General features: G+C 43.2%; 8 protein-coding genes across 8 annotated transcripts in view; 3 read left to right on the forward strand and 5 right to left on the reverse strand.

Moving 5' to 3' along the window:
• Positions 1-2,146: 2,146 nt before the first annotated feature.
• imp3 (IMP U3 small nucleolar ribonucleoprotein 3) lies at positions 2,147-4,569 on the forward strand. Its single transcript, XM_080837982.1, has 7 exons — positions 2,147-2,348; positions 2,455-2,562; positions 2,674-2,748; positions 3,020-3,099; positions 3,922-3,973; positions 4,117-4,189; positions 4,342-4,569. The coding sequence occupies exons 1-7, from the start codon at positions 2,212-2,214 to the stop codon at positions 4,366-4,368; spliced, it is 552 nt and encodes a 183-aa protein (XP_080694108.1). The 5' UTR covers positions 2,147-2,211; the 3' UTR covers positions 4,369-4,569.
• Positions 4,570-4,873: 304 nt separating this feature from the next.
• Positions 4,874-6,412, reverse strand: sec22ba (SEC22 homolog B, vesicle trafficking protein a; the record flags this gene model as incomplete). Its single annotated transcript, XM_080837156.1, has 5 exons — positions 4,874-5,155; positions 5,521-5,667; positions 5,745-5,905; positions 6,008-6,117; positions 6,338-6,412. The coding sequence occupies 5 exons, from the start codon at positions 6,410-6,412 to the stop codon at positions 5,001-5,003; spliced, it is 648 nt and encodes a 215-aa protein (XP_080693282.1). The 3' UTR covers positions 4,874-5,000.
• Positions 6,413-6,971: 559 nt separating this feature from the next.
• Positions 6,972-11,239, forward strand: LOC308364587 (uncharacterized protein C1orf21 homolog). Its single transcript, XM_080837769.1, has 6 exons — positions 6,972-7,081; positions 8,588-8,723; positions 9,289-9,374; positions 9,587-9,654; positions 9,975-10,035; positions 10,175-11,239. The coding sequence occupies exons 2-6, from the start codon at positions 8,633-8,635 to the stop codon at positions 10,211-10,213; spliced, it is 345 nt and encodes a 114-aa protein (XP_080693895.1). The 5' UTR covers positions 6,972-7,081; positions 8,588-8,632; the 3' UTR covers positions 10,214-11,239.
• A 2,314-nt stretch (positions 11,240-13,553) lies between these two features.
• On the reverse strand, positions 13,554-14,744 carry tsen15 (TSEN15 tRNA splicing endonuclease subunit; the record flags this gene model as incomplete). Its single annotated transcript, XM_080836956.1, has 4 exons — positions 13,554-13,803; positions 14,251-14,386; positions 14,500-14,581; positions 14,664-14,744. 4 exons carry the CDS (start codon positions 14,742-14,744, stop codon positions 13,635-13,637), a joined length of 468 nt encoding a protein of 155 aa, XP_080693082.1. The 3' UTR covers positions 13,554-13,634.
• A 5,981-nt stretch (positions 14,745-20,725) lies between these two features.
• On the reverse strand, positions 20,726-25,883 carry acbd5b (acyl-CoA binding domain containing 5b; the record flags this gene model as incomplete). Its single annotated transcript, XM_080838008.1, has 11 exons — positions 20,726-20,839; positions 21,100-21,150; positions 21,602-21,789; positions 21,990-22,155; positions 22,673-22,767; positions 23,186-23,404; positions 23,594-23,755; positions 24,603-24,720; positions 24,913-24,985; positions 25,444-25,564; positions 25,808-25,883. 11 exons carry the CDS (start codon positions 25,881-25,883, stop codon positions 20,726-20,728), a joined length of 1,383 nt encoding a protein of 460 aa, XP_080694134.1.
• A 1,017-nt stretch (positions 25,884-26,900) lies between these two features.
• abi1b (abl-interactor 1b) lies at positions 26,901-44,420 on the forward strand. Its single transcript, XM_080837367.1, has 11 exons — positions 26,901-27,031; positions 31,156-31,323; positions 35,186-35,362; positions 37,048-37,062; positions 37,372-37,508; positions 39,088-39,228; positions 40,498-40,601; positions 40,857-41,069; positions 41,781-41,870; positions 42,234-42,419; positions 42,651-44,420. The coding sequence occupies exons 1-11, from the start codon at positions 26,915-26,917 to the stop codon at positions 42,824-42,826; spliced, it is 1,524 nt and encodes a 507-aa protein (XP_080693493.1). The 5' UTR covers positions 26,901-26,914; the 3' UTR covers positions 42,827-44,420.
• A 1,420-nt stretch (positions 44,421-45,840) lies between these two features.
• LOC308364212 (amyloid beta A4 precursor protein-binding family B member 1-interacting protein-like) lies at positions 45,841-52,474 on the reverse strand (the record flags this gene model as incomplete). Its single annotated transcript, XM_080837246.1, has 14 exons — positions 45,841-45,957; positions 46,475-46,519; positions 46,830-46,930; positions 47,138-47,258; positions 47,534-47,632; positions 49,085-49,195; positions 49,628-49,771; positions 50,035-50,100; positions 50,214-50,335; positions 50,462-50,621; positions 50,864-50,941; positions 51,407-51,630; positions 51,783-51,864; positions 52,415-52,474. 14 exons carry the CDS (start codon positions 52,472-52,474, stop codon positions 45,841-45,843), a joined length of 1,530 nt encoding a protein of 509 aa, XP_080693372.1.
• Positions 52,475-67,301: 14,827 nt separating this feature from the next.
• Positions 67,302-70,858, reverse strand: part of anxa13l (annexin A13, like) — an 8,723-nt gene continuing 5,166 nt past the window's right edge. The window contains exons 7-11 of the mRNA XM_080836567.1: positions 70,326-70,394; positions 69,930-70,031; positions 69,597-69,672; positions 69,027-69,139; positions 67,302-68,586 (exon numbers count right to left, since the gene is read on the reverse strand). Coding sequence (XP_080692693.1) covers positions 68,467-68,586; positions 69,027-69,139; positions 69,597-69,672; positions 69,930-70,031; positions 70,326-70,394 — 480 coding nt within the window. The 3' untranslated portion in view covers positions 67,302-68,466. The remainder of the gene's footprint in view (positions 68,587-69,026; positions 69,140-69,596; positions 69,673-69,929; positions 70,032-70,325; positions 70,395-70,858) is intronic.

The following is a 70,858-nucleotide window of genomic DNA, read 5'->3' on the forward strand; positions in this document are numbered from 1 at the left end:
TTCTGCTCACCTTGGTCTTTAAAAAAAAAAAAGGTTTAGCGACATCTGGTGGCGTCAGGCCACATCAGGCACCATGAAAACTACACCCAACAGGTCTAGCCTGTTTTAATTCAACCTAAACAACATGACCATCTTTGGTGCCACTACTTGCCAACATCCATAACAGAAGATAAGTTTTAGCTTATTCTTTTAGTGAGCTACCAGGAGACAGAACTCTGGGCACTAGCACACGCATTTGTCCAACATAGATAAAATTACTGTGAGGACAAAAGGCATTTGATTCAGTTATCCAAACAGTCCTAAGCACATTAAGGGCTCCGGATTTATGTTTATTTTTGATGACTTCTCCTCTTGAGAATAAGCAGTGAGAGACAAGATTATGGATGATTGCTAAGATTATTTATTGTTGCTGTTTTGTTAGTTGCTTTGTATTTATTTTCTGTATAACTAATATATTTCGTAATTTGCTGCTGCATGCCACTTGCTTTGGCAACTGGGCCTAAACTTGTATGGTTTTGTTTGTTTTACTTTCAATATCCTTCCTTTCATGCTGGGTGCCCAAGGTCAGGTGGTCAATCCCCCCCCAGTAGGGGTAGTATCTTCCTTTTTGTATGCTGTACCAATGGACATGTTGATTCACCCTTACCAGGTGTGCATGTGTGTGTGGAGCACCTCTGGTGTGACCTCCGGAGGTACTGCACTTCCTCATAATCTGCCTCTACGGGTAAGCCTCCAGTCCTCAGTAAATTAACCTGTGTGCCCTTTGGTTAATCCAAACTATTTCCCAGGGCGAAACTCCCAGCATAGTCGTGTGTGCGTTTCCTAGTCCTAGCTCTCTACTCCCATATTGTCATGCCACCCCCTCTCAAGAAATTATGTGGGAATCCTAATATACAAACAAAATGACAAAATGTTGTTTTATTCTAGTTTGACAGGCAGAACATGCCAGCTACGCCATCTATTCTAATTGATAGATTTAACAAAGTTAGTCATTCACACAGTCAGTGATGGAGATCATTTCCAAGCCCTGTTAATGACTTAAGAATATATGAATCAAGTGCCTTGTATTTATTTATACCTTGTATGACTCATGTGCTTATGTAAGCAGGAACATGGCTTTTCTGTGTGTATGTGGGTGACTTAGATTTTTATAGGTGCCACTTAGTCTGCATATGCACAAGAGCATGTTTAGACCAGAGGTGATATATAAGCATAAATATAAACTTTGTGCGATGTGTTAAATATTGCTTTACTTTCATCCTTGTGCTGTGAGTGATTCCAATTGCAATTGTTGTTGTCTAATAAATATACTTATGCTACTCTGGAGCCCTGAGGTAACTAGAGTGAATTTTCACCAGTCAGTCATGCACATTTACCCTTGTCGGCATATTAACTATCCATTATCCTGACCTTCATGAGACTAGTACTCCAAACCTGCTCTCTGTCAGTCGAGAGAACTGGATTCCCAATGGAGGCAGCACCATTGAGTATTCTTTGAGGGATTCTTGGAGTTTCTCCAAATCTCCACTTTCTGATAAAAACAGACAATCCAGTGGCAGCATACTCAAATCTCCAGGAGCAACATCCTCACAACAACTGCACAGTTATGCTCAGAAAGTGATTTTGAGGAGCAGTGTAAGCCACTAAAACACTTTACTGGGTACACCTTTACACCTGTTTGTAAGTATACAATTAGCTAATCACATGGCAGTAACTGAATGCATAAAACCAAACAAACATGGCCAAATGGTTCAGCTGTAGTGGAGAATGATTGATTGGAAACGACTGAACTCCAGTCATGGGAGGGGTCAGAGAAGCCAGACCTTCAAGCTGACAGAAGGTAGTCAAATTATCAGTGCTCTGCAGAACAACAATTCTGAAGGTAGAAAATGTTGGAATTTAAGTTTTTCTGGTCCCATCCAATTGTCTTCACTATTTCCTAGGGGTATGGTACTAGTAGACTATATAATAAAATAGTAGTATGCTTAAATCATATTACCATCATACACTATAGGAAAAACTAATTTAAGCTGATAACACTTTTGCGATGCCTTTCCAAGACGTGCTTTCCTCCTTTACGCTTGGTGGCAGTGTATCACAATGTCACTCAGTGATTGGACGTAGAAGTAGAGTTGTCTTCCCATGTGATTCAGAAAACATGACCTGAAACTGACATAGTTACGTTACAGTGTTTTCTTTATTCGATTGAAAATGGTGCGTAAATTGAAATTTCACGAAAAGAAACTCTTAAAGAAAGTAGATTTCATAAACTGGGAAGTCGACAATAACTTGCACGAAGTTAAAATACTACGGAAATACCACATCGAGAAGAGAGAGGACTACACAAAGTAAGTGATGTTAGTTAGCTAGCTGATTAGCTAACTACGAGCCTCTGTATTTAAAATAAATGTTTTCGTATCGTATTTTAAGTAGATGTTTTTGTTTGTGTTTAAGGTACAACAAATTAAGTCGCCATATAAGAGAATTGGCCAGAAAAATTAGGGACCTTGACGAAAAGGATGGATTCAGAGCTCACAGTACTGCGCTTCTTCTGGAAAAACTGTGAGTGGGCTCATTGATTGATAGGTTTATCATTGGCTAATCTAATAGCCACAGTAGAGCTCCGCTCTAAACACCATTGTCACTGATTCAAATATTACTTTACCTTCACAGGTACAGTGTGGGAATAATCCCAACCAAACAGAACCTGTCTTTAATTGAGAATGTCAGTGCCTCCTCCTTCTGCAGGTAAATGCCACTCAGCTAAATGCTTTTGTTCCTTTGTGTTCACTAAGCTAAACGCCCTTTATGAAGTGTAATCAACTGGCATTTCTGCCACCGGCTTACATACGAGCTTTTTTCATGGACGATTGCCTGTCTACCAAAAATTCAATTTTCTAGTTGTTATCACAGACCTAGATTCAAGCCTCGGTTAACATTTGTCATTGGTTTGTTGTGTCTCTCTCTGGTGGTACTTTAATGTGTGTGTATGTGTTTTGTCTGTGCTTTTGCGTTTTAGGAGACGGCTGCCGACGGTCATGTTGCGTTTACGCATGGCCCAGAATCTGAAGACGGCAATTACTTTCATTGAGCAGGGACGTATCCTTCGTAAACCTGTGAAATTATTGGGCGGGTTATTGTGTTGGATATCAATATAAGTGTATTTAGCACAACTATATTCTTTATTCTTTTACATTTTTAGTTAAAAAGATGTTAAATTCATTATTGGGGACTTCCCACAACATGAAAGTACTCATACCAAATGACCTAGCCTAAGTATTATAACAGGGTATACTGCAACCATCACACTGATACTCAATAATACTTAACAACAACAAAGATGCCTTTGTGAGCATTTCACTGCAACAAACCTTTGTCAGTGTTTTGTTGAATTAGACCCACAACACCCTCAGAAAGCTCAACAATGGGGTCTGGTGTCCCAGACTCGCAGTTAGGGCACGTCAATACCAGGGATGACAAGGTGGGGCTGGGGTATGCTCCTTGGGAGTACAAACCTGGTTAAGGGTAGGAATTGAATACAAACCCAGGTTAGGGATGGGAAAACCTTTTAGGATTACAAACCCAGATTAGGGTAAGGGAATAAAATAGCACACGCACCTTGATCACATGTGGCAGCTACACTCTGGAACTGTCCTATGCACTATGTGTCACACCTTGTAATGTGCCTTGTGCATTTTGAACCACTTCTAGTGATGACAAAAGCTTAGTTTCATTTTGAACCATCAAGCCCTTTCTGCTATTTTGTTACGTCACAGTAACCCTTAGCTTTGGTGGTTCACTGAAGAACCAAACCAAGAAAGTCAGTGTGCAGCATAAAAAATAAAATTAATTATTATTATTATTTAGAATATGAGTTGGATATCAGATCTTTGTATTCCTTTCCCTTGACTCCTTCCTAAGATATTAGAGTTGGACCAGAAGTTGTCACAGATCCTGCATTCCTCGTCACAAGGTCAGCTCGCATAGCAGTTTTTCACGAATTAGCTGATTGTCATTTGATCTCTGTGATTTGTCACAGTGGTTCAGTACCACCAGATCACCTTTCTTGGAATGTTAAGAATGACAATATTCAATTTAATTTTGTTTGCATTATAGGAATATGGAGGACTTTGTTACGTGGGTTGACTCTTCTAAGATTAAACAGCATGTCATGAATTACAATGAAGAGGTAAGGAGTATACTGTGACTTTAAATTTAATTCTCTAATTCTAATAATTCTGCTGAAATGTACATACTATGGCTCATTACTACCTTTGTCTATATTTTACTCTGGACATGATGCTGAAAATATCTGATTTTCTCTATTTTGTCTGTTTTCAGAGGGATGACTTTGACCTTGTGGTGTAGTGTTCTACAGAGTATGGTGCCATTCGAACAGGCCTATATGTGAATGTTGTCTTCAAAATTGCATGTATACACGCTTTTGTAATTTTGTTCAGTATCATACAGACTAATTCATAGAAAATAAACCATGCAGCTAAACATACAGCAAGCACATTTTTTCATTTGTTTTATATAAAAATATTTCTGCACAATAAAGAATGTCCGTAGTTATGTAGTTATTTTTCTTTCTCTGAAACACGATACCCATTTTGCCATCTCCAATTAACAAAATGCATTTAAACTTGTAGAATGAGATTGCTACAACGGTTTAACACATTTTGTCGTAAATATCTTGTAACATCACATTAAATAACAGGTTTAATAAGAAGCTATCAACAATTGGAAGTCAGATGTATTTCAAAATTCTATCTAGATTCCAACCGACACTGGTGAAAATGTCTTAACATACTAAATTAGATTAATTTGACCTCAGATCTTTTTGTACATTTCAATACAAACATGTGTAAGCACATTCCGAGAGCACACATCACATTCCAAGGCATCCGTTATGGGTGCCCTCTGGAGCTCCCAGTGAACAGTCACCTGACAGTCTTCAGAACAAATAAAAGTTCCTTAATTTGGTGGAATGTGGTAATTCAGAGCCACCAGAAACGCACATACACAATGAGTGTGATCAAAAACACAGCACCAACTGCCACCTTAGCGTATGTGGAACGAGTGTTCAAGTACTTGGCATCACTGCGGTACTTTTTGGAGAGGCTGGACAAATTACTGGCTTTGGAGTCCAATGCTACAGGAAGAAAGGGAAATATTGAGAAACCACATAAATGTGTATATGCATTTAACTGCTGAGTCAATGTTCAATAACACTGTCCTTTTTGACAGGACCAGAGACAAATTAATTATGAGTTTCTGATAATGGGATGGAGTAATGATGACTGATGAGAAGACAAATAGGATTGGAGAAATATTACAGATTTTTAAAATGATGAGTAGAAAAAAGCTTCTCAGTTATCAAGACTGCCCTGGGCTTGTGCTTCTAACAAATCCTAGGCAATGTGTGCATAGAAGTGTGTTTAACGTCTGTAATTGTTTTAGTCTAATCACTTTATAGTGAGAGTCTATAAAACTGTCATTCTTTCTTCAGATGTTTACCTGACAAGGCTTCTCCTCTCTGAAGGACCTCCTCGATATTTGCGACCATAATTCTTTGGACATCATGCAGTTCCGTGTTAATGCTGGTTAAGTTCCTTCGTGCTCGACTGTCGATGTATGACTTCTTTGTCTTCTGGATATATGTGTCTGGAGGTATAGTCTTTTTGTAATTAACAATTCAGTTGCAGATTCAAAATGTTTTTGAATAGAGTAAAGCCACTCACCAAACTCAATGAAAGAATAGGGTCGTGAAACTACAGGCACCTTCCTCCCATACTGCTCACTGAACTCGGTTTCGAGGTCCTCCAAGTACGCAAAAGCAAGTTTTCTGGGGAAACCAGCCTCACACAAGGCGAGGTAGCAAACACCTTTCTCTATGGCATAGCTGGTAAAATGGTTAAGTGGATGATGACATCATGAACAACTCACACACCCACGAATTTACAACACTACATTGTATGACTTTCAGGGCAAAACTTATACTTACTGAAAGTTCATGGCCCCCGCCTCTAAAGTACATCTACTGGGACTTCCACTGTTGAGCTTACGGTATAGCTGCTTAGCTTGAGTTTGATACTGCTGTAGGTCCCGACCAGACTACAAACAAAATAAAATTGTTGTCTTAACATGTAAACCGGATTAGAAAACAAAAACTTGAACCAAAAGTAGGTTAACGTTTCATACAATAACATGCAACGTGGTTTTTGTTTAAGTGAAGTAGCTGAAATGACAGGTCTACTTTACTTCAGCGCAGGACTAGTTAGCTAGTTGTCTTAACGTTATCCACAGCTAAGTTGCTATTTAAGTTAATTCAAACCTGCTCATCTTCTTGAATTGACGCTGCAAGAGGCAATCCGTCTGCCACCCGAACAATCATTGTAAGTAGCACCATCGTGGTAATGTGTGTTGTTTATAACAGGCAGTAGATATCTGCAACTTATAGTTTTTAAAAAAATACCACATAAATGTAGTACAGCTAGGCTACAGGGAATGTGCTGACCCAGGGAGCTCTGGCAGCTGTGCAGGGTTTGCGACGGAGAGATGATTGTGTCTGTGCGTATGGTGTCCGCTTCCACTTCCGCACTTACCCCCATCCCATCCTTTTACAGGTGTTGAATCGTTTTCTAAAAGACAAAAATGTCTATCATGCCTTTAAGTGAAGTTCTCCACAGTGTTTGGATTTTTTTTGGTCTTATTTCTTTGTATTTTAATTGTAAACCTTTAGTAAAATTTGGCATGAGTGGTCTGCATTTCCTCAAACATCACGCACATCCCAGTCAAAACACAACAAATTGAGATGAAATAGATTGCCTCAAAAACTGTTACATTTGGTGAATTCTTGTTGAGTATTAAAGTCGTTGAATTTTTCGGTGATCGTTTAGCCTTTCGTCAAAACTGCCAAATGAATAGGTGGCCCATCGATTATTTATGTCTGTGAACTGGAATTCACATGCAAGACACGGGCGACAGTTTGAGCGAGTTGGAAATCCCGCCTGCTAGAGCTGCTCTCGTACGGGTTTCTGTTAAGCAAACTGCAATACTGTTAATACGACAATATAAAGTAAGTACCAACAATACTGTGGTGAACATATAAACCTGGATTTTCTGGTTCAACAGCGTTAGTCTGTGCGGAGGCGTCCACTGTTCGAAATGCCTCGGTTTCTGTTTCTTTGTTGTTCCCTTCGTTGTTGTTATCATCCTTTCGTTTTTTGGGGGGCTCTTATCCTGTTTCTACCTAGATCTAAGTTATTCGGGTTTTTTATTATAATATTTGAGGCAGTAACGGCATGTGTACGTATTTTCAACATAAAACAGCTGTGGGTTAACGTTAGCTAGCTGACGTTGGTTGTGTGGCAGCTTGCTGTAATGGGTTAACTTGAATGCGCCGATCTCTATCAAATTGCTGCTGTACTTTCTGTATGGCTATTTCTGGCTCTAATTACTGTTGATCGCTGTCATACGATGAAATATTGCACCGCGTATGTTATTTAATCGCTAGAGCGTATTGCTGAGGCTAAAGCTTTACGTTAGCGAGATATAGGTGCACAGCTGCTCCCAGCTGTTTGTACGTTTCGTGTCACGTCTCTGCTTCGAAGCTCGGACTGGGCTAGAAACAGTACTGTCACTCAGTCATTGTTTTTGGATTAAGGCGTTGCGGGTCTGAATGATGAGGAAACAAAGACCGTAACACGCTGCTTGTTTTAAACCAAAATCATCTTGGCACATTTTTTTTTTAATTATACAGCACACAAGCTATTGTCCTCACGTCACCTGTTCTGCGAATACATCTGAACTGTCGCGGGATATCTTCCTCATGGCCCTCAGTTCTGTGTAGCCAATATTTTCCAGTCGTTATCTCATTTCATACGCGTTTTCTCATTTAATCTGTACCGACTGCCTCTCTCTTACTTTTTCCTCGGTTGGTTGGCAGCCTTCAAGAGAGTGGTTTTCACAAGGCCCATTGTGTGACACTCCAGTTGACCGTGAGGGATGATTGGAATACTGTTAAGAGAGCTTAGTTATTTAGACATAAGTATACAGTTTTAGTTTGTCGCCTAGAATCGTTGCCATTTGTTGTGGTCTTGAGAGGCTATTATGGTTGGCAAAACGTGATGTGTGGTTTGTTAGTGAAATGATTATTCTCTTCCAGAAGGCAGCGTATGTAGTGCTCTACTAGACAAGTTTTTATTTTGTCTACTCATTAGTCTACACGATCCCCTTCATGAACCGTACAGTTTGTGCCGGGCCCTTTTTAAAGTCAGCAACTCGGTGCTTACAAGCACATTTTTAATGTTTAAATTCAAGATAAAAAGCTTAAAACTCTGAAAAAATGTGATCGGTGTCAATATTTCAAACTTGGCTGGCCACATGATTAACTCCTAGGACAGTTCGTTTTGCAGAGGACCAGTCCTACAACCACATTTTTTTCCCATCAGCCATGTGTTTTGCTTTAAGTATTGAATCCAGCAGAGATGGATATTCTTTAATACCTGGCAACACAGGCATGCAATGTTACTGCAGTTATGTTGAGTTACAGCAATTTTTCTTCTTTTTTTTTCTCTGTTAGATTTGAACACTGAGATGTAGTAGGCTAAAGGCAGGGAGCGAGGCGATGGGCTGCACCTCGGCCAAGCAGTTGTCAGCTGTACCCAGTGAGGACGAGGGCCAGGGCAAAGCCTACAGCAACGGAGATGCCTTTTCAGGTCAGTTAAACAATTTAAACAATTGTTTGTTCGACATGGGCAGTTTCCCCTAAAGTAAAACAAATAAATGTCATTGCTTTTCAAGTACAAGCTAGGAAGGAGGCTAGACATATTTGATTAGCTATTTTAAAGTAACACTATGCAACAATTTGATACTTTTTGAGGTATGGTTTTATAGGAAACTAGTTTTGGTACCATCCTCAAATTCATTTTGATAGCATATGGTCATGTGAAGGACAGATAAACATCTGTGTCTTTCCCACTAGCTATCCAGGATATGCACTATGTAGTTCTGTGTTTCCTGCCTGAAACACCTTGCAAAAATAGAAGAAAAGCTTTCACAGCATGACATTGCCAGCTACACTGCCAAAAGACACCAGCTAGTGTGTTGGCAAGCTTCTATCAGTGTCAACTGGGCTATTGGTGGTGTTTGCAAGGTTTTTGTATGCCTTTTAGGTAGTTGGCGTACTAGTTTTGGAACAGAACTCCTGATTGCTGCTTTAAAGCAATTCTGTTATTAATACTATAACTTTTTTTTTCTGCCTGTGTCTTTGCCTTCATTTAGAAGAATACAAAACGAAGGGAGTGGAGAAGGTAAAATATGTGCTTGGTGAAGAGGACCAAGTGAATGCATGCAACCAGGAAAACCTGGTAAGATCGCATACAACCACAGTTTTCCTAGAGTCACATTCATGCACACCCAGTGATGTTCCCCCTTTGATAAACAGCATGGTGTTGTGTCATTAGTGTTGTACCCTACGCTTTTTCGCAAATCTCAGTCAGCCTGTAGGCAAAATGTAATGGTGTGTGTGTTGTGTGTGTTGTGTGTGTTGTGTGTGTGTGTGTGTGTGTGGTTCTTGCAGGAGAAAAGCACACTTTTGCATAGGGGCAAACTGAAGGACTCCCAGGGTGTCAATGGCAACAAGATAAGGTGAATGACATACCTTGTCTACAGCTGTGGTGATGGAGATTTGGCTTTTTATTGCTCAGACGTGGAGCAGTTCTTTCTACCTAAAGAATCAAAATTAAGCATTTAACCTGATGGCTGCAGATTCTGTACCGCACAAAATATAAGAACTGAGCTAAAGTAGCAGCGGATTTGTGTGTTCAAGTAAAACTAAATAGCGACTTTAAGCATTCAGTCATGTGTAGGTGGAATATAATTTGAATTGTCTTCCTTCACTGAAATGGCAGAATCCCTGTTATTGTGACTTCATCATGTTAATGTTATTTGGGTTCTATTCCATGCAGTATCCACTCATCAGAGAGCCAGCAGGAGTTTTTCAAGATGCTGGATGACAAGATTGAGAAGGTAAGGAAAGACAGGATTAACCCTCACTGTAATGTTATGTTCGATTTTGTTAGTGGAAACCTATAGCTGTCACAGGCTATGAATACTTTACTGGTCATGTTTTCAGAGAAGGCCCACATGATTTATTTTCTGTTTCCAGGGGCGGGACTACTGCTCGGAGGAAGAGGATGTGACATAGCACAGTTCTGAAGTTTTATCCACCTCCACTCAAGGCCTGATCCCCAGTCTTTCACCATGGCCAACTTTTGTCTCCTCTCCTCAGTGAGTGCTCGTAGGAAAAGCCTGGATGAGCAAAAGCAATACAGTACAGACACAACACAACACACCTCCAGCGACGTATTGCGGCAAGGCCATTCTAAACAAATTTCCTTACGCCTTTCCTGACACAAGTTTTCTACGGAGCCCTTAAACGTTTTGTGCCATGACAATACTTTGACATACATTCTCAATACTATATGTACTATATTGCGCAGTAACACAAACAAATATTGTGAGGAAGCACTAAAGTGTTGGAACGGAACAGAAGTAAACAGAGAAAGTTATTTCCAGCAGTGTCCTTTGAGGGGCTCTGTCATTCTCATCCAGGAGAGGAGACAGGTCAAAGTTGACAATGGAAGAGTAGTGGGATGGAGCTTTGGCAAAAGCCATGTTCAGACTGTCTGCATATCCCCCTGCCTTATCCTGCTGTTGCCTACCCGGAAGATTTAGAGGGAAAGCAGACTTTTTATTGAACACTAAGGCAGTGCTGGACACCGTTCTTTTTTTGGCCATGTTTGATTTTGAACTTTTGCAAGTGTTTGGTCAGATTTTTTTTTATTATTTCTGAGTAGTATTGAGATGCTATGTGATGCCTTTTGGGGAAGGGAGTACACCCCAGATATTTGTTAGTGTTGCCAAGCACCAGAGCCAATTTATTTCAGATAAATGCCATTCCATTTAGCACTGTTACATTCTTACGATAAATGTTAGATTTAGTGAGACACCCTAAATGAAAATTTTAAATGTTAACTCATCGGCCTATATAGACAACACATTTACTGTCAGCCCAAAGAAGTTACCGTTTTGCACTCATATCCACACAAAAATATTTACTAAGTGATACTTTTTTTTCTCCGGCCCTCCAAGAAACTTGGTCGTAATCTTGCAAGTTGTATGATCTTCCATCTGTCTGTTTTTTTAGCTATGCTCTACTTCTGGATCATGTGTACAAATCTCAGGACACTAGTGCTGTTAAGTATTGACTGCGGTTTACTGTAGAAATACTCATACTGTACCATGGGGGAAATTTCAGTCCATTTTCCTTTATTAGTATCTACATGCTGTTGCCATGCAAAGAATGTAGGACCAAATAAATATTTAAAATGACTTTGTTATATCTGCAGAAACTCTGCAGTGCTGTCTCTTAACACAATAAAGGTCAGATATGACGAGATTGATTTAGAAGTTGAAGGGTAACTTGAATGGATGATGTGGAAATGCCAATGGCAATGTTGGAGCATCTGAATGGCTCAGTATATGTAGGACCAGCTGTGAGGAGACTTTTGGTTTTCAGATGTACTAGATGTAAGATACAAGCCAGTCCTGCATACAGTCCTGTGTATGTTAAGTTCCTGTAAGTCACAGTAGATTGTGTCTAAATGTACCAGAAATGTTTACTTCAAGTATTGAAATCAAAGTATGGCATTAACATGTATACTGTATCTATACATGGACAGTATTGTAACATGTCTTCGTATCCAGCCAGGTAAAATCCTGAAACTCCTCGAGATACACCCTATCTAGATTACACTTGCCAATCCTTCAAATCTGTTTGAGAGCCTTGCTTGACCTCCAATTCATTTTGTTTTTCTACTAAAAATAAAAGAAAAATTAATTAAATCTCTTCTTACTCTTGTATTTAATGGATTTACTGGTCAAATCTTACATCTGGAAAACACAATGAATAACTCATGTCATCAATTCATGAGAGTATCTTTTTGGCAATTGTACATTCTCAGCATGGTAAGCAAATACACAAGTCAGAGACATTTATATATATAAAAAAAGGATAATTACATCACATTAGTACAATAAAAAAACAAAAATAATCTGGTTAACCTCCAGGTTATTGCATGTCACATTTATCAAGGGTTTCAAATTCCAAAGGAAACCAAAAATACACCCAAAGAAAGAAAACACTTGACTGTCTCTTGATAGCTTGTGCATTGACCGTCTTTGAAGGGTCTGTCTGGTACTGTAAATAAAAACTATATACATAGAACCGGCAGGAATGTGTGTTCTTGAATTAAATACATACAGTATACATTAAATAAAGTCTGCTCTTCTGGAAGCTATATACTGTATATTATCCACTCAAACCATATCCTAATAAAATCTTCTTGGCGAAGTTTGAGATAATATGTCAGTCTCTCCATTTTGTGTATTTCATAAACTTTCCAATCATTGATCGGGGGGCCTGTTGCTTCAGCCATTTACGTGTTATGGCCTTTTTACATGCAGCTAATAAGATGGACATGAGCTTCCTGTCTTTGGCATTTATCTCTTGTGGAAAGTTACTCAAGTATAGAGTGTCAAATCTGAAGGGAATATTATTTCGGAAAAAACCTCCTGTAAAGTCTTATGTACACTTTTCCAGAATGGGATTAACACTGGGCAGGACCAGAAAATGTGATAGTGATTCGCTTTATCTGTTTGGCATTGTCTCCAGCAGTCTGAATCAGTAGTGTAATGGCACTTTTGTTGAGGGGTTATGAAGAAACGAACCAGATTCTTCCAACAGAATTCCCTCCAGCTCAGAGAACTAGTGGTTTTCCATTGTGTTTGACAAATACCATACCGATCGTCCTGGCAGACAACATAATTTGTCTCACTATCCCATTTTTCCTTGATATACAATGACTCTTGTGATTTTCTATGTGAGAAACAGTTGTATATCTTGGATATGATTTTATAGTTGCATTCAGAATTGTATGCAGATATGAATATTTTCATCATTCCACTCTCTAAATTTGACATATCTATGTCTTTCTTCATTGTGTCAAAGCAATGTCGCATTTGTAGGAATCTGTAAAAATCTTGCTGTTCAAGATCATATTCCTCCCTCAACGTCTGGAAGTTCTTCAGTGACCCCTTTCGTATCCGTGTACAGTAAGCAGTGACTCCCTTTTTTGCCCATGTCTTGAATCTATCATCACTTAAATTAGGAGGGAAATCACTATCAAAGGAGCACCATTTTAATAGTTTTGCAGTTTTTTGTATGTTGCACAATTTCTGTGTTTGCTTCCAAATTTTAAGAGATAGACCAATGAATGGATTTGCCTTGTCCAACAGATGTTTGGTTAGGCATAGGTTTTTTTTGTGCAAAGGTAGACAAAAATGAAACATTCCCAGTATGCGTTTTGAAAACAATTTAATAGCAAATACTAATCTTGAAATGAAGGAACAGTGACGGCATCCGTGATATCCCGGTCATGGTCCCATATTCAGCAGGTTTAGATGATGTGTCTGTAACAGGCACCTCTGGAAACAAGCCGCTCCAGTACCTCTGGGGAAACTCCAGCAAGGTTATATCTTAATCAGTCCAAGACTCCTGTTGAGACTCAAGGAGGTATCCTCCGCTTGCGTTGCTGTCGACGACCCTGATCCTGGATGTCAACTGGGGGGTCGGGGGTCACCAAGCCGCTGCTAAACCTCTGGTACACAAGTGTGGAGTCTGATGCCACTGCACATAGCAGCATGGGGGCACCTCTGTCCAACACACACCGCACCCTGTGTGACAAGAGGAGACAGCATCTAAATACAGATCAATAATCGCAATGTTTCACAAAGCTTCTCACCTGACAATGAGAGGGTACTCAGTACACTCAGGAATACTCCCAAGTTCTGTCCAACCCCCTCACAACAAAAGGAGCCTCTAACTAAAGGGAAGGGTAATCCTCTCAGTGTTAGAAGTGGCCTTCGACAGCTACACTTGTTTAAAAGAAACAAAACGGCCTTGGCACACTGGCTTTGTTTTTTTTGCTGTTCACACAATGACAAAGAGCTTTGGTGTGTTGTTTGTCACACTAATGTAAATGTGTCAAGCTATAATGTTTGGCAAGCAACACACAGTGTAATCGTCAGTCTTACGCACTGAAAAACGGTCGCTTCTTTAACCGTCACATGGACTCTACCATGTCTTCTGCGGGTATTTTGAGACAGAGCTCATGTGCTTACTCTCTGTGACTGAGGGTTCTGTGGGCCGGCAAAGGGAGCACCACTTGGGCTGCTTCCCCTTCTTTCCGATGGCCTTGTAGAAGGACTGCACCTATATTAGGACAGGCGAAGCTGGACACACACTCCCACTGACGCACTGCAAGATAAACAAGCGGTTATATCGGTTAGCCTACTAATGGCAGACAACAGTCGCTACCTTAGTTTCAAAAGCAGCCAACTGACAAAAAAACGTCTAATAATCATCCTCACCTTCTGTGAGATCCATGTAGACAAGGAATGCAGCGTGCACCTGAGCTATGTCGCTCACATCTAGTCGCATGAAGTCGAGATACTGCCAAAACAGACAAAAAGGAAATTGTAAGTTGATTGGTTTTCAAACGAAAAGTTTCAACCATTAACTTAATAGCACTTACCTTTGGGTGCTGTAGAATCCAATTAGGAGGGTCTCGATACACCGGTCTGTCATTCGATGCTTTAACTGGCTCATCAGCCATACTACCTTCAAGTTTTCGATGCTGCTGAGAGCATCTGGCATGGAGCACTTCACACAGTCCATGCGCAGGCGTAGCATTCGCAGTGTTTACGTCCGACTCTGAAATAGTTTCGGAGGAAACCTGGTAATTCCAAAGAGTTCCACCTGTGGGATACAACCATAGACATCATATACCTATATGATGTCTATGGATACAACCAAGGGGGTGCAACCATAGATATCTATAATAAAGGCTAGATATCCTGCCTGCGTTTCTGGCCGACGGAGCCGAATGTCCGCACATTTCGGCCATTTTGAGGACAGTATAGCTCACTCCCCCTTAACATTGTGTTGGAAGTGGTACTTTTTAAGTAACCAGAACTTCCTTAATTTTCAACCGATTTTCAAACGGGTTGGTTTGTTATAAACGTAAGATATTTCTTATGGCACTACATACTTATGAAGAATTATAAACATGGGTTTTCATATGAAAATGACATTGACAGGTCTCTGACAGGTCTCGTTTCAAGGGAGTGTTCAATAGAGCAGGTTGCACAAAATTCTGGCATCTTCATTGGCAATAAAGTCCGCAATTTCCTGTCGAAATCATAATGTAAGATGTTTAACAAACCAACCCGATTGGAAATCATGTGCAACTTCAGTTTTATTATGTGCAACTTAAGTTATATTGAAAAGAAAGAGCAATTATGCCTCGCCAATTGATGTAAAATGACTGATACACAATAGCCGTGATACACAATTAAGCTGCACATTTCAACATGTTCAAGCATCCAGAATTATTACCAAGGTAATGACGATTGTAAATCAAATCTCTTGAACGTCCGCACAGGAGGCCATTTTGAGGACAGTATGCTTCCGGTAGGGATCAGTGGTACGTTAGGTAACGTCAGTGATCTTCACAATCGTTTACACCCTTATCTCGCGGAAATTTTGACGGATTTACAAATGACTTGATTTACAATCGTCATTACCTTGGTAATAATTCTGGTTGCTTGAACATGTTGAAATGTGCAGCTTAATTGTGTATCACGCTATTGTGTATCAGTCATTTTACATCAATTGGAGAGTAATTGTTCTTTCTTTTCAATATAACTTAATTTGCACAAAATAAAACTGAAGTTGCACATGATTTCCAATCGGGTTGGTTTGTTAAACATCTTACATTATGATTTCGACAGGAAATTGCTGACTTTATTGCCAATGAAGATGCCAGAATTGTGTGCAACCTGCTCTATTGAACACTCCCTTGAAACGAGACCTGTCAGAGACCTGTCAATGTTATTTTCATATGAAAACCCATGTTTATAATTCTTCATAAGTATGTAGTGACATAAGAAATATCTTACGTCTATAACAAACCAACCCGTTTGAAAATCGGTTGAAAATTGAGCAAGTTCTGGTTATTTCAAAAGTACCACTACCAACACAATGTTAAGGGGGAGTGAGCTAAACTGTCCTCAAAATGGCCGAAATGTGCGGACATTCGACTCCGTCGGCCAGAAACGCAGGCAGGGTATCTAGCCTTTATTATAGATATCTATGGATACAACAGCTCACCTGGCGCTACATTGTAGCTACGCGTATAAATTGACCGTGTTGGCAAATTAATGAGGGAGGAGTCTGTTTAATTCCAGTTTTTAGAATGCCCACGTTCATTAGGAAATTGTAGATAATTTTTTCATCGCAGCAATTCCACACTGTCAATTATGGTTCCTTTAAAGTAGCATTATTATGCAATAATTTGACAATAAATACATTGATGAGGAGGTGTGGCAGGATGGGCTACAAGAGATGCTAGAAATAAATTAATCAATTAGAAATTTTGTTCAGATAATATTTCACCCCTAATAAGTTGTTTTAAATGGGTTTAACCAAGGACAACAAATGTTGGAAGTGTAACAGAGAAATGGGTACGTTCCTCCATGCCTTGTGAGATTGTTCCTTAGTATTGCCTTTTTGGAAGGCAGTACTGCAAATGTTTTGAAAGCTGGATCGGACAACCCCTACCAGAATCTCCACGGTTATGCCTATAAGGGTGGCTAAAATGCCACCAGGCCTGGCTAAAGCAGTAACTGGAGTGATGATAACAGGTTTTATGTTAGCAGCCAGAATTATTCTACGTAAGTGGAAGAGCCCACACAGACCAGAGGTTACAGAGTGGCTCAAGCGCATGACAGAGCCTCTTTTGAATTTATGATAGGAAGGGGGCAGAAGCCTCTGCAGCATCTCTTCAACCTGAGCCTTCAACCGGGGAAGGTCCCTGCTCTGTGGAAAACATCCTGCCTCATCCCTGTTCCAAAGAAGCCACACCCCAGGGAGCTGAATGACTACAGGCCAGTCGCCCTAACATCACACATATGCAAGACCATGGAACGACTGCTACTGCACATCATCAGACCCCAGGTACGCCATGCACTTGACCCGCTGCAGTTTGCCTACCAGGAGAAGGTGGGCGTGGACGATGCCATCGTCTACCTTATGCACAGGGCACACACTCATCTGGACAAGGGGAAGGGTGCTGTGAGAATCATGTTCTTTGATTTCTCCAGTGCCTTCAACACCATCCAGCCCCTCTGTCTGAGTGACAAGCTCGTGCAGATGGGTGTGAACGCTCACCTTGTATCCTGGGTCACGGACTACCTGACAGAGAGGCCGCAGTTTGTCAGGCTGAAAGATTGCGTATCTGAGACTGTGTTGTGCAGCACCGGCGCTCCACAGGGGACTCTTCTCTCACCAGTGCTGTTCACCCTGTACACATCAGACTTCACTTACAACACAGAGTCGTGCCACATCCAGAAGTTCTCTAATGACTCTGCTGTTGTGGGGTGTATCAGGGATGGACAGGAGGGTGAGTACAGGAGCCTGGTGGACAACTTTGTGCAGTGGTGTAGGCATAACCACCTGCAACTGAACACCTCCAAGACCAAGGAGATGGTGGTAGATTTTAGGAGGTCTCAGCCTCCTCTGCTACCAGTCTCCATAGAGGGTGTCAGTGTGGAGGTGGTCAGCACCTACAAGTACTTAGGAGTTCATCTGGACAATAAACTGGACTGGTCAGCTAACATAAATGCCATCTACAAGAAGGGCCAGAGCCGACTCTACTTCCTGAGGAGGCTGAGGTCCTTCAATGTCTGCAACAAACTCATGCGCATGTTTTACCAGTCTGTTGTTGCCAGCGTCCTTTTCTATGCTGTGGTGTGATGGGGAGGCAGCATAAAGAAGAGGGATGCAGGGCGACTTGACAGGCTGGTGAGAAAGGCAGGAGCTGTTGTTGGCACCGATCTGGACTGTCTAACAACAGTGGCGGAGAGTAGGACCCTGAGCAGGCTGCTGACCATCATGGACAATATCCACCACCCACTGTACAGTACTTTTAATGGACAGAGGAGCATCTTCAGTGGCAGACTCCTGTCACTGTCATGCTCATCAGACAGGCTGAGGAAGTCCTTTGTCCCCAGGGCCATTCAGCTCTACAACGCCACACAGAAGGGGAGGGGGAGGGAGATTGACTTCTCTGCATGATTCTCCCTCAGTCTGCCCTCCTCTTCTCATCACACTTTATTCCATCCCACTGCCCATCCTTTTCTACTTTTTTACTGGCTACACTAGCCCCTTGGACTGTATTTATATCACTTTACACACACAAGCACAGGACTCTATGCACTATCCACACATGCACATGAACTCTTTTCTACTACTTTTCACTATTTGCAGACCTGTCACAAGTAATGCACAATGTTGTATATGTTATATGTAAACACCCCACCCCCTGTGTACATGTTCTCCCTATGTGTATTGTTATTGTTTTTGTATTTATTGTGATTTTTGTATTTATTGTGATTCATGTATGTATGTAAGTTAAGCTACTGGATGACCTTAATTTCCCTCGGGATCAATAAAGTATCCATCTATCTATCTATCTAACAATTCAAGCAAAACCAGCCAAGCATGGCTATATTTTGTCTCCAGTATTGTTACAAACTCTTATAAGGGATGCAGGACTTTAATGAATACAATGGAGAAGGGCCGAATGTGTATTACACTTAATGCATATTTGTACGTAAATAGTAATGGGTATGGGGTGCTAAGAGGGTTCATATGAGCTGCCTTAAAGGTTTTGTTTTATGTTTGTTTTTGATTGCTTGTTTGTGTGTTTCCCGTTTAAAATGTGAGATGTTTTGTAACATATATGTGTAAATTCTATGTATATATGGAATTTCATCTTTAAAACAAATAAAAAACTTAAATGACAAAACAGCATCTTTAAAACAATTAAAAAACTTAAATGACAAAACAGCATCTTTAAAACAAATAAAAAACTTAAATGACAAAACAACTTGAAAATCATTTTGGTGGTACACTGACTTGTTAAACGGAAAATGGAAACTGTGCCACTGTCGAAGCACGCCTGGTGTGCCTGGTAATTGCACTATGTAACTTTGGGGTAGGGCTCGAGACCTCTCGTAAGAACTACATGACGCTTTATGGCACAACCTCATGCAACAACAACTAGGTTTGTGGGAGCTGGAAGCAAAGGGTTCAGGATGCACAAGTGTGTGTCCTGACTTAAGTTTTCACACCATGACCTGGGTCATACAACTTGTATGTAACATCTATGCATTGCCCTACAAAATGAATATGGATAACTCACGCAGACACAAAAAAATACTCTCAAAATATGATAAACAAAACAACTGCATATCCAAAATTCACTTTATTCATGATTACAAATGAAACACTGGATCACATTTTCTCTAAAACCCAGGTGTAAGTCTGCAACGAAGCACAGTTTATTCTGACAGTTAAATAACATTTGAGTCAAACTAAACCAAAAATGACATGAAAATTTAAATCTCAACACCAATGCTTCTTTAGACTTCTTTCCACTATAAGCGTCCAACATTTAACATACAAAATAGCTAGTATAAATATATTTGAATGAAACATACAACTTAAACTCTTTTTGGCATTGTTGTGCAACTATACAGACCGGCAAAGGATGTAAGTTATCTACATCCTTTTAATCTGCCCCACATTTCAGATTGAAAAACTAAATAAATGTATTAGTAAACAAAGAGACAAACATATTTGAAATACATTTTAAACAGTGTATGATTTTACTTACTACTTTAACTAGCAATATGTACAAGCACTGGCCCTAAATACACAATTAATACATCCAGTATCATATCAGTAAGTTTTCCCATGTTGATTTATGAATATTGTCTGTACAGAACCTGACCATCTTGTAACTGAGTTGGGGCCATAGTGCAGCCATCAGTGTATGTGAAACGTGTTATGCCCATAACCTGAGGTCTTTCAGCCTTACAATACCAATACGGTGTATCTAGACATCATTTTAAGAGCATAATGAAAGTGATAGAGAGTTTATCAGTTAAAGTGCTTGGCTCTTGCAGCAGCTTATATTAAAACAGATAACAGAACAGAAAACAACCAAAAGAATAGCCTGTCTCCACCATGTGAGTTAAGAAGGATACAGTCATCACAAGTGAACTGGGATTGTATAGCATTCTGGTATAGAGTACTATGTCACTTGGATAACCTATTTTTTCTCACAGACAGTGCAGATGACAGGCATCAGCTTCTGACTTGCAATAACAAAAGACTACTTGTTGTAGAGGTCATGACCTTTATCTGATACTGACACAGTGGACTCAAGAACTCCTCAGCTGCCTAATAAAGAAAGTGTAAAAATAATGTGAATTAAGTCAGGTCTCAGAAACATACACACCTGAACACCTGCAGGGCTGCACACACACACACACGCACACACACACACACACACACACACACACACACACACACACACACACACACACACACACACACACACACACACACACACACACACACACACACACACACACACACACACACACACACACACACACACACACACACACACACACACACACACACACCACACACTTGATACTGATGCACAAAGAAAGAGAGGAACACTTACTTTCTCCTCCGCTGTAGGTAGAAGTCCACAATCCAATGTACCAAGACAGGCCATGCCACAGCAAGAGACACAGTGACTGGAGACAGGCTGAAGGGCCACCATGATGCCATCTAAACAAACGTAAAAACACCTAATTTACTTCTGTCTGACAGAGCAGATACTACATGCATCTCTAAAATGATCTTTAACAGTAAGAGAGCGCTGTAAAATTACAACATAATTGCCAGGACAATAATAACTTCCTCAGGAGTTATTACTGCCATCCTATAGTAGATGTATGCAATGGTTAAACAATGTTAGTTCTCCCCTCATCAGTTCATCAAACACAAGAGAAGACATACTGTAGTACTGCTCTTTTATACAATGTTACCTTTTTGGTTTCATTTATAAGTTGTTCCTTTCTGAGCACTAAGGACTTCATCTGAAAAAATAAGCAAACAATTATTATGTATAATCTGCATCTGATGTTAGTTAGGGTAGGAGTAACATATAGAGGGATGAGGATATTAACAGAACCAGAGAATACAAAAAACATGGGGCAAGGATGTCTTTTCAAATGCGTTTTTAATGATTGCTTTAAGTCATCGTGCCACCTTTCTCCTGTAAGGTTTTTAGTATTTTGGCTTTGTTCAAGATACATTTATTGGCTTCCACCTGTGGCCGGTCTTTTAGACCATGATATATCTTTAAAAATGTCTGCAGTGATGTGGTTAAAAGTATAGACCATTCCCCAGTGATGAAAACCAGGGTATAGAATGGCTTCATACTCTCAAACATAGCTATTTTAATTAAACAATGATGTCACTCATGAGGTGGTCATTGTTTTGTAGTATACTTTCACTGCTTAAGTGATTTTTTACAAACTGTCTTACCTGTGATGCACTTAGGGCCTCAAGAGTGTTCAATCTCTGCAGCACATCATGCATGTCTGCCTGTAGACACGTGAGCACCATGGTGATATCCTTGTTTATATTTCCCATGGCAACAGCCTTGCTCCTCTGAGTGTCTGTGTAGTTTCCTTCTCCATGGCAACACAGTTCTGTTCCAAGTGAGCTACTACCTACAGGAAAAGGTTTTAAAATTGACAAAATTATAATATTAACTATCAAGGATTACTCCATAACATGACATGTTCATATAGGGACATTCAGTTCTGATATAAAGTAATGATGCCTGTCATTACATTAGTGATTACACATACACAGCTTAACAGTTTCACCCAACTATCAGTAATAATTAGGAGAGTAACTGAGGCCCCACCTTCCATCTGGTCTGAGCTCTGGTCTGGCTGGACTGTACCATGTGCCTTAGTGCAGGGGGGACTGCGATTCCCACACAGAACGGCCTTGTTCCCTCCCTGTGGATTCTGCATTCTGGCTCGGCCTCCTTCAGGCTTTGCCAGCGGGATCCTGGGAACTGCAGCACCCTTGGGCAGGAAAGGAGCGTTTGCCAGAGTATGACAACCATGATAAATGCAGTTCGATTACACAGTCACTGAAACACAGTTGAGAGGATGGTGAAGCCAAGAGCCATTTAATGAACAACAAAGAAAGGGCCAGAAGTTTGATTTATAACGGCATCAAAAATATTTCATTCTGTAGGTTTTTGTGTTTGTCAATATCCCTGTAAACTAGTTCTGAATTTATTTCTCAGTCTCAACAGAGAATATTGCTATTCCAATAAATGCATTCCCAATGTGTAATGTTTGAAAACTTCCCAGTGAAAAATTTTTTTGAACAAATGGAGCATTACTGTCTACATTGTAGTGTGTAGAGTGTACACACTACAATATCACATTATAAATAAAAACAGAAGCGCAAATATAGCGTCTGTTTGTAAAGTAGATGATCTGGTTGAACAAGAGAAAGCCGGACATATAATTATGTAATTCATGTGCAGTCCATCCTGTAATCAATTCAGCGCAAAGTACAGGAAATGCTTACTTCCTCTGGAGCGGGATGTTCTGAGGAGCCACAGCACACCTCATAATCTGAGGCCTGAGTCTGGCAACTTTGTCCAGAGGCCACTCCATTGTCATCTGAGAAGGAATATCACATCAACAACTGACACATTACTATGGGCACTACAAGCACAACACTAGTGACTAACATCAGCCGTGTCAAATCATTTCCTGAACTACCATTAAATCCTCGGCGTGGTACATTACTGGAGTTTAGCCATCAGCAAGGAAGCTAGCACCCCTCATTTGAAGTTAACTGCCACTTCTACAACCACCATTAGCCACTAGCAAAAACAGCATGCCAAAGAACAGTGCAAACAGAGAGAGAGAGAGAAAGAGAGAGCGAGAGAAAGAGATAGAGAGAGAGTGAGAGAGTGGGAGAGAGAGGGAGAGAGAGGGAGGTAGGGACAGAGAAACAAACACACACACATAATTATAAAAAAGGCTGTCTTTCACTTAATTTCTCCTACAACCCAGACATGGTAGTTTTCCTTACTAGCTAAGTGTCCATTGAGGCAGGAGAGGAGTTTCTCCTGTGGGGGCTCTTGGAAGCAGGACAGCTCCTGCTCCTGGGTGTTGAGGGAGCTGTGGGTGTTGTTAGTCAGGTAGGGGCTTCTGTTCTCCCCACTGCCATCAGAGACGGTGGAGACGGGGGACCCACCTCTCCACTCAGTTACATCCACAATCGGCCTTGTAAGGTCCACACACTGGTCCTCTGAAAGTGAGGGTGAAGAACAGTAACAGTAACATCAGCAGGGAACGGAGCTAGTTCCTTACTGTGAACACAGATCAGTCAATCAAGGCAAGAACTTATGTGATACCACACACAGCCAATCTCACTCTGAAAGCAGGGCTAGAACTAAGTAACTGTTTCAAAGAGGTGCCAGTTACAATTATTGGATACCTTCTTCCTCCATCCGCACTTTCATCTCTTCCTCAGAGTAGTTTCCACCTTTACTCTCCTCCTCCTCCTCTTCCTCTTCCTCGTCATCACCATCATCACCTGCTTCAAATCCAAAATGGGCTGGTGATGGTTTAGACATATTGGGAGAGCGATGAAGAGAGCGTATGATGACCACAACAATACCATGCCATACACTATCATTTTATTATCATTATCATTTTTTGAATTATCATTATTATTATCATTTTATTATCATTATCATTATAAGACAGAATGTGTCTTTTGCCATCTGTTCTGTCAAAGACTAGTGCAATTCAGACAAGAGGTGCAAGAATCCTTAAACAAACAAAAATCTAACATTAGTGTAACATCTTGTTTTTGCCGGTAACACAGTGACAAAGTAATGAAGTAATGGAATGGAATACGTCAAATTATGCTGTTCTAAACTGCAGAAACACATATACAAAGTATTCTTTTGCATTATCAATATAACACTCCTAAAACCAATATCTATTTGTTTTCAAGCATTTTATACTTTTTTGTCATAAATACTTGTTTGCAAGATAAATCAGTGCCTATTGAACTGCACTAGACAGATTTGATTCACAGTTGTCATGAAAAGAATGTCCACTCTGCACAGCAGGACATGCCTTTTACTCCAAACGAGACAGGATTAGCTCATCAAAATGAGCCCACCATTTAATCAAACTCCAAACTCCACTAATGCCACTGGCAATGTTGGCACATGGTGATATTGTTACAGATAATTCTGCCTTTTGGCATTTCTTCTGGGCCTCAATACTTGTGCATATGTATTCTTATTTGTAATGCTGAATCAACTCCACATCAAAACCCTGACTTCAGTGTCATACAAGCCAATAATAAGACACATTGTGTTTGTATGCAAAATAACTAAATACATGTATAATTGGCTTGGTATGGAAACACTGAAACACACCTTTAAATTACTATTGCAATACTACTTTTGTGTTATACTTTATTGACATACCTGTGATGAACTCTACTGATGCAGATAGCTCACCATCGTTGTCAACAAACTCATAGAAGTTGTCAAGAACATCAAGCAGCTCCGACACCTCCTCAGTGACGGGAAGTATCTCCAGAATCTGTCATATATTACATTTTGAGTTCAGAATCTGTCATGTATAACATATTGAATTCAGAATCTGTCATATATTACATATTGAATTCAGAATCTGTCATGTATTACATATTGTATTCAGAATCTGTCAGATATTATATATTGTATTAAGAATAGAAAACTGAACATGCTATGTTAAAACTAAGGAGAGGCTTACCTTTTTAATTTCTTGAACATACTCCACCATGGCAGTCTCTTTTGCCATGCTCCCTAACGCTTTCCATGCTTCCCTGTTGATAGATGATTATGTTAGATGGTTTAATGACCTTGTGAAATAGGCATTGAGGATTTTTATCCTCATCTATATTTACTGTATCTCACTATATATTATTAACCAAATAAAATATGTCCTAAATAAAGGGTATTTCAGTCAGAGTGCAGGCGTATTGCTCTGAAGACATGACATATGATTGCACAGCATTTACATGCTTATACAGGTCATCTTAGTTTACCAGACCATTATATTTCTCCATCTACAATGGAATTACAGGTAAAGTAGTATAATATGCCTTTCAGTTTATTTTGTCAAGCCATATGTTGACAGAGAAGAATATAAGGAGAAAGCTTAATTCATTCTTGAACTGCAGTTGACTAACATTGTAATTCTAGTCTTAGGCTCAGCTGGCCAAAATGTTATACAGTAGGCCTATATGAAGATATAAATATCAATGAACAGGCTATAACCCACCATTTGGCGTTCCCCTCCCTATCCCAGTAGCTTGGTTTGGGGATATCACAGGGACCAACTGTAGCCTGTTTATAATAACCATAAACCACTCGCATCATATCATCTGAGTGTTGATATGAACCTGTAGAGAGGAGCAGAGTTGGAGAGGAGATGGGGGGAAAAGAGAATATGGTGTGGATTTATGTGTGTGTAATGAGGTTGGTTGTCATATTTCCAAGTAGCTTATGTGCGTACGGGTAATACGAGGGTTTATTCTATCCTGAACAAAGTCATTAAAATAAGTGTGTTTCAGGTGACAGATAGACTGAATTGACACTTAAATTACGACTCGCAAGGATATGTGAAGCATGGTGCACACACTTACCGTCACAAGGTACATTTTCTATCACTTTCACAGCTGCATCAAACCGGAGTTGGTGGATTGATTTGTCGCTCGCCATAACAGAACCTTGGACAGTTTATAGACAACACTACAAAGAGGAAAGTTTATAAGTTTAAAGTTAACAGAGAGTGCTTCCTTATAGACTAGTTGAAACAGATTGTGGCTTGCACAAAAATGCAAAAGAGCCAAGAATAAATAGCATTATTGGTAAGAATTTACGGTTGTTGACACTAACTTATTTTACCTGTTGATGACAACTGTCATGCAATTCAATGTATCGGATTTAACGGATGCAATATACGATTTATGTTTGTTATTTCCGTTTAACACGAAACTGCTATAACTACAATTTAATGTTACTCAGAAATAGCCTATACAAGGTTACCTACAATCAACTAAGGCATAGCCTATTAGGTGGATAAGCTGCCGCTACTTCTGTCAAGAACATATGTGTCAAAGAACACTGGGAAATGTAGTTAAAATCGCACCAAAGTAATCTCTCTGTCCTAGACTCTTCCTACCACACCCAGAATGCTTTGCAGAGGGGTATTTAAAATGGATTCATAGCACTATAGCAACAAGGTGGGGTAGCCAAAAAACATCTCATGTAGTCACCTAACTCACGCAGTACGAATCTTATATAGATAGAGCATAGCTCGGTAAAACAGCCTGCCCCTGTTTATAGGCTACGCCATTATTATGTTTAGCGTTTTTGTTCATCATAACATTCTTTGGTGTAAACCGGGCCAGATTACAGTGTCCTACACATTTTTGGGCCTATATAATAACACATAAATCTTTACACGTTTGACCACTTATGAATAGATTCATTATAGTAGGTTGGTGGCGATGTTGTTTTTTTTTACCACGCTTTAAACCCGCTCTCTTCTTCAATTGGCTACAGAAGAATCACTAACCCAAACTAACGAATTACAACACACCGCGCTGATGCAATTGTTGAAAATGTAATGACTGTCAGAGCGAGGCTAGGAATCCCACAATACCAGGCGGGGGAGCTCCCTCTTCGACTGAACGGGGTTCAATGAAAGCAAAGGGAGCTAGTAGAATAGTAATGCGGAGGGATGTAAGATGGCAGAGCTACAAATGCTGCTAGAGGAAGAAATTCCGGCTGGTAAAAGTGCTCTTGTTGAGAGCTACCAGAACCTTTCCAGGGTTGCAGAATATTGTGAGAACAACTATGTACAGGTAGGTACGGGAACACTTTGGAAATATGTCTGGCGTTGGATGCCGTGTCGAGATTGTGGAAATTACTGAATTGTGGGAAAGCCGGAGACAGGAAATGTAGGCTATTCCACCGCTAAGGTGAAATATATAGAGGCGTATACATTTATTTTACGGCGGCTAATCGTCTCTAATGGCGTATTTCTCTTGTTATGACGGAGATTTGTTTGAATATTTATGTTCTCTTTATTCTTGCTTATTCTTGCCGAGCCATATCACTGATGCACACGGGTGTGAGCCCTCACATTCAGTCACAAAGCTGCGCGGAGGGTGTGTCTATTATCAGTCTATGCTGGGATCAAATGCATTATCTTCCTAGTGTGTTACAATGTAGCGGATTTACCCCATCAATTTGGCAGTCAGAACTGATAGTGGTTAGGCCTGCTTCGGGAAAAAATCTAGGCTACATTAACATTATCAATGTCTGTCGGTGTAGGCGTGCTTTCCAAAATAATCTGCTTCACAGCCTGGCTGAACGAACGCAGCAGCACATGCTATATTGTTCTTCACACATTGCAGAATGTGCTGGTGATGTTCTATCGCACGCACACAAAGGCATTTAACAACGCGCCTGTCAGTTGTGTCGATTGAATAACGTTGAAGGAAAATTACAAAGCAGTCTGATTCCGTCTCAACATCAAACCGGTTTCTAATACACGTTATGAGCTTGCTGCCACAGCTTGTGCGATGCGACAGCCAGTTTCGTAGACTACGTGATTTTCTATTGACCTAAACGTTATTCTTCTGTGATTCGTGCCGTGATTTATTGCTCTGTAGATGTACGCTAGAGTGTTAGGAACCCTTTCAAACGCTTTCCCACAGTCCATATTCAGGTGTTCTCCGTGAGTGGGAATAGGTTTTCAGAAGAATATAGGACCCACATATGAAGGCCTACTGACCTTAATGTATTTGATGTTATAGTCCCACATCAACTGCTCGCTTCAGAAGATTTTATGATTGAAGTCATACCGGTATGTAACATCTGTGAATTTCAAAAAGATTACATGGAAATGCTTTTAAGTGTAAGGCGAACAGGCCCACATTTGACTAGTATATGACAGGCTTGATGGTATATTGCATTGTGTGGTGTAAGACATGTTCAGTGTAAAACATGGCTGTGTGTGTATTTTTTATTTTTTTCTAGTTTTCTAGTTATGATTCCTATAATCCTGAAAAGTAGGAGATGTATGAAAGGAAGTTGACAGATCTTAAGAAAGACAGTACTGTGATGTCAGAAATCACAGAGTAAGCTCACATGTAGAAGGGCATGCATGAATCTAGGATCGGATTGGAAGGAGGAAATCTCAGTATCACTAAAGAAAAGAAACTGGCCTGGAAGACTGGTCCTAGTGTGAGGGGAGACATGATCTGGCAGAGTCACTCAGAGTGAAAGGGCCAGAGGGTTCAAGTTCAGTCCATCAAAAGAGGAGAATACATTTAGAAATGCTTACAAAAGTTCAGAACTGCCACAAATAAACATGCTTCAAAACACAGCTTTGGATCGTGAAGGAATATTCAAAAGATTTTTGTGAAACTTGTCATTCTGGTTTTCTATATAGTGCAGATTCTTTATGAAATACTCTTGCTATTAAAACCCAATGGAAAACATTCAGCACCACATTTGATACAACAGATGATCATTAATAATCAGTGTGTTAAATTTCCTATAAAAAAGTGTATTAAATGTGGTGCTGAATGTTTTCCATTGGGTTTTAATAGCAAGAGTATTTCATAAAGAGTATTTCATATAGAATATTCTCCTCTTTTGATGGTGCTGAGTCAATAGATGATCAGTTTGTAGATGATAGTAATACATGATCAGTCAACACTGATCATGTATTACTATCATCTACAAACTAATCATCTATTGACTACCATCAACGACATATCAGCCGTTTCAGGCACAAGAACAAGAAGGTTCCAAATATTACAAAACTAGCAAAGAAATGCTAGTTATTACCAGTATATTACCAGTACAAAGCACAAGATATTATTATTATTTTAGAATATTTTCACCCAGGACTGTATTCAAATCAAAACAAAAATGTTGCAGTTTCATTTACAGTCGTAATTTAACCATGTAAGAGATTTTGAAGCTCTGGCATTGTAAGTATGTTGCAGAACAGAATGAGGTGCTTTTAGCATTCTAGCTACTCACTGCTCTAGTTATCTAGAACCACAAGGTTCACTGAGGTTACAGCAATCCATAAGAAGTGTTGTCTTCTGATTGAGAGAAAATGCATCAAAAAATGACATGGTAAAGTACATTGACACACACGCACCAACACACACCTACACCCATACACACACACACACACACACACACACACACACACACACACACACACACACACACACACACACACACACACACACACACACACACACACACACACACACACACCCACCCACACCCATACACTCACTGGATCTCATTCTCAGATTGACTCATAGATATTTCAATCATGACTTAAGAGGGTGTTCTCCTCAAGTTCTCAGCTGAATTTAGGTCACCCCACTCTCAAGCTATGTTTTCTTAATTTTTGATTTACTCCTTCTCAGTATAAAGTTACAGATGGCTACATGCTGTTCTTTTTATAGATTTCATCCCCAGTGGATGGAAATTGCTAACCATCTGGACTATTATGTTTTAAAATGACTTGTCCCTGAAGGTAAAAATATATCGGAGAAAGGTTAATCTCTATAATTTATTTTAGTGTAGTGGACTTCTGCAGACAGCTTTGTGTTCTGCTTTTGTTTACAGTGTGTCGGTGATGTAATGATTAATGGCATTGAGTGTTATGACATTCCACTCTAAGCAGTTTCGGGGGGTTTTGCCTCTGTCTTGCCAGCCCTTGCCTTCAGAGACACATGATTTGGGAAGAAGGGAGGGACACATGAGGTCACAGGCGGGTCGAGGCACAGTCCAAGATCCAGTGCCCCATGCCAACAGTGGGCCAGTTCCATCACACTAGGTTGTGTGTGTTTTTGGAATGGTATATTCACATTGAATGCAAAGCTGTCTTCAGTCTCGTCATCTGATCCTGTACTGGATCGGTCAGCAATTTCTGGTTCTGACTTGGATTCTAATGTGCCACTATGTGTTATTTGTAGATTTGTTGGCAAACCAGAGGCAGGATACAGTATGACACAGAAACTCTGACTTTTGCATATGTCATTATTATCAAATCCACAGAAATGGTTATATTGTCTGCAGCATAGCTTTAAGAACTACAACTAGCACTCAGGTTGAAAAAAACCCAGATCTTATAGCGGATTCGGGTGCACTTACTCTTGGCAATATGACTTCTCTAGTTTCAGCATCCTCCCATATGTATTCAGTGAAAGTGTTTCCTCTGCTAAGCGTGCTCAGAGGGTTATTGGAGTAGTGTGATGTGTAGCTGTTAGCTAATTACACTGCTATTCGGGGCCATGTTTTACTTCAGCTCTCATTAGTTCTTAGTGAAAGGATTTAATTAAAATGACTGTAGGTAGTGTGTAAAAAGAGTAAAACAGTGTCTTAATACGATAGGATTACATCTAAGTGCTGTAGGTCATGTAACCTACTTCCCTGTATGTCCATTTGTGTCCTGTCCAATTATGTTTACATGGTCACAACCATGTATTTTAGCCTTAGGCCATAGGACATGCCGGTGGAAACAGTTTGCTGTAGAAGGCCTGTCTTGATTAAAATGGGGCTCCAAACAGCTGACCTGTAAAGATACAAAGGGGTCAAGAGAACGCGGATGAATGGTGTCTGTCCCCTCACAACAGACCTCACGCATATTTTGGAGGCCATGATGACCTGAAACAGTTTGACATTGTTTTACATTTTACATTGATATTGCTGGTGTGTGTATGATTGTAATATTTATAATAATAATTTTTAATAATTCATATTTTAATTGTTTTTACTTGTCAATTGCAAGATGAGATGACATTGCCTAGTGTCCTCCTAACCAACTATAGACCAGATGAGATCTTTGTAAAGCTACAAGTCTGCTTTTTCTCTTCTGTTGAGAAGCATCTGGTGATCTTCCTCTCTATTTCCCTAATGACCTCTTTTATGTCTTCCTCTCTCCTTCAAGGCACAGGACAAGAGGAAAGCCCTTGAGGAGACCAAAGCCTACACCACCCAGTCCCTGGCCAGTGTAGCCTACCAGATCAATGCCTTAGCCAACAACGTGCTGCAGCTGCTGGACATCCAGGCGTCCCAGCTGCGCCGCATGGAGTCCTCCATCAACCACATCTCCCAGGTACACACACACACTCACACACAAACACACACACACTCACACATACACGCACGTATGCACACACACACACTCACTCACACACGCACACACGCACACACGCACACACACACACACACACACACACACACACACACACACACACACACACACACACACACACACACACACACACACACACACACACACACACACACACACAGAGTCCTCCAATAAACCACATCTCCCAGGTACACACACACACTCACACACACTCACACAAACACACAAAGAAGCACGCATGCACACACACACACACACACTCACTCACTCACTCACTCACTCACTCACTCACTCACTCACTCACTCTCACACATGCGCACACACACACACACACACACACACACACACACACACACACAGAGTCCTCCATCAACCACATCTCCCAGGCACACACACACACACACACACACACACACAGAGTCCTCCATCAACCACATCTCCCAGGCACACACACACACACACACACACACACACACACACACACACACACACACACACACAGAGAGAGAGAGAGAGAGAGAGAGAGAGAGAGAGAGAGAGAGAGAGAGAGAGAGAGAGAGAGAGAGAGAGAGAGAGAGAGAGAGAGAGAGAGAGAGAGAGAGAGAGAGAGAGAGAGAGAGAGAGAGAGAGAGAGAGAGAGAGAGAGAGAGAGAGTCCTCCAATCAACCACATCTCCCCGGTACACACACACACATACACACACACACACACACACACACAAACACACAGTCAAAAGATAATCTAGTGGTCAAAGCTGACAAAATGTCTCAATGCATTAAAACCAAATCTTTAGATTTGCGTCCTCCCCGAGAGCCTTGTGTTACTGTGGCTCCTCAGATAGATGCCTTGCCTTTTTCAAAAATAAATTAAATTATTTTATGTGTCACAAAGTTATTGCTTAATCTCACTGAGCTGATTGGTTGATGTATAATATGAGTCAGAGCATCCCACTGGTGGGTCACGTCCATTCATCCTAGTCTGACTCCCTGCTGCTCTTATCTACGTGCTTTGCCTCATGCTGTCTGATTGGGTTTGGCTATTTGAGGGTGTGTTGGTGTGGCTATGCCATTTGCCCTTGGGAACCACACCCCAAAGGTCTTATTACTTTTATAATGATGTAAATCTAAATGTGAACCTTTTATTCTGTATTACTTAAATAGGCTTTTATGTCAATGAAATGCTATTTTTATACGTTTGGATTACGACATTAACTCTATGGGCTTTGGATTTCCTACTTGTATGTGCATTCTTAGCTGAAACTCGAGAGAGCATTCTTCACATTTGAGGGGTTGGAAGGGTGATTTTAAAATACGAAAGGTGTTTTTTTTGCTTATAAACCCAGTTTTGAAGCCTGCTCTGGTTCATCCTTGAGCTCACTGAGGAGTCTGAGATCAGAGGCATATTGATGTTGAAACGGCTCTGCCTCTGAACATTCTCCTCACAGCTCCATCATATCGTCGGAGCTCGGAGGGAATGATGGAAATGCCGGCTGCATGCTAATAGTGCTTGTGCTTGTGACTGCTGATAGCTGCATGCTAATAGTGCTTGTGCTTGTGACTGCTGATGCTAATAGTGCTTGTGCTTGTGACTGCTGATAGCTGCATGCTAATAGTGCTTGTGACTGCTGATAGCTTGCAGTTTTTGTCACCTCACTAAAGGGTACCGACAGACAGAAACGTTATTTCACACCCATGCAGAAGGTGTTCTGTTTCTGGCTTTGCTCTAGGATAGGGGAACTCAGCCAGTATCGTTGTCATTTTTATGAAACTGCTTCTCAAATCTGGCGATGGTGTATCACCCTCATAGTATTGCTAATATCGAGTATTCACCCTTTGTCAAGTTTTCTCAGAGAGGCTATTTTGGACAAGTTTACAGTTCCACCCATGTGAAGTGGCTGTGTCTTGTCTTGTGAATTCAGTGTCTGTGTTATTTCAGCACTCAGTCCAGTGTCCCTGAACTCTATCTCTCTGTGCATGCAGGAAATAGTTTGTGATTTGTCACACTAAGATACTGAACTTGGGTGTGACCACCATGTTTCCTCTCTATAAATAAAGGGCCGAGGGCCACCATTTTGATCTCTCAGAACGCTGAGTACAGCTTATTTACCTGTCACTACATTTTTTGTTCTGTTTACTGGCAGCAAGTAGTTTTTTTACAATTGAAAATTGCAAACATTATGGCCTGCTTTGCAGGTACATACAGTATGTGTCCTTGAAGATATGATGACAATCGTGTTTAATAAAGAGATTTCTGCACAACTGATAGGATGATGTTTTTTAAGGGCTGTTGGGGTTGTGAGGGTTTGCATGTGTGAGACAGGTCTGTAGCTGTTGGGGTTGAAATGGTTTGCAGGTGTGAGACAGACAGGTCTGTAGCTGTTGGGGTTGAAATGGTTTGCAGGTGTGAGACAGACAGGTCTGTAGCTGTTGGGGTTGTGAGGGTTTGCAGGAGTGAGACAGGTCTGTAGGTACTTTATTAATGAGTTTCTCAAAGCTGACACACTAAAGCTGGAGTAGATAGAGGACGTTGGCTAGCAACAGGCAAGAGGTAGATGTCCCTTTACCAGTGTCCTCTTGTCTTTATCATTGACCTCTGTCTCTGTCTCTGTCTTGGTCTTGTTCTTGTCACCTTCTGGGTGATTCATTTAGATTGTTTGGCTCCATTCGGGTACTGTAAGCTGTCAGCCACCTGCTAAAAGTGTTTTGTGGCAGCCTGAAAACAGACTCTGGTTTGTGACCTGAAACAAAGCCTCAGAGTAAAAATAAAAACCTTCAGAGAAGAACCGTAATACCCAGGCCTCCTCAACAAGCAGCCTTTAATTTCCTGAATCTCGCAGCTGCACCTGCTCTACCTTAGATCAACTCTAAGCACTGATATGGGTTTCTGATGAAGGTTAGCACTATTACAGATATCATGGGTCTTGTGTAATCTTTTCTGTTGTTTCTGTTGTGAAAAGGCCCTGTTAGCTTTGCGTTAGCTGTACAGCTAGCTGCATGGTAGGTGGGTTTAAGGTTGCGTCAGGGGTAACGGAGGATCAGCTGCCTGTGGGATCGCCGGTCAGAAAATAACCCAGTCACTCTGAGGGTGTAATTAAGGCTATTGCCTGATCGAGCTTACGGGCCTGATCGGTTGGTCTCGTTTAATCGGCTTGAGCTGATATGAGAGTGTTCCAGCTGGGTCCCAAAACTGGGTTATAGCAACAGCATCTGATATCTTGGGTTAGCAACACCAGCTGATATCTTGGGTTATAGCATTAGCTGATATCTTGGGTTATAGCAACAGCAGCTGATATCTTGGGTTATAGCAACAGCAGCTTATAGCAACACCAGCTGATATGGTTATAGCAACAGCAGCTGATATCTTGGTTATAGCAACAGCAGCTGATATTTTGGTTATAGCAACAGCAGCTGATATCTGGGTTATAGCACCGGCAGCTGATATCTGTGACTTTAGCAACACCAGCTGATATTTTGGTTATAGCAACACCAGCTGATATCTTGGGTTATAGCATCACCAGCTGATATTTTGGTTATAGCAACACCAGCTGATATCTTGGTTATAGCAACATCAGCTGATATCTTGCTTTTCTCCATGTGTGTAGGAATGTACTGTATGTTGTTTTGAGTGACTGGACTGTTCACTCTCACTGAGTATTTACCATTGTGCATGGATACTGCAGGTCCAGCACACCTGGTACCATTATTTAGGTACCGATACGCATGAGTCATTCACTGACAATATCCAGATTTTCCGGCCCACCTTGGGTCAAAGTGCTTGTAATTGACCCCTGACCGTTCTCCTCCTTTTGTGCTCCGGTAAACAGACTGTGGACATCCACAAGGAGAAAGTGGCCCGGCGAGAGATCGGAATACTGACTACCAACAAGAACACGTCACGGACACACAAGATCATCGCCCCCGGCAACATGGAGCGGCCAGTGAGGTATATCAGGAAGCCCATAGACTACACCCTGCTGGATGACGTCGGCCATGGTGTTAAAGTAAGTGTCCTCCCTCCTCTGCAGTGGATGCTGTTTCTGCTGATATGTGGTTGCTATAATTGTTTTGAAAAATGGCTGGAAGTCGTTGGAACATCAGCATGCAAAATTCAAAGACATGCTGTCATGTACACGCAGTCTCACCAGACACACACAGTCAGATGTACGGCATATGTTGCCATTTTGTGCCATTTTAGCGAGGTATTTTGAGGGGAAAAAGCAGCGATCGGTGAACTCACTTGGGGCTAATACCGTGAGAGCTATTTGGCTGTCTAATGTCAGATAGAGTGAGAGAGAGAGTAAGCGAGAGAGAGAGAGAAAGCGCAAACTGAAACCCCTCCCCAATGTAATCTGTGGGAAATGTACTCTCCATCTCTCCCTCTCTCCCTCTCCTATCTTTCTTTCTAGACACCATCATTCTTTTTGGCTCACTGCATGATACTATATTTCCCTTCGCCTTCCTCTTGCTCCTTGCAAGGATTTCTGTCCATCACTCAACGAGCTTGTCTACGACCTGATCATATTTTTCAAGAAATTCCAACAGTTTCTGTGTCAAAGCACAGGTTATAGAATATGACTGTCTCATAGAGACCTTTGGGAGATGAACATCAAGTCAAGAAGTATTCTCTCTCTCTCTCTCACTCTATCTATCCAGCTCTATTATTTTATCTCTCTCGCGTCCCTTTATTTCTCTCTCTCTCTCTCTCTCTCTCTGCTTGCTGCCTATGAAGGCTGAGCATGATGTGGAAGCTCAGCTCTGTGCTCCACTGTTGGCTGTGTGAATAACTCTGCTGGCCTCCAGAGTGGGGCCAAGCCTGGGGCCCATTTCTCCCTGGCTGCGTGAAGCTCCCCTGGGGCCCTGAATACATTGTTGGGGTCCTTGACTTGATGTTCATCAAGTGAGTCATCTCGCTCCACCAGTCTGCAGCCCCTGACCTCCTTTGCACAGGGGCCTCTCCCCACTTAGGGTCTAAGGCTCAGCTCAGGCGGAGCAGCCTGCTATTCCCATGTAGACCGGAATCAGCGGCTGGAATGCTCCAGATCGCTAAAGGCCAAGTCCCCTCACTGGGCTGATCCTCTGGTTTGTAGATCATGTCTTTAGAAGAGCTCCCATTGGTGCGGATGACTATACCCCTGTTAGTGGCTTAAAGTCTCTTCCTGTAGAAAGATACAGTACAGAATGACTCATCACCCCAAAGGATCAGGAAATACATATCATTATCACTAAGTGTGGCTTTCAGGACAGCCTTGTGCATCCTAAATCTACGTCATGCCCAGCAGGTGTTAAGTACTGGGCTGTCCCTATTGCAGTCACTGAATGGGCTTGACAAACAGCCAGCTTTCTTATAAATGCATGACAGCTAGCTACCAAATTCGACAAAGCACTCAGTAAGTCCAATGCCAGTTCCTCTTGATGTACCGCCAACTCTTATCATGTCATAGGATCAATGGACTATGGTCTCCAGTATAAGCAAAATATTTGATTAAGTCCCATACATTTCGCTCAGCAGCTAGTAAGTGTTGTTCATACACAAGTCAAAATATAGCAGACTGCTGCCTTCAATATGATTTTTATTCTGAATAATATTGTGAGGCACTATTCCATTATTCTGTTATTGCCTCTGATCACCTGTTCTGTAACTTGCTATAACTTGCTTTATTTCTCCTCTTTTACTGCTGTCATTCAGTGGCTTAAAGCCAAGGTAAGTGCATGATATCATTTTGTTGATTCATTGTTGCTTTGGGTCTAGTGAATTTATAGAATTCAGTTTCTGTCCATTAGTCCTGACATTTCAGATGTTGCCATCACATTCACTTGAACAGAGTCAATTGTGGTCTCTTGTGTTTGTTTGCCTTCTGAATAAATAATGAATTGCATTCTGTGTCTATGGCATAATTGCCATGGATGTGTATGTCTCTTCATATTCTCTGTGACCATACAGCATTAGAAATAGCAGAGGAATAGCACATGGCATTCTTTCTAATTAGCCTCTTTGTGAATGTGACTGTAGCAACATGGTAACAACCAGCCAGCCAGGGGAGGAGGAGGAGGAGGAGGAGGAGTAGGAGGAGGAGGAACCTTATCAAGGACGAATCCACCCACGCAGAAGCCTCCGAGCCCACCAATGGCAGGACGCGGAACCCTTGGGTAAGCACAGGGCCTTTTCACGTTCTACAGTCTGTTTGACGTGATTGCACTACCAACACGGCAGGCCTGGAGAGGACACCGAGGCAGATGCTGCCTGCCATGCTGTAGGACGGCCAACCGATGACCCGCACTGGGCACCACACAGGGCACCGCACTGGGCACCACACAGGCTGTTAGTCATCAACAGGCCCCATGGCCAGAGCGCCATGTTCACTGTGAATGCAAACCGTAAAAGTGTGAAATACTTTCACAGGATGTTTTTGTTTTGTCGTACATGTTCCTGGTTGCTTAGTCATTGCAGGTAAGAGATGTCGGGACTGGTTTATGAGCAGTTAGCCGTCAGAGACGTCCAGGGAACACCACGTGGAGGTAGCTCATATCGTTCCCCTTTAGCTCACTAAATGACACCTTAACTGATGATCTTACTAATCTGAACAAATACTTTATCAACTGGCGACTGAAAATGAATGAAACCAAAACTGTCAGCAGCACCTTCCATCTTGCCAACCGACTAGCCAACACCCAACTAGAAGTCAAATGTGCAGGAAACATCATCCCATTTGAAAAGTCACCAAAATACTTGGGTGTTACTCTGGATAGAAGCCTCACCTATAAACAACACCTCCAGCAAGTCAGAGCCAAGGTGGAAGCAAGAAACTGCCTCATTCACAAGTAAGTAATGCAAGTTTCCCTGTACTCCGGACTGCTACCCTAGCACTGGCCTACTCAACAGCAGAATACTGTGCAACTATTTGGTGCAAATCCACTCACACCTCCAAGCTTGACACAGCACTCAACCACAGCGTGGGGATAGTTTCAGGATGCATAAAATCTATACCAACCTCATACTTACCAATCCTCAGCGGAATCCCACCACCAGCAATCCATCGTGAAGCAGCCTGCCTTAACCTTGCACAGAGAGCTCTAGGCAGAGCCAGTCACCTACTCCACCACGACATCAACTCAAACGACCCATCACCACGCCTACCGTCGAGGGAACCAATCTCTGCAAGACTTCGGGGCCTGCTGCATGAGGCAAATGGCCAGCCACCTGGGTCCTGGACCATCACACAATGGACCAAACAGTGGGGCCCAGCCAACACCAAGCTACATGGCTACATCAAAACACCGTCCACAAGGCCTGCAGAACATAACCTCAACCGAAAATCCTGGGTACGACTTAACAGATGCCGGACAGGACATGGACGCTTCAGAGCCAACATGCACAGGATGAACCTTTGTGATGCCCCTGACTGCCCCTGTGGAGCCCCAGAGCAAACAGCTGATCAAGTCATAAATGACTGCGCCAAGTACCAGTGCCCTGGTCTCCAGGCACTGTCTACCCTGAACACCGAAGCACTGGCATGGCTAGAGGACACAAGCTTAGTCATTTAAACAGTATTGAGATGTATTTTGTGACATACGAATATACACATGTTCCTGGTGGTGGATTATATTCTCTGGCCAGAATCTGGCCCTCCAAGCATTCCCCATGTACTGATTACTGTCATCTGGTGCTGAAGGTAAGTGCAGTCAGTGCTCCTGTGCTCACATGACCGTGTGCTCCTGTGCTGGGCAGGAGGAACACCCCGTATAAAACCCTGGAGCCGGTGAAGCCACCTACGGTCCCTAACGACTACATGACCAGCCCCGCCAGGCTGGGCAACCAGAACAGCCCGAGCCGTACCGCCTCCGTCAACCAGAGGCCCAGGACTCACAGGTGATGCTCCTCCACACACACACACACACACACACACACACACACACACACACACACACACACACACACACACACACACACACACACACACACACACACACACACACACACACACACACACACACACACACACACACACACACACACACACACACACAGGTGATGCTCCTACACATGCACTCACACATACGCGCACACACACGCACACACACACACACCAGAGGGCTGACCCACAAACAGACATGTATACCCAGAGGCTTACTGTCTGAATATGCAGGTTTCTGTACAAACACACTAATGCCCATCAGCATACAATGTTTAGTCTTCCCCAACACACACACACACACATCCGAACACAAACACAAACACATGCACAAACATGAGCTGTCGTAACACAAGCTTCCCAAAAGCACTCTGCAACATGCCTGTCTAATCCTGCGTTAATCACTGCCAAACCAACTTAAGTAAGTCAATTTGAGGGAGATTATAGGTTGCGTAACCCTCCCAAAAACCGGCATCTTCTCTTTGATGATGTGTTCCATCATAATGACAGGATTGGAGTAGTGGGAGGCAGGGTAGGGGGGTGAGGGCAGAGAGCAAGTATAATTCTAGAATGTCTCCTCTCAAATTCCCCTTGTGGTGATGTAGAATGCCTCTGATGAAGCTTCGTGTTGAATTTAACTTATGGGAATGAAATGCCACTCTAACAAATAGCTACCAAATAACACTCATTGCAAATAGCTCTAGAGATGCAAGGCTTTAGTTGGTCTTTGAATACAACTGTACAGTTTAGATAGATTGCGGAGTGCACAATGGCATTTGTAAAAAGCCTATCATAGCAATTAGCACGACAACAATAGTGTGCTGCAACAATGCATGCCTAAAAATTCATCTCCCCCTGACTCGGAAACAGTCTTGTTTATCAAAAAGAGTCAGCAGGATCACTGTTAGGAGTTCAGCCAGTTCAGCCAGTTGTGGTGTTTCTCTTTCTCTTCTTCCATTTCTGACTGTTGTCATCTTTCAGTCTTTGCCTCTATCTCTGTTGTCTCTTCTGCCCTTTCCCAAAGAAATACTACACAAATGTGTGTGACACATAGCTCACCTAATTACACTTAAACTTCTAATTACACTGTTCCCTGACTGCTCGGTATTGTTAGTGTTTGTCTCCCCAACCCTCCTTCAGTGTCACTGCTGGGATCTGGTGCTGCAGTAGGTTGCAGCGTTGCAGTCCAGTCCCCTGTCTCAAACGTCTTGTGTCTCTGTGTGCAGTGGCAGCAGTGGAGGCAGCGGTGGGCGGGAGAACAGTGGCAACAGCGGTATGGGTGTCCCTCTGGCTGTGCCCACACCCTCGCCCCCCACCGGCATGGCAGCAGGTACGCCGCTGGTGCTCTCCACAGGGCTCCACTCTATACACTCACCACTCACTCTGACTGTCTGACTGATTACTGCTCCTTCAGATTGGCCTCATCTCTCTCTCTCTCTTTCTCTATCTATCTGTCTATCTATTATCTATCTCTCTCTATCTATCTATCTATCATATTTATCTATCTATATATCTATCTTTCTTTCTATCTATCTATCTTTCTTTCTTTCTCAAACTATTCCATCCCTTGTTCCTCTCCCCTCAGCGTCGACTCTTCCCCAGGGGCCAGGCCTCGGCCCGGTGCCCATGTCCCAGTTTGGCACCATCTCCCGGCAGGTCTCACGCCACGCCGCCTCCTCCGCCTCCATGGTATCGGCCACGGGCACGTACCGCCGCGCGCCCTCCGTCTCCTCCTCCCAGTTCACCTCCGCCCCCCAGGCTCACGTCAACGGGGGGCCCATCTACACCCAGAACTCAGGTGCGTTCCCAGACCCCGCTACTGCTGACCATGTTCCCCTGCACTGCCAGTTTAGTATCCACGGCCCTTGGTGAAGGCTCTGTAAATGCAACGTTGCAGACGATATAAAGAGAAGATAAATATTTCTATACACTTAATTCAAATAATTCACTCTTTCACTATTCATGGTGCACAATTTCATAATCAACTGTTGATGGCCCATGGAGCAGACGCACATTTCCATCTGTATGTGTAAATAATATGTTAAGAGAAGGGTTGGGGGTAAATAGTATTCTGCTATTGGGCTATTTCTTGAATTCATGTGAATTGGTCCACATTTGAGTTCAAAGTGGAAAAAACACTCTAACACAGCCCTCGGCTTGCCCATTTGCAGTCTGTGATTGATGCCTCTTTCAGAATTCTCTGCTGTCCTGCCCAGTTACGCCTCACGGCACCCTGATGCTACACGGTTGTTGAATGAGGCTTCCTCCCTCACACTCTGCCCGTCACTGTCACTCTCTTGTCTTGCCCACTGCTACTGATGGCTTTGTTTATGTTTCCATCCCTTTTTCACGTGTGCTCAATCTCCTACTGCTCTCTGCCTGTCTGTGTCTGTCTCTCTCTCTCTCTGTCTGTCTGTCTGTCTATCCCTCTGTCTGTCTGTCTGCCTACCTGTCTCTCTTTGTCTGCTCACCTGTCGGCCTGTTTGTGGGGCGCTGCTGCCGCCTCCAGTGACTGCAGCTCCACCGCCGCCCCCTCCCATGGTGCAGCTCACCCCTCAGATCCCGCTAACGGGCTTCGTGGCCCGGGTGCAGGAGAACAGTAAGTACGCGCGCTGGGCCTGCGTAGGTGCCTGCACTTTCACCTGCTTGTGGTCACAAATGCATCACCACTGCAGACGAGTTTGAGTTGAAGTGATATGATGAAAAGGGGCACGACTTGAAGACCCATAGTTGATGAAGAAAACCACTTACAGCTGCTGGATACTGTTGTGATGTATATGAACTCATGGAAATGAATGGAATATTCATAGTCACATTCAGTTTAAATATTGACTTTGACTTTTGGTTTAGATTATTGTAGTATTTACTTTGCGCCATCTTTTGTTCAACATCTTCTCTTTCCATGGCAGCCTCAACAATGTGAAAGCTGACAAGTCTTCTGTCCATCTCGTTGTTTCTGTAGTAACCGACAGCCCCTCCCCACCCCCACCCCCCCTGCCTGAGGACACCATGATGTTTGAGGAGGCCCATCCTCCTCCCCCCCCACCGCCGGTGGACTACGAAGACGAAGATGCAGCGATGGTCCACTACAGCGACCCCTACGCTGACGGGGACCCCCAATGGGCCCCCAAAACTTACCTGGAGAAGGGTGAGTGGCTTTGAACCCTCAGGCCTGTCAAGCCAGGGGATATAATGACAATTAATTGTACTGGGAATCAAAAGCAAGCCGCTACATCAGCACAAGTATAAAAGTTCATAAAATATTGCAAAGTACTCGCTAAGCAATGCAGGACATTGCCACTGTTATGGGCAAACGTTTAGTTTCCAATCTCCGCATGCAGCCACTGCAGTCCTTTTTTCTCTTTCCGCTTGCCTTTAGTGGTGGCCATTTATGATTACGCAAGGGATAAGGACGACGAGCTGTCTTTCATGGAGGGCGCCATCATCTACATCATCAAGAAGAACGATGATGGCTGGTTCGAGGGCGTGATCAACGGAGTCACTGGCCTGTTCCCTGGCAACTATGTGGAGTCCATCATGCACTACGCAGACTGAGGGAAGGTTGTGTGTGTGTGTGTGTTTGTGTGAGTGTGTGTGTGTGTGTGTGTGTGTTAATGCAGAGGGACACCTGCCAATCACAAACAAACATTACAAAGTGCATTTGGCTATTAAAGAATGTTTGTTTCCTTTTCTGTAATGCTAATGAAAACATGCAAACCATGACTGAAAATGGGTATTGTTAAGTTGTTATCGAAGGTAAACATGTAAAGATATGAATAATAATTAGAATATTTCCGGTTAGGTCTTTTTGTTGTATGTTTTGTATATACAGTAATGTGAACTGCAGCTTGTAGGTGGTCAGTAGTGTGTTTGTGTGTGTGTGTGTGTGTGTATGTCAATGTCTTGACCAGTCTATGTAACATGTCTTTTTTAATTTTTTATTATTATTATTATTATTATTATTATATTATTGAGTCTGTTTTTAAAGCAAACTATTATTTTTATTCAGGTTTTGTACAAACATTTTCCTATCATTAACATTTGTCCAGAATGTCTTTTGAATGTCATTTCTTGATATTTCTGAGCCTTGCAAAATGATGAAAAAACTAAAATGAAGAAAAACTGACTTTCATTTGTAGCCTCTTCTATTTTCTCCTGTCCTGTTCTGTTTTGTTGAAATGGGTTTCAATGCCATAGAGTATTTTTCCTCCCACAGGTGTGTGAGTACAGTAGTGTACCGCAGGTGTCCTAGTCCAGACCGGGTAAAGGAAAGGGGGCCTCTGGAGACCATCTTGTCCCTGGTTCCGACCAAGACACACCGCGGGCCCCTCATACAGATACCCTATCCCAAGACACACCGCGGGCCCCTCATACAGATACCCTATCCCAAGACACACCGCGGGCCCCTCATACAGATACTCTATCCCAAGACACACAGTGAGCCCTTAATACAGATACTCTATCCCAAGACACACCGCGGGCCCCTCATACAGATACTCTATCCCAAGACACACCGCGGGCCCCTCATACAGATATCCTATCCCAAGACACACAGTGAGCCCTTAATACAGATACCCTATCCCAAGACACACCGCGGGCCCCTCATACAGATATCCTATCCCAAGACACACAGTGAGCTCTTAATACAGATACCCTATCCCAAGACACACCGCGGGCCCCTCATACAGATACTCTATCCCAAGACACACCGCGGGCCCCTCATACAGATACTCTATCCCAAGACACACCGCGGGCCCCTCATACAGATATCCTATCCCAAGACACACAGTGAGCCCTTAATACAGATACCCTATCCCAAGACACACCGCGGGCCCCTCATACAGATACCCTATCCCAAGACACACCGCGGACCCCTCATACAGATATCCTATCCCAAGACACACAGTGAGCCCTTAATACAGATACCCTAACCCAAGACACACAGTGGGCCCCTAATACAGATACCCTAACCCAAGACACACAGCGGGCCCACATACAGATAACACAAGACACACTGCGGGCCCCGCATACAGATACCCTATCCCTAACCCAAGACACATCGGGGGCCCACATACAGATACTGTATCTTGGCTGTGAGCTTCACTTGTAGTGTTTTCTTTGGGTGCAGTGTACACAGACAGCTCCTACTGATGTGTGTTCATTCTAGTGACGTGTGTGTGTGTGTGTGTGTGTGTGTGTGTGTGTGTGTGTGTGTGTGTGAGTGTGGGGTTGAACATGACCATCAGACCACTTTGCTGTCTCTGAAAATGGCTGCCATAGGCCAGTAGGGCTTCATATTTTCTAAATGGATGTCATGACCCAGAGATAGACCACTTTGTGCCATTCATATAGAGTGAAGAACCCTGGCATCACATTTCATACCTGTTCCCTCTCTCTGCACTTTCATGATGCGTGAATGGCAGAGGAGGTCTAAGGACTTTAGCACATGCAGATGGCTTGGATGTACAAATGTGATGCAAGGACCAAGGAAAGTAATAGTTTTTTGACTTATGCATGTGTTAAATTAGGCCTTAAAAGTATCATAAATGTAATTTTTCTTTGATGTGCACTGATTATTCTGGAACACTCTTAGCCGTTCCTAATCATGTTTACGGCAAGGTGTTGCACATACCTCTTTTTTTCCTTTTTTTTTGTAAAGAGTAATGTTTCTTTTAAATCAGTCCTTAACATTTTGTAGACTTAATCTGTAATTGTATACTTTTGTGTGAGAAAAGAAGAAATCCTGACCTAGGATTTAGTTTTTGTAATGTGTGTGTGTGTGTGTGTGTCTCAAACTGCTGTTGATGGACGGACAGCCACATGCATTTTCAAATCGTATTTATTTATTTTTGTTAGGGATCTATGAGACTGCAACTCATGTGGAATTGTATGGGTGTTAATCACTGTGGTAAACATTTCAAGGCCTTGTTTTGAGTTGTTCGCAACATTACAAAAGATGTGGAAAGTGACGTTATTCTCCTCGTTACTTCAATTCATTTGTATATATTATATGTTTTCTCAATTAATGTACAGCCTTTTTTTATAATAAATAGCTCCCCAGTACATGCTGTTGCCATTGTCTGATTTGTTTCGTTTTTTGGCTGGTGATAAGTTAGGATTGGGTGATCAACGCAATCAGTGGCATCAATGCTAGTACTCTAAGAATGCCCCAAAAACTCAGGTCTGCAGGTGGGTTGGCAAATGTGTGATCTCCATTGAAGGACTACAATTTTTTTGTATTTCTGATTGCTTGCTCTTACAGCTAAGCAAATTGGAATTGTATCACTTAAACCTGGTTTGTATCTAAAGGAGCAGATGTGCAATGGTCCAAATCCAGAATAATTTCATACTATTGCAATCCCAGTTTTATCCACAGGGGGCAGCACTGTGAAGTCATATGATACTTTCTTCCAGTCGTTTTGCTCCTCTAGATACAAAGCCATTTTTGATCTGTGGAAACCACTTTCACCAGCAGGGGGCAGCAGCACTGCAGTTGGCAGTTGCTCTGATGTGCACCGTCATGATGGTTTATGCCCCTTATGGCTGGTATTGGGTGCATGGAGATGCATTTAGAGGTTGGATTTGGAATGCTGTCCTGGTGGCGAAGGAGGCACAAAGTCAGGTGGAGGATCAACCAGGTCATCATTCAGGTCATTATCCAGCTGTTGATGAATGGGGCTGGAAGTCTGTTCAGGAAGAATGAACAACATTATTGGCCATGTTTAATAAGTGTTGGTTCTTTCAACAAAGAAGCTATTTTGCTATTTTGATTTGTAAAGCTATTTTGATTACTAGAGCACATTCATTTGGTAATTTCATAACATTCGCACAGACCCAAGTGCCTTCATAGGCGGACCATTGCTTCATCTGGGTGTGTCTGACCAAAAAAGTCTGGCGTTGCATGTATACTGTTTCAAAACGTTCTGTCTGGCAGGCACATCTAATTAAATCTCTGGATTGACATCTAAACATTGACCACTGGGTTACTAAATTGACTGAACATTTAACTCAACATTAGTTAACACATAGTTAGGTAGACTATGCAGTTAGGCACAATTTTCTCTATGCGGCAGTGAATGAAACAATCCTGGATCATTCAGCGCCTTTGGTAATGTGCAACAAAAAGTGAAACACGAAAGTAGTATTTTGTTTTGTATTAGTAGCATAGTACACACTCATCATTCTCTTTTCACCGTCACACACCTCTCTCTGTGTGATGGCCTGCTGGTCGCCTGGTTTTCCTGGAACCTGGAAGCGCAAAAGGGGAATTAATCAAGGAAAACACCAAAACTAGTTTCCTAAATGTCCTAATACTAGTTGATAAGATCTTTTCTCCAACAGGACTTTAGGGAAATTCGGCTTCCCATCCCTACTAACCTCTTCACTTATATTTCCACTTTCTTTACATGCATAATTTCCCTAATATCTTATGTAGCTTTCTTGCATGCTTGTTCCTAATAATGATTAGGCCCACCTGTGTCTGGTGTTCTGATACCCGTGTCTGGTGTTCTGATACCTGTGTCTGCTGTTCTGATAACCCTGTGTGGTGTTCTGATACCTGTGTCTGGTGTTCTGATACCCGTGTCTGGTCTGGTCCTGGAGGAATGGAGTCTCTCTGGGAAGAGGCAGGTATCACTGCATGGTTTGCATTGGACTGTGCTGGAAAACAAGACTTAACAGGTTACAATACTGCATTTGCCATTATACATATCCACATGACTCTCAGAACAGGAGGTATAATGTGTGTGTGTGTGTGTGTGTGTGTGTGTGTGTGTTTGTGTGTGGATCCGTGTGTTTCACGGTCAACTTCGAGCACAGTGGTGCTGGGTATGGTGAATCGTGTGTGTGTGTGTGTGTGTGTTTCACGGTCACCTTTGAGCCCAGTGGTGCTGGGTGTGGTGACTCGAGTGAGACGGCTGCTTCCTGGCGTGGAGACTGAAGCCCGCTGCAGTGCTGTCTGGTAGTTCCTGTACAGCTGTGGCCCGTACTGCACATCAGAGAGCCACAGACCGTCACAAGAGGCTTTTATTCTAAGCTTCATCATCTATTATAGGCTTCACACACGCACTGTGGCGTGTTACCGTGGGTCTTTCACAGTCTGACTGTCTGCTCACGGGGTGATGGAGGTCAGAGGTCTTGTGATGTCAGAGGTCATGTGATGTCAGAGGTCATGTGAGGTCAGAGGTCATGTGATGTCAGAAGTCATGTGAGGCCAGAGGTCATGTGATGTCAGAGGTCATGTGAGGCAGCTCTCAGGCTCACCTTGGCGATTCTGATGGAGGTAACCCAGAGACTCAGACTGCGCTCGTCGTCACAGCAGAGGATTCGGACGTACTCCGACTCCCTTTGGATCTGAGGGTGCTGAGGAAACACAGGTCAAGGTCAGTCAAGGACGGCAGCAGCGGTGGGCAGAGCCAACTATTATTTTCTGTCAACTAGTATATCTGGCATTGCACGCATCTGTGAAATATTGTTCAACTTTACATAAAATGAATTGTTTGGGTGTGGTTAAGCATGACACAACACTCTCAGAGGGCATTAGAGCATGCGTTTTGTGCTAGTCTCTGCCAGAAATGAAGTGGGTGTCTGATAGGCCTCTGTTGCTCGTGAGTTCAGGAAGCAGCCTCTCCTGACAGGGAGAGTGTAATTCTCCTCATGGCCAGCAGGTGGCACACTAGTGGTGTGGAACAGTGAGATGATCCATCTGCTGTGCACTGAGCTGCAGCACATACTCCCAGGTAGTCTGAACATCTGAAAGTTGTTTTGTAGTCTGACTACCTGAATACAGGGTACTTTAACAACATGACCATGGCCACCCTACTGTGAGTATTGTTTACAGATAAAAGTGACGTGTTTGACGTCAACATAACCATGAATGAAAATACAAATGTCATTGACTTTGTTGGTACAACCGAACTGAATATAGCATGCTGGAGAGGGTTATGAAACAAATCTGAAATTTACCTTGCCCTGATCTGGTGTGTCTCTGCCCCAAGTGTGTGTCTCTGATGTGAGCTGCTATCAGTGGGGATTCACTTCCTCTTTAAAGAGGTGAAAGTGAAAAGGCCTGTGCAGAGAGAGAGGGGCGAGCATAGGGTATGTTTTACCGGAGCTGTCACAGAAAAGCCCTTTACTGCAAGTAGAAGCAGCTGCTGCGTCTCCACATTCCCTCTGCCCTAGTAAATGAAAACCACAGCGTCCGATGTGTTCAAGTCGTCTGTTGGCCACACCAGCCTTTTACACACTCACTTTCTCTCTCTCTCCTCCCTCTCCCTCTCTTGCTCTTAACTGTTTTTACTATGATCTTTCTCTACCCCCTATTTTTCTTTCAGGGTGGCAACTTGCAGTAAAAATTCAAATAGGTTGAATTCAACTCCAGATGGCCCTTTGGCAGTTGAGAAGCCCCTTCAAAAAGTCAGATTGACTGAAGGGCTGGAGGTTGTCCTTGAACCTCTGAGCAAGGAGTGCTTTAATGGGATCAAGAGAACGTGTTATTTCACTTCATGACTTTATCATTTTATTTAAGTAGCACTTTCGCACTACAAAAAGGGAAACATCAGTGTGACTATTTAATTGCGGGGACAGACACTAAAATGTCTCTGATGTAGAGTTTCACAACCTTTGCACATAACCTCTGTTCCTCTAACTTCCAACCTCAGCATATACCCAAAAACACCCTGCCTGCCTTGCACTCTTTTGACTTGTCCTAGTTTGTGCTGTCTGCGCGTCCCACTGAAGCCCTTGTGTAAGCCGTGTACGAAGCTCAGAGCTGAGGGGAAGCTTCGGTACTGGGCGGTGTTGTGCGCAGCTCACCTTGAGGACGAAGCAGAAGTCAGTGGGGGCTCTGTACTTGTGTTTGTAATCCTGGCTCTGGTACACATTCACATGCTCCAACTGAATGAAGCACGCCAGGTCACTGGATAACTGCCAAAGGAATTCACATATATCGTTTGTGCACTCTGGGGACCGACCGAGAAGACATCTTATGCTAACCGCCACCCCCCCCCCCCCCCCCCCCCCGCACTCGAAGATTTACAGCACTTGAGACATGTTCTCTACCCCACTTGCTATTGGATTTCATGGTTCAGTTGTATTCTCAGGCCACAGCAATCCTCAACCAGGTGGTGATAAATAGTCTGCGTCATTGAATTATCTTTAGCATGCGATGAAATACACACACACACACAAACACACACACACACAATCCTATAATTTCTGTCCAAGATTCCCTGTTTTGATAAGTCATATTTAAATGCCTGGCATGTGGTGTGAGTTCATAACAGATTCTACATTGGCAGTGTAATGTCAGCTGGACACAATAGCACTCAGCACTGTCTTAACTGGGTTGTTTCTGACCTTAGTCTTTCCCTTTTGCATATAATAGATCCCAGAGGCTCGCAGTATGAAGTAACGGCGTTTCCAAGTCTTCTTCACACTTTCTTTGAGGAATAACGCGCCCTCCAGATCTGGAACACTGGCTGAGGGGCCCTCAAAGCTCTCCTGCGGGTGGAGGATCAGTCGAGTAGAGACGGGATTATGCCGCGTTAGAGTCGTGCGTTACACAGGCGGTTGATGCTTTGGATTGTTTTTCATCTTTTTAAAACTTCATGGGATCAAACATGAACTACAAACAGTCCTCCTTCCAAAATGTAACGATTTCCTACTGATGCCTTTTAAGGTTTAAAAAAAAACATTTGCAGTCAAATTCAAGGTGACAGGCCCTCTGTTTTTTGTTTTTTTTAGCTGCGCTCAGTTTTACTTACCTTTATTAGAAATCCCTTCTCATTTTCACTCATTTTAGTCCCGTTCTTTTTCCAGAGGTAAAACATCTGTTGACAAGAGACTCTCCGTGTGATTAAATCAGGTCTGGCCTGTTATACTGCGAATGTGTGACCTCATTATCCATTCTGTCTGTGTCATTCTCTCTCCCACTGACACTCACCTGAGGCTCCCTGAAGACGGCATATTTGTCCGACCTCTTCAGGAGGAGCAGCTGGTTCTCCGTGTCTCTGCTCCATGTAGACAAATGCTCCACAAGGCATTCGTGATCCTCGAATGCTCTCTCTGTAAAAATAAAAACAGAAAAGAAGTTTTATTTTTGTACTAAATTATTGTTTCATGAGAATTGTTTGTTGTTTCATTGTTCAGTCCAGTCTCACGACCTTTGATCAGAAACTATTCGTGTCTTACCGATCTGGAGGTGTGGGTTGGTTTCACACAGGGTCCAGTCTACGCTGCAGTCACAGTGAGTCTTCTCAAACAGGCTGTCCAGCACGTTGCGCGCCGTCTGTCTCTCATCCACCATCAGAGCTTTGGAGCTGCCATCACTCAGCAGGACCTTAATGATCAGCTTTGTGCAGATCCAAATCCCCCCCCCCCAAAAAAAAAAACTAAGAGAAAATCATGTGTTTGTTTCTGTCTGGGTACAAATGACTATTTAATAATGATCAAGTGCACATGGGTAACGTTGAAGATATTACTGCTCACATACAGGCCTGCACTGGCTCCAAACAAACAGACCCCTGAGATGTTTGTTTGGAAACAAAGAGAGAGAGAGGGGGGGGGGAGAGAGAGAGAGGTAATTTGAGATACCTTTTTCATCTGGGCTTCTTTCAGCTTCTCCAAAGCCAATTTGATTTTTTCTGCCTTTGTCTGTGCTGTAGCTTCAATCTGGAAAGTATAACAGATGTATTTGTTCAACCGATCAAATCAACCGATAGCATGTACATGGGGTTGTAACAGGCATTATTTAGTGGGACTTGTTGAAAAGTCTTTTCCACTGTAAAACTAATGTATTCAAACTGAGGAATAACTGCTGGAGATCTGATTTTTTTTTGAGCAATCAGTGCATCTATTATTGATGTAGGTATTGTGATATTCTTTAATTGGCATGCAAAATTGCAAAGTGGAAAAAGTAGTGCAGTTAAACCATTAACAACAGCCTACCTGACATTAGTGTTTTATATGGATTGTATATCAACACAATGCAAATGGCTTCACATAACATGTTACTGACACTTTCTGGAAAATTGCTTCAATAATAACATTCATTTTCTACCGTCTCCTCATCATCAACATCCTGTTAATTTAGTGTAGTTACTGTTTTTGTAAGTACTACCTCAGTGTAGTAATCACCTGTGACACTGCAGGTGTGGGTACTTGAAGAGAGAGTTGTGATGAGGGGCCCTCCAGGGCCAGCCGGGGTGGAGCGGAGGTGAGCCCCCCCGGGGCGGCCGGGGTCTGGGCAGGCTGTGGTGAGGCACTCCTCAGAGTGAGCCTCTCCTCCGCCAGAGAGAGGTCTGCGACCAGGCCGGCCACCAGGATGTCCAGGTCACACTCCTCCAGCTCGTGCAGAGACTCTGCGAGTGAGGAAGGCAGGCAGAGCAGAACAGAGCAGAACTTAATTCAGAGGAAACTCAAAGGCTCTCTAGGGCTGTGCTGCGTCGGTACCCAGGTCTCTAAAACAGTCAGTTACATCCATTGCTTTATTATCGATCACATTGCAACTCACCATTCAGGTTGTTAAAGCACATAGAGCTGATGGCTTCTGCGTCAGAGCTGCTCTGATATAGACCTGTCTCTGCTTCAAAACTCTGTTGAGAAAACATGGTTAGTGATGTGCATGGCTTCTCAATGACCGCTGTTCATTCCGCCTAGTAGAAACTTAATGGGGCACTTTTCTTTAAGTGAGATGGTCTAAGGCTATGACGGCAAATTCTTTGCCTTGTGCAGAGCTCTTAAAAGGCCTGAACACAAGCATTATGCCTCTCTGTGTCGTGTTTTGATCGCATAGCTGGTCACAATTCCTACAGTCAAAGCAAACAACGGCAGTATTTTCTGGGCTAATTTAAGCCCAGAAGCAGCCCAGTATCCCTGCCAGTGGAGGTGGACACCAGCTCCCTATAATAGAAAGCAGATAGGCACCGAGATCTCAGAACATGTGTCTGTGTTTACTGCATGCTAATGCAGCCAAAGGGGGTGGTTTGGGCTTGGACAATCAGATGGTAGTGTGTTTGGCCTTAAGGGTGCACTGAGCTCTTAGATCACGGGTCCAGCATGGTAAGCCAGTTCTGAAGGCTCAGACAGTGTGTGCTGTCCTGTGCGTGACGTGAGTGGTGTGAGTGACGTGAGTGGGTGTTTCACCTGTGAGAGGAGATCCATCTCATCCATAAGCTCACTGAACAGGGTGTTGATTTCAGTCATCTACAAAACAGAGCAAAGTGAACACAGAGGGTTAACGGGATGTCACACGTACAGGCAACGTTATGGTGTGAGTAGAAAAAAAGGAAGCCAAATCAACTTTTTTGAAAAGATGCATCACACAGATATACAGTACAAGACCTGTAAAACGTCTTTTGGAAAACCTTGAGACAGCAGCTGTTTCAAAACATTCCAAAATTCCCTATTACCTATGATTAGATAGCATTTATAGTATGTGGGCTTATCAGTAAATTTGACACATTTTCACCACTTTAAAGTCGAGGCTCTGATATATAACCCTGCATAGTTTATTGCCTTAATGACTCCATCGCCTCGGCTCGTTGTTTGATCTTCGCCAAAAGCCTGTTAGATTTTCCTCATGCAGCACAGTGTACAGACAGCCATTATGCTGTAATGAGGTTGAGGGGGAGGGCGAGTGGGAGCATTGCTTCCATATGAAAGTGAAAATGGGGGATGTAAACACTAGTTCAGTTTCTCCTTTCAATTAGGCAGTCAGAGCGCACCCTTTGTGTTCTCTCTGGAGGGCTGATCCGCCCACACGCAGACACTTCTACATCAAGGAGACAAATCACCCCTTACGTGATGCACAAACAACTCAATGTCACTGAGAACATCGATTTTTCACGACTCTTCATTTTGGACCCCATCCATCGTCACAGCAACTAAGCAACTAAGAAATCTTTCCTAAAAATACAGATGATCTATGAAGTTTGAAGTGGCTCTTGCTCCTGCAGCATCTTGATTTACAGTTTCCCAGTCAGATAGCTACACCATGTTCAGGCATTGCTGCGGTAGTTACGGTTCTCTTTCCAGTGCTTTTACACAATCAGAGGATCACAGTCATCAGAGGAGCCAGGGCTGCCAGAGTTGAGTGCTGAGCTGTGAAATATGTGATTCCCCAGCAGCTACGGCAGCAGCAGCAACAGCATGGATGAAGAGGTGTCAGTCTCAGGTACATGTGGCGGCCTGCTTGTGGTGGCTGAGTCAGCGGCTAGTTGTTTATGCTAAAATAGTGTCTGGCTGGCTGCTAAAACAGACATGTGCATGTACGTAAATGAGGGCCTCCAAAGACCCAAACCAACCCAACCCAACCCAAGAGATTTACCCTTCAATCTGGCGCAGATTTTTCTGCTCCCATATTAAAAAATAACAGAATCCATTTGTGAGATACTGAACAATGATCCTCACAGCTGAAAGAGCCCTTATTCTTTTATGAAGTGCCCCTGAAATGGTGGTTGAGCCCTTTTGACTTAGATAATGGGGTTGTAGAAAAAAGTTGACCTTGTAAAATAATTGCAGAGGCACTCACCTTGTCTGTGGTGGGTAGCCCTCTCTCTCCACTAGAAGAGCCCTTGAGTGCTCCACCTGCTGAACGGGACAGGACCCTGGCTGGTGCCACTTGTTTTATGCAGCGTGTGAGTACTCTCAGCATTGACTGGTAGACTGATGTGGGCTTCAATGCTTCCTGGTATTACATAAAGGAAGTCTGTAAACAAGTATGGTTTACTCATGCTTCTCACCATAGGGGTGCACATCCCTTTTAGCAGTCTTTCTCCATGACAGCAATGCAACTTAAATGCCAAAATAAATGTGTACCTGAATTGTGGCTTTGAACAGATGATTGTATAAACGTAGTTAATGGGTACACACATCTGGAGGGGACAACAAAGTTATTTGTATATATACAGTAGCCTATATACTCCTTCAGCAAGTACAGAGAATTGCACTCAAGTACGTAGGGCTACTACAGACGAGGTGATTGAATGATCAGATCGGTCGAGGACCTGGGGAAGGTAAGTGATACTGGAAACTCAATGACTGGATTTGTCATGAATGTCATAAAGTAGAATGAAGAATGGTATGTGGCTCTATTGCTGTTCCCACTTATGTTGAAATCAAAGCCAGATGCAACCGAAGAGATTTATGACAAACGACTGGTGATAAGTCTGCATGTCAGACTGGGTTGGGTTGGGAGTCTTGTTTTGTTTATTTCATGACTGTATTTTCAAATCCACCCCAGTTAGGCCATACTTGATTTATAATTAGCAGTGAGATCTCACTGTGAGGTATAATTGTACTTTGTAATGCACTTATCAAGCAGCAGTATTTTTACTTCAAAATTCCCAGTCACATGAGCAAGCTAGTGTATTGGTTGGGTAAAAAAAAAACACTGCATCATGGCGATTGTCAAGACTGCACACAAAAAGCCTGCTTCTGTGCTGGGCCATGGTACTTCGTATAGGCTTGCCTGACTGTGTGGAGTGCTGAAGTGTACAAAACGAATAACCTTGATCTATCGCATTGTTGTGCTTGCCGGTGTTGTACCCGATTCACCCCGTCAGAATATGCACCCCCTTGACGCACCACTCGCTTGCCTAAACAAACGCAGGGGAAAATACTATACTACGATTTCATTATTTGTGAAAGAGATGGAAGAGAAGAACACAAGTGATTACAGTCTTTAGAACTGTTCTAAAGAGTACAAACAACCGATGTTTTTCTTCCAAAAACCTCGGATAATAGCGAACGCAAAAGAACACCTTTTTGTTCTGTGGAAATATATAGCCTACCCCAGCCATGACTACAAAATGAATTATTGTAATTTTAAATTAGCAAGTTGAATGTATTTGACACGGTGTTTCACAAGACTAAATAACGAAATGCAGTTTAGTATCTAACAGGAAGTGCAAATAAGCAGAAAGTGCAGAATATGTGCATATGAATGGCAGTGGTATATACATAATGGGATAGTATAAGATACAGTATGATACTGTACTCTGCTTACTCATACTAGTCCCATGTCTGTACTCTGAAAAGCATTTGATGATCGGATCAACAGAATTCTTTTAAAGGGGGGGGGGTGCATATCACGACAGGCCTATTTTCACACCAGTCAGAATAAGCACCCCCCTGTTCAATTCTACTAGGAAGGTGTCACATGCATGAAACTCACTGTGCTTACTCATACTAGTCCCATGTCTGTACTCTGAAAAGCATTTGATGATCGGATCAACAGAATTCTTTTAAAGGGGGGGTGCATATCACGACAGGCCTATTTTCACACCAGTCAGAATAAGCACCCCCCTGTTCAATTCTACTAGGAAGGTGTCACATGCATGAAACTCACTCTGCTTACTCATACTAGTCCTATGTCTGTACTCTGAAAAGCATTTGATGTTGGGGTCAACAGAATTCTTTTAAAGGGGGGGTGCATATCACGACAGGCCTATTTTCACACCGGTCAGAATAAGCACCCCCCCCCCCCCCCCCTTAAAAGAATTCTGTTGACTCCAACATCAAATGCTTTTCAGAGTACAGACATGGGACTAGTATGAGTAAGCAGAGTGAGTTTCATGCATGTGCCACCTTCCTAGTAGAATTGAACAGGGGGTGCTTATTCTGACTGGTGTGAAAATAGGCCTGTCGTGATATGCACCCCCCCTTTAAAATAATTCTGTTGACCCCAACATCAAATGCTTTTCAGAGTACAGACATGGGACTAGTATGAGTAAGCAGAGTGAGTTTCATGCATGTGCCACCTTCCTAGTAGAATTGAACAGGGGGGTGCTTATTCTGACTGGTGTGAAAATAGGCCTGTCGTGATATGCACCCCCGCCCTTTAAAAGAATTCTGTTGATCCGATCATCAAATACTTTTCAGAGTAAAGACATGGGACTAGTATGAGTAAGCACGGTGAGTTTCATGCATGTGACACCTTCCTAGTAGAATTGAACAGGGGGGTGCTTATTCTGACTGGTGTGAAAATAGGCCTGTCGTGATATGCACCCCCCCCCTTGAAAAGAATTCTGTTGATCCGATCATCAAATGCTTTTCAGAGTACAGACATGGGACTAGTATGAGTAAGCACAGTGAGTTTCATGCATGTGACACCTTCCTAGTAGAATTGAACAGGGGGGTGCTTATTCTGACTGGTGTGAAAATAGGCCTGTCGTGATATGCACCCCCCCCCCCTTTAAAAGAATTCTGTTGATCCGATCATCAAATGCTTTTCAGAGTACAGACATGGGACTAGTATGAGTAAGCACAGTGAGTTTCATGCATGTGACACCTTCCTAGCAGAATTGAACAGGGGGTGCTTATTCTGCATGGTATGAAATTGGCCTGTCGTGATATGCACCCCCCCCCCCCCCCCCCCCCCCCTTTAAAAGAATTCTGTTGATCAGATCATCAAATGCTTTTCAGAGTACAGACATGGGACTAGTATGAGTAAGCAGAGTACTGTATCATACTGTATCTTATACTATCTCATTATGTATATACCACTGCCATTCATATGCACATATTCTGCACTTTCTGCTTATTTGCACTTCCTGTTAGATACTAAACTGCATTTCGTTATTTAGTCTTGTGAAACACCGTGTCAAATTCATTCAACTTGCTCATTCAAAATTACATTAATTCATTTTGTAGTCATGGATGGGGGTAGGCTATATATTTCCACAGAACAAAAAGGTGTTCTTTTGCGTTCGCTATTATCCGAGGCTTTTGGAAGAAAAACATCGGTTGTTTGTACTCTTTAGAACAGTTCTAAAGACTGTAATCACTTGTGTTCTTCTCTTCCATCTCTTTCACAAATAATGAAATCGTAGTATAGTATTTTTCCATGCGTTTATTTAGGCGAACTGCTTTCCTTTCCGATCAAGCGAGTGGTGAGTCAAGGGGGTGCATAGAAAAACATCGGTTGTTTGTACTCTTTAGAACAGTTCTAAAGACTGTAATCACTTGTGTTCTTCTCTTCCATCTCTTTCACAAATAATCGAATCGTAGTAAAGTATTTTTCCCTGCGTTTGTTTAGGCGAACTGCGAGTGGTGCGTCAAGGGGGTGCATATTCTGACGGGGGTGCTGAATCGGGTACAACACCGGCACACATTTTTAGATTCTCTTTCAAAATAATCTTAATATGCCAGTTGCTGACAGAGATTGCTAATGCGTTCTGGAATTCTGTATTTAAGCGATACACAGCACTCGTATGTCCAGAGGGAACCTATGGGTTAACTGAAAACTGAAGCAAACCTGGTGCCAATTATGTGTCTGGAATACTATATAGACAGGGCGGATAAGTTAAATCGAGAAGCCTAACCCTAACTGGAAGGAAATGCATAATATTTTTGATGTGTTCCGACCTGCTAACTCAATGCATATAAAAACGAGATGTTAAATGAGTAGGCAACGTGTTGTACCCTGTTGCGTGTGCGTGGCATGTGGATTCAGGTAGACTGTTGAACTCACTGTTGACGGCACGTTGTTGAAGAGGCAACTCAGCGGTATTCAGAATGTCCCCACATTGAGGAGATTTTTAGAGCGACAAAGTTAACGGAGTTTATATTTTTTTTAACTTGACTTAAGATGGCTGGTTCTGTTCTTTTATTTGTGCTTTTTCTAAATGGATGTATTTGCGGGACTGCAGAAATGTGCAGAGGAGCACACTGCTCGGGCGCGCACGACACACAATGCACGGGCGCGCAATGCTTAGGGCGCACAGGTACGAGTTCAAGTCGTCTTGCTGCCGCAACGCGGGGTGGCCCGGTGCAAAGAAGGCATCAGAATGGCTATAATGATCCTTCAACAAGAGGTCAGTCGGTCCCGTATACTATATACCCCCCACAGAATGGGAGAGAGAGCTCTCCACGGCAAAACCCGACGAGTATAACTGCCGAGGTGTATAATCCAGAATGTACTGGACAGGACTGTGCAACTCATAAACTCATACCTCGAAATGACACTCAAGAATGCAGAGGAATCGGATGTAAATTGCCGCTTCGAATTCGTTCAAAGCCAAAACCACAATCATGTGTTGGGGAACAGTGCTCAGCTACAGCCGGCTCCAGTGGGGGAAGACCTCGCTCCTCTGTGGTGCATTTGCCGGACAGAGCCGCTCAATTCCTAGGGGAATTTTCAGATTTCGCCTCAGACCTCGGATCTTCGCTTGGAATTCAGTTGACATGTGACGTCAAAGCAGGTAGAAATCACGATATTAAACATCGTTTAATTATGTTTCATACCACGTGTGTGTTTATTTATGTTTTTGTTTGTATATTACATTCTGTTAATTAAAAACTGTATATTAAAAATACAGTGAATTATAACATCAGAAATTCAATGCACATATTCCTGCAGTGGAGTTTAATTAATTAAATGTGTCTGTTGCTACAGTTCATATTATACAATTGAGTTTATATTTACTGACTATCTTTCGTCACACACCACAGTACAGTATCAGGGTCTGAAAAGAAAAACAAAAAGATACTGCAAACCATAGCTTGCTGCATAGACACAGCCGTCAGTAGTGCTTAGTTTATTAAGAGCTTTTCCATCAGCGACAGACTTTACCAGTCCTACACAACAGTAAATCAACAGTCTGTGTACATTTTCCTCTTACACTCCACCCCCAAACACACACACACGCACGCACGCACGCACGCACGCACGCACGCACGCACGCACGCACGCACACACACTCACACACAGCCCCTTCATGACAAATTCAACCCTGACCCAACCCCTGCCTCGTCTTCCTCTGAACAGGCTCCAACGAGGTCCCGTCGGAGGACGCGCTGGTGCTGCAGCTGCACCTGGCAAAGGGTCAGGAGCGGCTGGTGGAGGAGCTGCAGGCGCAGCAGGCGCAGGTGTCCGACCTTCAGAGCCGCCTGGCGGAGCAGCAGAGCGTGCTGCTGGCCCAGCAGCAGGAGGTGGTGGAGCAGCAGCACCGCACACAGGCACTGCTGGAGCAGCTCACGGCCCAGTTCAGCCTCCTGCAGGACTCGGCCAACCAGCTCGCCCTGCACAGCGCAGCACACAGAGGGACGGGGGCCACCCGTGTGGACGCCGCTCTGGGCGGGGGTCAGACGCGGGAGCGGGAGCGTGCCCGGGAGTCCTACGCGGCCCATAAGGTGGACATGGAGGCCAGTGTGATGGAGGTGGGGCAGCCGCTGCTGGGGTGCGTGGCGTGTGGCACGGACGAGTACTGTGACTTCAGCGGGGAACGGCCGCGCTGCCAGAGGTGCACCGTGTGCCCGCCTGGCTTCTTCCTGGTGGCCCAGTGCTCCACACACTCAGATCAGATATGCCAGGTACATCATGTTGTGTAGTGTTTCCTTTCAGATACTGCTAAAAGTTGACTTGAAAAGGTCTATTTGGATGTTGTATCTCCAGAGTGTATAGTGTGTTTACGAGTATATGTACAGCCGCGGAAAAAATTAAGAGACCACTTCAAAATGATCAGTTTCTCTGGTTTTACTATTTATTGGTATGTGTTAAAGTAAAATGTACATTTTAGTTTTATTCTATAACCTACTGGCAACATTCCTACCAAATTTCAAATAAAAATATTGTCATTTAGATCATTTATTTGCAGAAAAATGACAATTGGTCAAAATAGCAAAAAAGATGCAGTGTCTTCAGATCTCGAATAATGCAAAGAAAACAAGCTCATATTCATTTTTAAACTACACAATACTAATGCTTACACTTAGGAAGATTTCAGAAATCAATATTTGGTGGAAAAACCTTGATTTAAAATCACAACTTTCATGTGTCTTGGCATGCTCTCCACCAGTCTTTCACATTGCCGTTGGGTGACTTTATGCTACTCCTGGCGCAAGAATTCAACCAGCTCGGCTTCTTTTCATGGCTTGTGACCATCCATCTTCCTCTTGATCACATTTCAGAGGTTTTTGATGGGATTCAGGTCTCGAAATTGGGCTGGCCATGACAGGGTCCTGATCTGGTGGTACTCCATCCACACCTTTACTGGCCTGGCTGTGTGGCATGGAGCATTGCCCTGCTGGAAAAAACATTTCTCAGAGTTGGGGAACATTGTCAGAGCTAAAGGAAGCAAGTTTTTCTTCCGGGACAACGTTGTACTTTGCCTGGCTGAGGTTTGTAAAAGACCATAAGGATTGAAAAAAGCGGACTGGAGGGTCTTCTAGTTCGTCTTCTCTGATGAGTCCAATTTTCAGCTTTGCCCAACACATGGTCGTCTGATGGTTAGACGGAGACCTGGAGAGGCCTACAAGCCAGAGAGTCTTGCACCTACTGTGAAATCGGACTCATCAGAGAAGACGAACTTAGAAGAACCTCCAGTCCGCTTTTTCAATCCTTATGGTCTTTTACAAACCTCAGCCAGGCAAAGTACAACGTTGTCCCGGAAGAAAAACTTGCTTCCTTTTGCTCTGACAATGTTCCCCAACTCTGAGAAGTGTTTTTTCCAGCAGGGCAATGCTCCATGCCACACAGCCAGGCCAGTAAAGGTGGGGATGGAGTACCACCAGATCAGGACCCTGTCATGGCCAGCCCAATTTCGAGACCTGAATCCCATAAAAAACCTCTGAAATGTGATCAAGAGGAAGATGGATGGTCACAAGCCATGAAAAGAAGCCGAGCTGCTTGAATTCTTGCGCCAGGAGTAGCATAAAGTCACCCAACGGCAATGTGAAAGACTGGTGGAGAGCATGCCAAGACACATGAAAGTTGTGATTTTAAATCAAGGTTATTCCACCAAATATTGATTTCTGAACTCTTCCTAAGTGTAAGCATTAGTATTGTGTAGTTTAAAAATGAATATGAGCTTGTTTTCTTTGCATTATTCGAGATCTGAAGACACTGCATCAATTTTGCTATTTTGACCAATTGTCATTTTTCTGCAAATAAATGATCTAAATGACAATATTTTTATTTGAAATTTGGTAGGAATGTTGCCAGTAGGTTATAGAATAAAACTAAAATGTACATTTTACTTTAACACATACCAATAAATAGTAAAACCAGAGAAACTGATAATTTTGAAGTGGTCTCTTAATTTTTTCCGCGGCTGTATATGGTTTTGGTTCTTTTATGGTTATGTTCTTCGTTTATACAGGATAGAGATGAATGCCTGGAAATAACAAACCTCTGTGGAGAGCAGAACCAGTGTTTCAACACTCCAGGTAAACTACATTCTAATGCACTATGCTGAGGTCTACTGACAGAGAAGGGCATGTCTTTTTAAACATTTAAATATCTATCCCTTAGTGTATTATTTATTGGTGTGGATTGGAAGTTCAGTCTATTTGGCTCTGTTCACTGGTAAAATAGCAAGACTTCTATCTGATCTACAACCTGTCAAAACTGACATCTGGTCTGGTCACGTCTGGTCGGTGGAATCATGACTGGGGCCTGTGTGAATGGCCAGCTGATCCTGCGCTCTCTCTCTCTCTCTCTCTCTCTCCCTCTCTCTCTCTCTCTCTCTCTCTCTCTCTCTCTCTCTCTCTGTGCCACCTAGGTGGGTTCAGGTGCCAGGGCATTTCGGAGCGTGAGGGCGCTGCTGGCCACTGTGGCCATGGCTACTACTACAGCACCCACCTCCAGGAGTGCCAGGCCTGCTCGGACTGCGACCACACTCCTGTGGCCACGCCCTGCTCGTCTCTGCGGGACACCGCTTGTTCCACCCCCTCGGAGGGCGCCGGCCAGCTCTCGCTGTCATGGGCCGGGGACGTTGCCCTGCCTCCTTCCGAAGCCCCGCACGGCCATGCCTTTCCCAGCATGCAGCTGAAGATCCAAGCGAAGGCCGACGGCTGTGAGAACGAGCTGCTGACATGCGCCGGAGGGCAGCTGGGGATGCGGCAGCATGGCCTGGTGTGGGCCGACTACAACCTGGCCCTGAGGCACGGCTGCCGCAGCTTCGTGCAGGCCTGCCTGCGCCTGAACACCAGCGGGGGGGCCGGAGGGGCGGTGGATGGGGAGGGGGGGCACCAGGACGAGGGGCGCGACCTAAGTGGGGTGCGTGTGGAGCAACGGGAGGGCAAGGCCCTGCAGAGCGCCAGCGTGAGCATGGCGAGCGCTGTGGAGGCCGGGGAGGCCCTAGTCCTGCAACTGCGTAGCGCCAGCCACCACTGCAGCGCCGACGGTAGTGAGCGGCTGCACCTCCACACCGGTGCTGGCACGCCGCTCAGCCTGCTCTGGCTGTCGCACGACACCGGCGCCGTGGCCATGAGCGCGCAGGCCGTTGCCTCGGCTCACTACCACACCAACTACAGGCCCACCTTCCGCACCACGTCCGTGTCCGACCCGTACGTGGTGGCGCTGACGCACGACGAGAGGGGCGTGCGCTTCGCGGAGAGCGGCTCGCTTCGGTTCGTGCTCCAGCAGGCGGTGTACTCCATGGGGCAGACGTGCGTGAGCGAGGGCTTCACCCTCCTGGCGTACATCATCCGCAACAGCTCCAGCGTGGAGCTGGCCCGCGCCTACCATCACGGCGTGCACTACCGCGACACCTCCAACTCTCTGTCAGCGGCGGCAACCGTCCACGCCGGCGATGCGCTAACCTTCGAGATCCTGGCCCCGGCGCAGTGCAACGTGCGCTACTTCGGCGACGACTCAGGCATCAGCATGCTCAGCCTGCTGTGGGTGCCGCGCGCCAGCTCGGCCTCTCTGGCCGCCTCCGTCTCATCCAAAAGCCTGCCGTCCGGCGCCGTGCGCAACAGAGCCCTCTACTTCCACCAGACCTCCGCCCGCGCCGAGCAGCTGGAGCTCAGTGGAGCCCGGGACGCTCACCCGCAGCGGGACCTGCTCTTCCGGAAGGCCGGCTCGGCCAGCGTGGCCCTGGAGCTGCGGGTCATCCACTCCTGCAGCATGCTGCGCCTCACGCTGCACCGGCGGGCACAGACGGAGGGTCCGGCGGGGGCTAAGAGCGAGCCCCTGGCCCAGCAGGTGGGGGGTCAGATGCCCGAGGGCAGCCAGTGGGCCAGCGTGGCGCTGCGGGCCTCGTTCCAGGTGCGTAACGGCACAGCGGTGTTTGTGACGGTGGACTGTGTGCGTGGGCGTATCAATCAGATCGCCCATGAGTCAGGCAGCAGTAGCCTGTCCATACTGTGGGTGGCTGCCTAGGCGGAGGCTCCCGACGCTCCCCCCCTGCTCACCTGGGCTATGACACACGCATTTGTACCGGCATTCTTTCATTCATAGTCAAAACCTAAAGGCTGTGTGTTATTGGAAAGTGTTCCAAAATATTTTCAAATTGTTTATTTTTTTTCTGTGATTTTGTACGCTTTTGCTTTTGTTGTCCCTAGCTCTATTGGGGTTTTTAATGACATCAAAGACAGTTATTATTTTAGTGTGATGGCCACACATGAAACATTTAACATGTTCTGGCTTTTTTGGGGTTTATTTATTTACATTAAAGGATTAATATTTCCAGCTAGTATTCCGTACAGGATTGTGACAATCAGGAAAACAGTGCTGCCTTATCTGCTGCTTTATATATGCTGCTTGTATGTCTGATTGCATGGGATGTTTACTCCAAATATTGTTTGTATTTATGCCATACATATAAATTACACTACAATCTGCACTTAGATTTTTAATCCAGTAATTTAAAATCAGAGCATTCTTGACAAATCAATGCCTTCTTGGCAAATCAGTGCATTTTTGACAGACTAATCAAGTCAACAGTTTTGTTGTTTGCATTTGGAAATGGCGATGTGGAATGCTGTTTGGCAGGGCTTGTTAGGATTGCAGGGAGCAGATGTTTTGGGTTAGACGCCATTTTCTAATTCTATCAGCCTCTGCCTACCAAATGTAATTACCCCTTCTAGAGGGCCTAATCCCGCCACAGACAGTGAAATGTTTAAAAAAAACCTGTTGTGTCAGCGTCTCTTGTCTTCAAATAAAGATGGCTAATCACATTTAATTTAATCACAGCTGCTGTGAGAATGTTTTGATTTGATCCGTGAAGCTTATTCTTCTCCCTCTGCAACTGATAGATAGATAGACAGATAGCTATATAGATGTATTTATTTATCCCCAAAGGGACATTCCAGTGTTGCATCAGTTAATCACATAGATCGCACATAACTTACAAAAACATGCACAATGAGATAGGTAAAAAGACAGAACACAGAATATATATATCTATATATACATATATAGATATATATATATATATATATATTATTATTATTATTATTATTATTATATTCAATTCCTGCTAAACAAGATAAAATAAATACAATAAAAAAATTATTTAACTTGAAATGTGCAAATTAAATGTCAAATGTGCATTGCCATTCCGAGGAGTCTCCTCTCGTGGGTTGTGTAGGGAAGGTGTAGTGTTGTTCATTATGTTGAGCAGCTTGGCAGCATCCTTGTCTCCACATCAACCTCTAGGGCAGGGGTCTCAAACTCAAGTTACCCGGGGGCCGATGAGCGTCCAGTCTGGTCATTGGGGGGCCAGATTTTTACGTTAAACGTTGGGGTGGCCCATTAAAATCAATGGAACTTTTCTATTTATAATTTTCTTCTTATTATTTTTTTTAAATCAATGGAACTTCGTGGGCTTTCTGGTTCTTATGCTGCTCAACAGATGGCTGCAAAGAAAATTGCACTTGCCCCAACAGACTGGTAGAACATATGCAACATCCCTCCATCACCACCTCCACCTCTTGTCCCAGGACAGGTCCTCCAGAAACCCACAATCATCTCCTTTGTCTCGGTCACGTCTAAGAAAAGGTGGTTGTTCCCACACCGTACCACAGTGGTCCACACTGTACTCAGTCCCCTGTCCACCACTGACACACCCCACTGCAAAGTCATCTGAAAATGTCAAGATGTCCCAGAAGTCTGAGGTGATATACAGGGTGAGAAGGAAAGGTGGGAGTCCAGTCCCCTGTGGTGCTCCTGAGCTGCTAACCACCTTGTTTCAATTTGCACTGCCTCTCATCTGCCAATCAAAAAGTGAATTGAAAGTAATGAAATGTAATAGTCATATTACTTTGATGAAGCAATTTAAATACTTACATTACTTATTACATTTGTAACAGGGTATCTGTCACCTATGACATTTCCAAAGTAACCTTCCCAACCCTGGAGGTTAAGACCGCTGAGAGAGCGAGAACAGGCTATAGTCCTCATGGATTCACTTGTGGCTGAAATCGGATAGATGAATACCCATTTGATTTTGGTAATCTTTTAGGAAATCAAAAAAACAGAAAACCAGGGGCTTTTTTGTTCAACCTGATAGGCTTTTCATGCACAGGAGAAGAGCAGCTACACGCCCACACGCTCAAGTCTCTCTGAAGTAAAGCCACATGTAATACATATGAGGAAGTATTTTGGGCCGTTCGGCTTACAAGCTTGAGCGTGAGCGTGGCACTCAGAGGCCACTTGCAAATGTTTATACTGGGAAGGTACGGATTTTCATGGTGGGGAGGCATTCCATACTACCGCACAGGCCTCTTGGAAAGCAAATGTAAACGATTGTGAGCGATTATGGCAGTGTCTTAAAGAGGTCACCACTCACCCATAAGTGACCTTTCACTGAGGCACACGTTAATACATCCTCTAATACAACACAGATGGACAGGGAACAAGTTGAACCCTCCTGCAGATCCAAACCGGATAACTTCATCCCGCATCAATAGAATGAACCATTCATATGCGTTTGCTTGGCTTTCTGTCTTCACAAGCCACAGAGTGTAGGGTGCTCTGCTGTAGGACTGCACCGTATGTCAGACAGGAACTCATCGGGGTGCAACACTGAGCTGTACATTTCCCCTCGGTCGTTTTGTATAAATAAGTTTATGTCAAACACTTTGTTAAGCTGGCTGTGACTATGAGCTGACTGTGAGGGCAGTATGAGGGAGAAACAAACAGGCAGGACCTGAGTTGCGTTATGACCACATGCATTCGGATCAGTTTCGCAAGTCCTTTCAGTGCCACTGCCACATGTATTGAAGTGTTATCAGAATTTGCTCAGAGAGTAAAAAACTGCTGCTGTTTCTTTGCGTGATATATGCAAGAAGCCAGAGGGGAGAGGGGAGAAAACGAGTGAAAAGGTGGGAAAAAAAACCCAGGCCTGAACACTTCCAGGAAAGAGCAGGCGTTTCATGTGGATCAATCAAGGCTCTGACGTCCTGCGGGTTTGGAGGCGGACAGTCTGTGAGTGAAGGGAAACGGAGGTAACGTATGGCCTCCACATGTGGGTCCATAACACGGTTACAGGCCTCGCGCTTACAGACCTCACAGCTCTATAAAGTCATGCCTGTTGCTGTGCCCATGGAAGCTGATGGGGAGTCGCGGTTGCTTGTGAGTTAACGGTAAATAGGCCTCCCGGTTCTGAGTGCGTGCGCAGGCAGAGCCTGATGTCCCACTAGAATGGCGGCAGCTGGGGTGACGCTACTGTTCTGTTTTTAGAAACAGCACCTGGAAGTCTTTCAGTGAAGATCCACTTCTAAGCAGCTTGCTGCGCATTCCTACACAGAGGAATACGACCAGATGGATCTGTTTCACATATGACCCTTGGGCTCAGCAAAGTCCATTTTTACAGTATTATTTAAGCTCCTTGACATGGCGCCTGGACAGATTAGAACCATAGACATGAATACACGTTTATACGTCTATGGTTAGAACACAGTCTGCTGGTCACTGAGAGGAATGCCTGATAAAAAGGCAGCATGTGGCCATATTTTGTGTATTAAATGCATGTTGTGTTTCTGAGTCTGCTCAGGAAAAATTGAATGTTTGTACATTTAAAAAGAAAAGTGCCATGGCAGGAATACTTCAACATGGTACGCGTGGACATTCAATGTGCTGAATGATGCCCTGACTGTGAAGAATTGATGCTGAAAAAATAAAATGGCTGGCAGCGCCATCTAGAGACTTATAATCAAAATACAATTCTTGTACATTTGGTTAATTCCCTCTGAAAAACAAAACACACCTTTTTAACATCAGTGTTACAATAGCAGTTAACTAAAAAGAGTAAAAAAGTTTGATTCAGTTTACAGTTAATCATTTATTTTGTTCAGTGTCAGTTTATATTTTCACATCCTAGTTCACACAGCATTAATGTCATCATCCCCAGTACACTCACGTTCAAACCTGCCCATGTTACTCAGTGAGTGTGTCATGTCTCATACCGTTAGGTAACTTCAAACCTACATTCTGATGTTATGGCGTTAGAAAGGCTAGGTGATATTATGCTAATTGCTTCTGTATATAGATTTAATATATCTGCTGAAAAGATGACATGCATTCAGAGTATAACTGATGATAAATGAATCGGACACATAGCCTACTGCAGATACATCATATTGCGTAACACAAGTTAAGAGAAGCATATTGTTAAACACCTTAATATCTTTATATCTATTACAAAAACTGAGGCCTAAAGTCAGAGACAATGCTCTTAAAGTGAGGTTACTATCAGTAGTGTGTTACACTGTATGTAGTAGCTTCCAAATGGTTATGATATGATAAGTTCTGATAAATGCCTGTAACACTGTTGAACGCTTATCTAGTCCCATATAAAACAATAAAACCGCAGCACATTATGTGGGCCTGCGGAAGAGATGGCAGTCTGTTTGCTGTGTTTTTACCTAGAGACAACCACGACCCACACTCTAAAGCAATGGTCCCCTAAACAGAGGATGAGAATGAACAGTCTTAACCTCAGCAGTGTCTGACAGCGTGATTACTGTTATACGATCACCTGCCGGCACTTAGGTTTAAAAGTTAACAATATCAGTGCAACACTAGTAAGAAAGTAAGAAGAGACAGGCGGACAGACAGAGAGAGAAAGGTAGAAATGTTTGGTTTCAATACCCCCTACAAACACAGGAGGGTGTGTAGCTGTGTGTTTGAGGACTGAACTGCTGTGTACCATGCCAGATTAACGGAGAGAGAGAGGGGGAGAGAATGAGAGAAATAGAGAGAGAAAGAGAGGGAAAGGGAAAGAAAGAGGAGGAGAGAGAAGAAGAAGAAAAAGAAAGATAGAGTGAGTGGGTGGGAGGGAGAGAGAGAGAGAGAAAGAGAGAGAGAGAGTGAGTGAGAGAGGAGGAGAGAGAAGGAGAAAAAGAAAGATAGAGTGAGGGGGTGGGAGAGAGAGAGAGGGAGGGAGGGTGCTGGCTGAGCTCTGTTGGCTGGAGCTGAGGAAAGGACAGCTGGCGTAGCAGCCTAGTCGGCTGTGAGGCTGTCTCTCTTAGTGGATGATATCCAGCAGCAGACGCTTGAAGTCGCCGCCGCAGTCTGAGCTCAGAGCCTCCTTCAGGGGAACGTCGTACTTCTCGAGGTACATCTCTTTAATGGTCTCCAGATCAATCTGCCAAGCAACCAACCACATAAAACAAACAAACAAACAACTATCATACATAAGGAAAGTGTAAGGAAGACTTACGTACATATTATTTACATACATCACACATAGTAACGTATAGATGTTCATAATAAAAACACAGGTATTTACATATCTATAAAACTAATCTCTGAAACATTTGAAGGATCTTCCCTACATCCTGACATGATTGAAGATCCTTTTTTGTAACCACTGCTCCAAACTGTGCTGAACATACAGTACAATTAAACATATGAGATGAGTTAAGCTGTGAACGACACAAGCATGACTGCCGTCTCCCACAAGGAAACCCTCTGTAACCCTGTGGCTGTTTGGACCAGACCGCTGATGGTAATCCATGACCCGGGCCTGCGGCCTGCAGCCTGCACCACAGACAGCCCACTGCCATATTTCCAAGCCTGCCGTACCTCGGAGCGGCTCACGATGATGCGGATGAGTGTGTCCTCGTCTGTGCCACCTCCTTTCATGGCTGCGTTCAGTCGGCGAGCGAAGTATAGCTGGGGGTTTTTGGCACAGCGGACTGTTCCCACATCCACACAAACAGACAGAAGCATTGAGCAATATTCATCATTGGAGAGCTGCAGTAGACAAGTCCATGTTGTTTTGTCAAGAAATACAAATTGCCCAACACAGCAAACTGTACCTTCAAAGTGGTCAGTTTGACAGAACTACCTTTAATAAACTAAAATATCATTGCAATTATAGACATTCATCCTATTATTTTATGCCATTTAGCAACTGGTCCTATAGGTCATCTTATGGTATATTCTAACATACATTATGTAAGTACAGGAATCTCTTAATACAGCAATATTACATACCTAATACTTTTATAATTTTTTAATTCAAATATAGGCTCTCTGTGAACAATAAGGCAGTGTGCAATAAGGCTCAGTTGGGTCTTTCTGGTTGAACATTAATGATCTGTAAGTAGGTCATCTATCAGGAGACATTTTGGAGCCTTCAGGGGGTCATACCCAGGGTGATATAGCAGTCCTTCAATGTCCCAGTGGCCTCATCCTCTATGGAGTCCAGAATTTCAGTGCCAGAGAGCTAGACAGATAAATAGAAACACCTTGGCTAAACATTGGATCACATCAAGACAATCAACATCACCAGAATAGTGCACGTACACTTGGAGCGTTGTTGTAGACAATATTTGTCTATTTGTAAAAGGGCTCTCTAGTCTAGGATGCAGTGCCTGCATGCAATGTTTATTTTCCTATGCAGTTTTAGGTGGCCCAAGAAAAAGTGATGAAAGCTATTTATCTAGTCTGCATGTGATTTATCTAAGTCCTTTGTGAACGTACTGATTCATAGAACTTGAATGTGGCCTGGAGTTGCAGGTAGTTCCTGTGTGTGAGGATGTGGGTGAAGGTGGACTCATCTGTTCCAAACCGAGCCTCTCCAGCCTTGAGAAGAAAAAGAGGGGGGGAGGGGGTTCTCATAAAGCACTTTGCATTTAAAACAGGTGTTCCCCATTCTCATTCTCGTCTAATGCATTTATTCAGGCAATCATACTTGCTAGGAAAGTACATTTTAAGAGGATCTTTAGGTGCATCTGGTGAATGTGACTGCAACTGAAGTCTGCAGAAAAGCAATTGTTGTGTAGATTTTAGGCCCGTTCTTTGCCATTATGAACCTTTAAAAAAACCTTGTGTGCATAAAGAGAGTAAACATTACTATTAATAAAAGAGTAATCTTACCTCGATTAATGCTGCTGCATCTTGCTCTGCTAAGGCCTCATCCACCTCGAAGTTTTCATCCCTGATTGCCTGGTGGTGAAGAGATCAGGGGCCGTATTCACAAAGAATCTTAGGGCTAAAAGTAGCTCATAAGTGGCGAATTTAGGAGAAACTCCTAAAAATAATGGGCGTGTCAGTCTTAAATGTAGGACTCCTAATTTTTTTTACTAAGAGCAATTCACAAAATATTTTATCCCTAAAAGTAGCACCTAAGTCTAGGACAGCTTAAAACTCCTCATGAGGACTCCTAAATCACTAAGACCTATTCACAAAAAATCGTAAGATGGCTGCAGCCGACTTGGAATTGATAAAAGACATTGCTTAAACCGTGAAGGTATTAATATTGTCGTAGAATTAGCGCGGGATGCAATGACGCCTTTAAACAACGATGTGTCCCGAAGTGAAATGTTTGGAAACATAAAGTCAGCCGTTTAATTCATCAAACTATCAACGCACTGTAGACCCCACATCATCCAACAGTTTATCCAGTTGCT

The sequence above is a fragment of the Sprattus sprattus genome, assembly GCF_963457725.1.
Source record: "Sprattus sprattus genome assembly, chromosome: 4".
In the NCBI taxonomy this organism is placed as follows: domain Eukaryota; kingdom Metazoa; phylum Chordata; class Actinopteri; order Clupeiformes; family Clupeidae; genus Sprattus; species Sprattus sprattus.

Coding starts and splice junctions, on each gene's coding strand:
- imp3 (XM_080837982.1), top strand. CDS start 2,212: ATGGTGCGTAAATTGAAATTTCACGAAAAGAAACTCTTAAAGAAAGTA. Junction 2,563..2,673: donor GCGCTTCTTCTGGAAAAACT/GTGAGTGGGCTC, acceptor TTACCTTCACAG/GTACAGTGTGGGAATAATCC. Junction 4,190..4,341: donor TCATGAATTACAATGAAGAG/GTAAGGAGTATA, acceptor GTCTGTTTTCAG/AGGGATGACTTTGACCTTGT.
- LOC308364587 (XM_080837769.1), top strand. CDS start 8,633: ATGGGCTGCACCTCGGCCAAGCAGTTGTCAGCTGTACCCAGTGAGGAC. Junction 8,724..9,288: donor CAACGGAGATGCCTTTTCAG/GTCAGTTAAACA, acceptor GCCTTCATTTAG/AAGAATACAAAACGAAGGGA. Junction 9,655..9,974: donor GTCAATGGCAACAAGATAAG/GTGAATGACATA, acceptor TATTCCATGCAG/TATCCACTCATCAGAGAGCC.
- abi1b (XM_080837367.1), top strand. CDS start 26,915: ATGGCAGAGCTACAAATGCTGCTAGAGGAAGAAATTCCGGCTGGTAAA. Junction 27,032..31,155: donor GTGAGAACAACTATGTACAG/GTAGGTACGGGA, acceptor CTCTCCTTCAAG/GCACAGGACAAGAGGAAAGC. Junction 41,871..42,233: donor GGCCCGGGTGCAGGAGAACA/GTAAGTACGCGC, acceptor TTGTTTCTGTAG/TAACCGACAGCCCCTCCCCA.